General features: G+C 35.8%; 4 protein-coding genes across 7 annotated transcripts; 3 read left to right on the forward strand and 1 right to left on the reverse strand.

The window, feature by feature from the left end:
• The first annotated feature begins 19,187 nt into the window (after window positions 1-19,187).
• LOC113321771 (RING-H2 finger protein ATL38-like) lies at window positions 19,188-22,358 on the forward strand. Its single transcript, XM_026569683.1, has 3 exons — window positions 19,188-19,899; window positions 20,401-20,498; window positions 21,604-22,358. The coding sequence occupies exons 1-3, from the start codon at window positions 19,741-19,743 to the stop codon at window positions 22,028-22,030; spliced, it is 684 nt and encodes a 227-aa protein (XP_026425468.1). The 5' UTR covers window positions 19,188-19,740; the 3' UTR covers window positions 22,031-22,358.
• A 592-nt stretch (window positions 22,359-22,950) lies between these two features.
• Window positions 22,951-23,948, forward strand: LOC113321772 (stress-response A/B barrel domain-containing protein At5g22580-like). Its single transcript, XM_026569685.1, has 2 exons — window positions 22,951-23,222; window positions 23,554-23,948. The coding sequence occupies exons 1-2, from the start codon at window positions 23,104-23,106 to the stop codon at window positions 23,750-23,752; spliced, it is 318 nt and encodes a 105-aa protein (XP_026425470.1). The 5' UTR covers window positions 22,951-23,103; the 3' UTR covers window positions 23,753-23,948.
• Window positions 23,949-24,919: 971 nt separating this feature from the next.
• Window positions 24,920-33,014, forward strand: LOC113323353. 4 transcript variants are annotated; one of them, XM_026571641.1, is made up of 3 exons: window positions 24,920-25,768; window positions 32,429-32,612; window positions 32,773-33,014. In XM_026571641.1, the coding sequence occupies exons 1-2, from the start codon at window positions 25,045-25,047 to the stop codon at window positions 32,566-32,568; spliced, it is 864 nt and encodes a 287-aa protein (XP_026427426.1). In that variant the 5' UTR covers window positions 24,920-25,044; the 3' UTR covers window positions 32,569-32,612; window positions 32,773-33,014. The 4 variants fall into 4 exon arrangements, with proteins under 4 accessions (XP_026427426.1, XP_026427425.1, XP_026427429.1 ...); XM_026571640.1 differs by lacking the exons at window positions 32,429-32,612; window positions 32,773-33,014 and adding an exon at window positions 27,710-28,566; XM_026571644.1 differs by lacking the exon at window positions 32,429-32,612 and having other exon boundaries at window positions 24,927-25,768; window positions 32,773-32,987.
• A 20,827-nt stretch (window positions 33,015-53,841) lies between these two features.
• LOC113322911 (cytochrome P450 77A2-like) lies at window positions 53,842-55,840 on the reverse strand. Its single transcript, XM_026571095.1, has one exon. It carries the CDS (start codon window positions 55,612-55,614, stop codon window positions 54,070-54,072), a length of 1,545 nt encoding a protein of 514 aa, XP_026426880.1. The 5' UTR covers window positions 55,615-55,840; the 3' UTR covers window positions 53,842-54,069.
• Between the last annotated feature and the right edge of the window lie 16,249 nt (window positions 55,841-72,089).

The following is a 72,089-nucleotide window of genomic DNA, read 5'->3' on the forward strand; positions in this document are numbered from 1 at the left end:
CTCGCAAGCATTGCTATCTCAAGCTTGTTTGTCAATGTTAGTGATCAAAACTATAAGTCTTGATTTCTAGTCTACTTATAGTGATGTCTCGGACTAGGATAGATTTTGTAGTTGAGCATTAGACTTCACGACGTTCATCAATCGAAGACGAAGAACTACTAAGGAGAGCTTGTGGAACTTCATCAACAAAAGGTATGTGGAGATTAAAACTCAACTCATCTATCACTTGGAAAGTTCAGGTCTACTCCATCTCCTATATTGAGACAAAAGTTGTATTACTATATAGTTGTCGATTATACACATTTGAGATTTCGAGCTAAGTTTAACTCGCTTACATATTTCTCGGAATATGTGTTGGTAAGCTTTCGCTTCAACCAAGTTCATCTTATATTCTTGAAGAAAGTCAAAAGGTGATCATATAAAAATCGATGAGTAACATCTTACATGGTTTGCGAGATACAATCATTTGGTGTAGACTTGGATTGTTTCGTTATGATTATTTCAATAACTTGAAAATTAGTTTGATACTAATAGTGTGTGAAAACGGCTATTGTCATCCTCTAAGAAAGTTTCGATGATTGAAATAAGAGTTTAGAATACTTAACCATCATTGGACTATAAACATAGTGTGCATTCTTGCATGTACGTGATCCATGACCAGAACTAAAGTATTCATACCCGTATATGTACTTGAAGTTGTGAAATTCCGTGTACTAAGTACGCATACCGGTACGCGTACTTGCATAAAATATATGTCAGGAAATTTCTGCTCGGATTTGGAAGTGTACTTAAGTATGCGTACCCGTTCGCATACTGGCGAACCCAAACCCAGACCGGCTACTTAGGTATGCGTACCCGTATGCATTCTTGAGTGGTTAAAGTTCTAAAATCGGTTGGCTCATGAACTAATACATTTATATATTAAGGAATGCATTCTTTGGAAACCGTGGCTATAATGTTCATGAATTGATTCGAGTGAATCAAACTGATTTTTCTTCAATTGTGTTCTTGTATACTTCTATGAGAATATAGTAATTGAACAACTCTTTAACTAGTTTCATTTGAGTCATTTGAACTAGTTATGGTTAAGATGAATAAGGTTGATATGAGAGTGTTCATATAGCTAACCTTAGTTAACTACTGTTGAGCCAACATGGTGTACAAGTTTAGGTACAGTTACTAAACGTAAATGAGGGTACATTTCATTTGTGTATAAAAAGCTAAGTTCGATCTAACGTTTGAAAGATATTAACTTGAATCTAATCGGGTTTTCATCAAACGGTGAATATTGAATGCTTTGTTACTAAGGTAACTTAGATTGCAAACCCTGATTTGAAAACTATATAAAGGAGAACTCTAGCAACTGGGAAACCTAATCCCCACACCACCTGTGTGATACTAGTTGTATAAGTTATAGTCGATTCTCCTTTAACCTTAGGTTTTTCATGAAACCTTGTAAGTTAACTACTTAAAGACTTCATTGGGATTGTGAAGCCAAACCCAATTATTTTCTTTGTAGTTGCGTGTTCTGATCTTACTTCTTCTATCGTGTTTGAGTACTATCTTCTCTAAGATTTGCTCGAGATTATATCTCCGATATGTAAGATTAAAAGTAGTCACAAACATCTTCGTCTCATCGTTTGTGATTCCACAATATCTTGTTTCGCTCCCATACGATTAAGATTATTGTGAGGTGATTGCTAATACTAGGTTTTTCTTCGGAATATAAGTCTGGTTTATCAATTGGGTCATGTGCACCTTGATTTATCAAAAGACGGAACAAAACTCGTGGGTATTTCTGTGGGAGACAGATTTATCTATTCCAATAGATTTTTCTATGTGAGACAGATTTGTTTATCAAGTCTTCGACTTTGGGTCGTAGCAACTCTTGGTTGTGGATGAGATCAGCTAAGGAATCAAGTGCGTAGTATCCTGCTGGGATCAGAGACGTAAGGAGAACGACTGTACCTCGAATCAGTGTGAGATTGATTAGGGTTAAACTACATTCCAGTCCGAAGTTCATTGGTAGGAGGCTAGTGTCTGTAGCGGATTAATACAGTATGGTGTTCAAATCTGGACTAGGTCCCGGGGTTTTTCTGTATTTGCGGTTTTCCTCGTTAACAAAATTCCGGTGTCTATCTTATTTCTTTTCCGCATTATATTTTGTTATATAATTGAAATATCACAGGTTGTGTGTCGAATCGATTGATTGGTAAATCCAACCTTTGGTTGTTGATTGAAATTGATTGATCCTTGAACATTGGTATTTGGTACCGTTCAATTTATTTCTCTTATATTCAATCGGGCACGCAAATTCCTATTTGCTGATTGCAGATTGAATTAAGAGAAAGAGATATAAAACTCTTTGATATACTTTTCTATAGATTGAGTCTGACTGTCTAGTTGATTCTCTTGAAAGTATATTGGAGTTTGTTTATTCAGATTGCCAAACGAAATATTGGGTGTGGTCTTTAGACCCCCTCTTTTTCAACATGGATCTACACTCTTGGAATCGGTTACACCACACTTCCAAACAAGTTTAGAATTGGTTGACCTGTATTCCAAGATAACTATGTGATTGATCAAATATCAAATCACATACATCGGTTCAATCGGTTCTACCAATCACTAGGATCGGTTATACCTCAATATGGAAATACTTGTGATCGGTCACATAAGTTACCAGGACTGGTTACACCAGTTACCAAGATCGGTTCCATATTCCCATGGTATTGCTTGTGATTGGTCACACCAGTTACCAGGATCGCTTACACTAATTACCAGGACCGGTTACCAACTACAAGGATCGATTACACAACATTTTGTGATCGGTCACACCAATTACTAGGATTAGTCACACAAATTACAAATATCGATCATACCATCTCACGGTGATTACTTAGGATCGGTTACACCAATTAATAAAAACTAGTCATACCAAATCATAAGTCAGGCACTGTGATTAGTTATACCAACATACATAACATAGTTACGATCGATTCTACCATCTCACACATATTGGTCATCCAAAGATTTGGAATGAATAGCCGAACCAATAAGCCTAATGATTTCCCTTTCAATTCATAAAACAAGTTCATGAATGTACTTCCTTTAAATTAATGTAAAACATTGTTTTCTAGGATGAAATCTTCACTATAACCCATTCACATAATCATAACAATATATACAAGATTATGTCAATATCATATCTACGAAGTTTAAAAGATAAGCGTTATACTTCGTGGTCTGTTTACTAATACCATGATCATACAAATATGACCATGTCACATCACTAGAGTATTATACAATATGTACAGTATACACAGCTTTGCAATTATGTTTTCAATATAGCACGACTTGAAAGATACGTTAGGAATGAAACAGTTCAAGTCAATATTACTAATTTCAAGAGGAAGGATGATGTCGTCGTTGTAGTTCGCTACTTCTCCACATTCTTTAGGCATTCGGAGTAATACTTGTATGTCTCAACATTCCTAGACTTTCTAGTCTTAACCTAAACGAAGTTGACGCTAGTATATAATCAAGCGACTTTAGATGAGTTTTGACACACTAAAATATGACAACCAAACATGACATACCAACAATTGGTGAGCTCAACCGAGCCATGCTCTAACGATATCCCCCTTTGTCAATTTTAGTTACAAAACTCTTATTACATATGGATAAATAAATTACATAAGAATTCATTTTACATACTCTTGATTCCAAGTTTCAACAACACAATAACCTGCATATATTCAATCAATAAATGTCATTGTTGACATTTGAATAACAAAAGATTTTACTCCCCCTAAAGGTAAGCTAGGTAAATATTCAATCCGAACATCTTTTGTTATTCCCTTTTTGTAGTCGGAATACTACAACAACAAAATGATATGTTTCTCCCCCTTAGTCAATGCTTATTCCCCTTTTCGTTAGATGTAACGTTTAAGCACAATTGTCATTTTCTTAGTGATTGAAGATCACTTGTTTACTCCATATATTTCTCCCCCTTTTTGTCATAAAATGACAAAGGTTCGATCAAATAAAGGACAAACCGAAAGGATCTTACAAATATAAAAGATTTGTAAACAACCTATAAGAGTTAAGCACGAAGATTTCACATACCACTTTAGATGACCAATATTAAAACTGAAACTACAAGTAATTTAGTTTTAATGTGTTATCAAGGAAACAATTTCCCGAAGCAATTTTCCCTAATAGTTTAACAAATCGGATAAGAAACTTAATTCCCCTGTTAAACCGATTACGTATGTGTAATCGCTTATTTCGATAAGACCAAAATAAAGATCAGAATTTAACTTTATTTCTCTCACCAGACTCTAATTATTCAGACAATAACTTAGACCTTTCTTTTTAGACAAGACAAACACTAGGTTTGTTAACTAATTTTCCTTGTCAAGACATTCAATTAGACTTGAATAACTGAATCCTCCAATTTGATAAGTCTAACTAAGATCAGAATTAACTTAGTTTCTCTTATCCGGAATCGACTTGGACTAAACAGATGATCCTGTATTTCGTTAAGCGATAAACAATACATACAAACCAAAATAAATTAACTTGCACAATTATTTTCTTAACCAGAAGCAATTAAAAAAATAGAAATTATAGCACTGTAATTGCACCGAATTCGTTAAGCAAAAACACTTGATACCCAACAATAAAGAAGATACAAAATAATAAGCCAAATAAATTGACACAATTTTTCTTAACCGGTAACAATTGAATCATACACACACACACACATACATACACAATATGAGCAAAAGCAAAATATATGCAATATAAACAAGGTGTTCTTAAACAGGAAAATGATTAACTAACAATTTCGTTACCTCAAATTACGCAACCTCTTCTCCCCAGAAAGATATATCGCGCAGGTTCAGATAAGAACTCTCCCCAGTGTATTATCATCCTCTCGCAAGAACAAAATAACAACAACAAAAACAACCTTTACCAGAGAAATATTGAAACGGTTTTAACTAGTGCGTTCCAATAACAAAAGTTGAAAACCCGAAACACATATGTTATGCTTCACACAACTCATGTAAACATAAATTGATTCAACATATCGTGACTTTTCACATATGAGTTTCGATCGGAACACCTTATGATCCTTTGATAAAGCTTACCAACATGGGCTAGAACTTAATCTCGCTAAATAAAAAAGCCACACAAACCATAAGGGTCACATCATATGAGATCAAATATTAAGATTAAGGAAAACCGAAATCAGACATCCCATAAACCGAAGACACGTAGCAAAAATATGAACATTCATTCCCAGGCTATTTAATCGGTAACTATCACAAGAAAAATTATAAAATAATTTTTATTCATAATAATGATAATTTTATTCAAAAATAGACCTTATACAATAATTGAAATAAATCAAAACATTGATGTCTATTTTCTGAAAATAAGAATCTAATCTTATTTTTTATGAGCAACTTAATCCTTCATATCAGTACTAGAGGAAAGCAGGTTATTACTTTCAGTCTTGAGCTTGTGAATTTCTTCAAGAAGATAACCTTGTTGCTTGACCAGAATTTCTTATAATTGTGATGTTTTCGTAAAGGACTCTGCAAGTACATGTAATTCTGTTTTTGATTGAACACAAAATTGTGTCAATATCTCAGTACACTGATCTTTATTCAGCATATTCTCGCTTTCCTTCTTGCTAAGCCAATCTCTCTTTTTGAGTTTTATCTTAGGTTTCTTAGCATGAAGAGATGGTGCAAACTTATTATTAAAGAGATCTTTCAGATCAAACACCTTTGCAAGAGAAGACACCGGATCCTGACTCATAGTTCGGACAAGGAATGACCAGAGAATGAGGGAGATCTTTTTATATCTTTCATACTTCCGAAAATATAATATTCCTATAAATACGAATATCTTAAAATATATTTTCAATTACTTGATTTTATGCCCATAATCTACACATGAGTGCCTTGATTTTTGCTTCCTCACACACATAATTGGCACACAGGTGAGAATGCAATCTAATACCGATTAGGTGGTATTAGTATGAGATTTTCTCTCATCATGGGATTTAGAACAAATAGGGTGTTCTTGATCTAGTAACGTATGATTCAAATATATTCTCTTGTTACCTCGAATTAACGAAGTTTAATTCCTGAGATTGGTTGGAATTGCATATGCACTCCTTAGCAATTCTTGTGCTTGAGACAGTTTTATACTTTGTCTTATTTTTCCCTTTACCATTAGATGATTTTTCAACATTGGAAGAGATGTCCATTTTTAAAATGGTTAAATCACTAATGGAGCAAGAGGGAATCAAATTAAAAACTAGTGCAATATTAATTGTTTCCTCTTCTTCAGAATTATATGAATCTGAAAAAGCGGGGGTCTAACAACACTACCCAATAATTCGATTAGCAATCTGTATGGACTAACTCCAAAATACTTTGCTAGAGAATCAACTAGACATTCAGACTCAATCTAGATTAAAGTATCTCAAGGAGTTAATATCTCTAACTTGTTTTGATTTACTCAAGCTAAAACAATAGCGAGTCTTTAATCAAACACAAGGAATAACTTGGACGGTACTTAAGACCAATGTCCAAGAATCAATCAATATCAATCAACAACCAAAAGTTGGATTTCCAATTGATGATCTTAACGTACAACCTGTATTATTTCAATTATATAAAATATAATGCGGAAAAGAAATAACACAGACACCAGAAGTTTTGTTAACGAGGAAACCGCAAATGCAGAAAAAACCCGGGACCTAGTCCAGATTGAATACACATTGTATTAAGTCGCTACAGACACTATCCTACTACAAACTAACTTCGGACTGGACTATAGTTGAACCCCAATCAGTCTCCCACCGATCCAAGTTACAGTTGCACTCCTACGCCTCCGATCCCAGCAGGATACTACGTACTTGATTCCCTTAGATGATCTAAACCACAACTAAGTGTTGCTACGACCCAAAATCGCAGGCTTTAACAATAAACAAATCTGTCTCACACAGAAAATTCTATCAAAGGATAAATTTGTCTCCCACAGATAAACCCTAAAAGTTTTATTTCGTCTTTTGATAATAATCAAGGTGAACAGGAACCAATTGATAATCCGGTCTTTTCCCGATGAACAGCCTAGATTAATCAATCACCTCACAACAAACTTAATCGACTAGTGAAAGAAGATGTTGCGGAATCACAAATGATGAGACGAAGGCGTTTGTGATTACTTTTATATCTTGCCTATTGGAGAACTCTCACGATCTCTATCCAATCAATATGATTGTACTCGTATGATAGAAGATGCAAGATCAGATCATACAACTACGATAAAAGTAGTATCGGTTTGGCTTCACAATCCCAATGAAGTCTTTAAGTCGTTAACCTGGTTTTAGAAGAAGAAAACCAAAGGTTAAAGGAGAATCGACTCTAGCGAGCGCACTAGTATCACACAGACGTGTGGGTATTAGTTTTGCCCAATGCTAGATGTCTCCTTTATATAGTCTTCAAATCAGGGTTTTGCCTTAGTTACTAAGCAATCCATATCCACCGTTAGATGAAAACTTGATTTAAATTCAAGTTAATATTTCTCAACTGTTAGATCGAAAACTTAGCTTGTCACACACACTTGAGGTATACGTTTACTAGGTTCATGAAAACCATACCCAAACGTGTATGTGTATGTTGGTTCAACATAGTAACCCAAAAGGTTAACCATATGAGCTTTTCATATTAATCTTGTTCTTCTTCACCATAACTAGTTCAGTTGACTTCAAATGAACTAGTTAGAGAGTTGTTCAATTGCTATGAGATCTTATGTACCTATACAAGAGACAATTGAAACAAAAATGATTCGATTCGATTGAATCGGCTCATGAACTTTGGCCACGGTTTGCATAAAGCATTCCTTAGTAATTTAAGTTTCATGTTCAGAGCACATCTTTAGATCATAACCACTTAAGTTCACAAAAAAGTTCTCGGACTTAAGATAACCGGCAGAGTTTTCCAAACTCAGCAGAAATTCTCGGTTCGAGAACTTCCGCCAGTTCGTGGACTTAACACACAAACGAGTTTTTGGAAATCTCAGTAGAAATTCTCGGTACAAGAACTTCCGTCAGAAGAAGTAGGAGATTGAATAGATAGACTTTTGAATGATAGATAAATCCAAGTCTCCACATACCTTTTTATTGATTAAGTTCCATGGTTCCTTGAGTAGATCTTCGTCGTTGTATGATGAATCTCCATGAAGTCCTTCAGCTCAACTACACTTTTCTATCCTAGTCCGAGACTTAGCTATAATATACTAGAAATCAAGACTCATAGTTTTGATCACTAACATTGACAAACATGCTTGATATAGAAACGCATGCGAGGTTGACCGAGCTATGCTCTAACAATCTCCCCCTTGATCAATTTTAGAGACAAAACTATTAATACATATGGAATACAAAAAAGATAAACTTTAGTGGCTCCTATTCCATAGTCGAATCTTCAACGTTCCTGTAAATATTCGTCCTTCCAAGTACTCCAATGATCCTAAAGGTTGTAAGTTTAGCACCACCGTTGTTGAAGATCCGTAGATATAACAATGAGAGAAATCGAGATTCTCGATCATTATTATACAGTGACATGGTATTATTATGTAACATCAAAGTCCAATTGCATCACAAATTTAACAACAATACTATGGTGATATGTATCGCTCCCCCTTAGTCAATACTCCATCTCGATTATGGAAACCACTCCCCCTCACACAATGATCCGGAAACCAAATGTATTTGTAGTGTGAACTACATTATTTCTCCCCCTTTTTGTCAATAAAATTGGCAAAGGTAAAAGAACGGGATCATAATGAAATTTTCACAAGAGACATTTCATAGACTAAAAGAAAAAATACATACCAACTTAATTTAGATGCAATCATAAAGCCGAAGGTAAATGCATTTATCAAGGAGTTTTAAGATACAAGATAACTCCTATAAAATTCCACAGCCGCACACCCCGCAAGATATTACCACTAAGCACAAGTTCAAAAGAACTCTCCCCCATTTGATGTCATTCCTGAAAGAACAACAAGAGCGACCTTAATTTCGAAATAAAAGAATGATTTTGAAACACTAAAGAGATACTAAAAAGACAACAACAAACATACAGAAACTGAATTGGAGAGTACCTACTGGAGTTTCAGACTCGATTTCCCAAAAGATAAGGATAAGCATAGGGGCAATAGTCATTGAACATTTTTAATGAATCAAAACAACACCAATAGACTGTCGCAAGTGTTGAAAAGTTGCAGTATCTAAGGGTTTGGTGAGAATACCAGTCAATTGTTGTTCGGAAGGCACAAATTCCATACCAATGATACCATTTTCATAAAGATCACGAATAAAATGGTAGCTTATGTCAATGTTCTTTGTTCTTGAGTGCTCAATAGGATTCTCAGTAATTCGAATCGCACTGCAGTTATCACAAAAGATCTTCATTATTCTAGTATCAACTCCATAATCAATAAGCATTTGTTTCATACATAGGAGTTGAGTACAACATGATTCGGCAGCAATATATTTTTATTCACATGTATACAGGGATTGAGAGTTTTACTTCTTGATATGCCATGCTATAAGATTGAGACCTACATAGTAGAAGCCCCCTGATGTACTTTTTCTGTCTTCTACACATCCTGCCCAATCAACATCAGAATAAGCAGAAAGGTCAGTATTAGTATCAAAAGTGTACGAGAGACCATACCCGACCGAATGATCTATATATCGTATGATTCTTTTTGCAGCTGCAAGATGAGATTCTTTTGGATCCGCCTGAAACCTGGCACAACAACCAACACTTAAAGAAATATCATGTCTAGTAGCTGTAAGATATAAAAGGCTACCTATAATGGATCGATACAGTTTTTGATCCACTTTTGCTCATTTTTCATCTCCGTGCAATTTACCAGTAGTAGGCATGAGAGTCAACTTAGGAGACGACTTATCCAGACCGAATCTTGACACGAGATTACGTGCATATTTCTCTTGGGATAAGTAAATTCCCTCCTTATGTTGTTGAATCTGTAACCCTATGAAGAATTTTAACTCACCAACATTGCTCATTTCAAATTCTTTAGCAAGAGAGACTTGAAAGTCTTTTGAGAATTTTTCAGGGGTTATTTGGCTTTTGATACTTACATTTTATCCAATATTAGTGTTTGGTCTAACATTTGTCCAACTTAGGATTTGGTACTTGAAAATAACGTTGACCTATGTTGACTGTGTTAAATATTGACTTTCGTTAAGAAATTGAATTTTTGTCAAATACAGTCAACACAGGTCAACGTTGTTTTCAAGTACCAAACTCTAAGTTGGACAAATGTTAGACCAAACACTAATGTTAGACAAAATGTAAGTACCAAAAACTAAATAACCCATTTTTCAGAGGTTGATCCATAGATAATATCGTCTACATAGATTTGAGCAATGACGACATCTTTTCCACTCCATTTGGTAAACATAGTTTTATCAGCTCCTCCTCTTAAAAAACCTTTCCTAATAAGAGAGGTAGTGAGTTTCTCAAACCAGGCTCTTGGTGCTTGCTTTAATCCATATAACGCCTTTTTGAGCTTCAACACATGATCTGGGAAATCAGGGTCTTCGAATCCCTTAGGTTGAGCGACATAGACTTCCTCTTTTAGAATTCCATTCAGGAATGCAGATTTTATGTCCATTTGAAACAACTTAACCTTGAGATAACATGCATGAGCTAATAAAAGTCGAATGGACTCAAGACGTGCCACAGGTGCAAAGGTTTCATCAAAATCGATTCCTTCAATCTGTGAATATCCTTGAGCGACAAGTCTAGCTTTATTTCTGACAATCGTGCCAAATTCATCAGACTTGTTCTTGAATATCCACTTGGTACCGACAATATTGACATTTGGAGGACAGGGTACACGTTCCCAGACATCTTGTCTTTCAAATTGATTTAACTCTTCATGCATTGCATTTACCCATAAAGGATCTTTCAGAGCTTCATCAATATTCCTTGGTTCTACCTGCGAAAGATAACAGCCAAAATTGCATATATTTTGAAGTTGACCCCTTGTTTTGGCTGTAGAATCCCTTCCCCCAATGATACTGTTAGGGTCATGATTCCTTTGAACCCATAGATGTCGTGGAGGGATACGTTCTTGTTCCTCAGGAATGGCTTGATCAGTGCTCTTCTCCTCGTCACTAGAAATGTCAGGATCAACAACAGTTGGGATAACTTCAACTGATTCTGGAATTTCTTTGACTTTCTCAATTGTCTCTGTTGGAGGCAACTCAGCAGGAGAATTATCTTGACGAAAATTACTGATGTCGTCGATGATAACATTAGCATATTCCATCATGACTTGTGTTCTGAGATTAAACACTCAAAAACCACGACTATCAGAGGCATAGCCAAGAAAGATACCTTCGTCACTTTTGGTGTCGAATTTCCCTTTATGTTCTCGATCTTTCAGAATATAACACTTAGTTCCAAACACTCTGAGATAGTGTAGGTTGGGTTTTCTTCCATACCACAACTCATAAGGAGTGTTAAGGGTCTTAGACCGTAAATACACACGGTTTATCAGGTAACATGATATAAAGACAGCTTCTCCCAAAAACCTTAAAGGTAAGTTTTTGTTGTGGAGCATTACTCTGGCCATTTCCTGAATGTTCCCATTCTTTATTTCTGCAACTCCATTAGCTTGAGGAGTAATCGGTGGAGAGTATTGTTGAATGATCCCCAGTTTGTCACAGGACTCAAATACCTTGGTGTCTTTGAATTCATTACCACGATCGCTTCTAATTTTCTTTAGTTTGCGACCTTGTTCGTTCTGGATCCTTTTAACAATAATCTTGAATTCACCAAGGGTTTCATTCTTATGAGCTATGAATGCAACCCAGGTAAATCTGGTGTAATCATCTACCATAACTAAAGCATACTTCTTACCAGCAACAGTGGGTTGTTGAATTGGTCCGAAGAGATTCATATGAATTAAATCAAGTGGAGCTTTAGTGAGAATATCTCCAGATGGTTTGTGGTGAACTTTCGTTTGCTTACCCTTTTGACAGGCACCACATACACCTTCAATCTTTGCATTGATTTTGGGAATGCCTCTAACAAATTCTTTGTTAATGATCTTAGTTAGAAGGCGATAATTGATGTGACCAAAACGCTCATGCCAAAGATGTGTAGATTCCACCTTAGTCAAGTTGCAGTGGTTGCTAAACTGAGTATCGAGAAGATAACAGTTGTTTTTACCACGAGTTCCTTGGAAAATTACTTTCCCAGACTTGTCAACAATGTCACATCCATTCGCATTGAAGACAACTCGATGGACCTTGTCGCAAATTTGACTAATAAAAAGAAGATTAGCAGCCATACCTTTAACGTATACCACATCATGAATTCTGGAACACCGGGTAGCTTGATCGTTCCCTTCTTGCTGATGTAGCAACAACTTCCATCTCCGAACGTTACAGGACCTCCTTCATAGTCGACAGATGAAACAAACCAAGTGAGGTATCCTGTCATATGTCGACTACATCCACTATCCAGAAACCACTGAAAGGGAGATGTAGATCTCAAAGCAAAGGCACCCGTACTACTAGTACTTCTCGATTTAGAGTTTCCTGGTAGTGTTGTATGGACTTTTAGAGAGTCATACAGTTGTTTAGCTTTCTTACAAAGATTATTTGGAACGTTAAGACTCTTTTGAAAAGACATACACGCTTGCTGTATATGATCAGACAGATCACAACATGAGCCTATGCTTTGAAGATTGTCTGACTGGTTCCTTGTCATATCAGTTTTCTCAACATCCCATCGTTGATTACTATCTGACTTGTGACTTTTCTTAAGTGAGGAAAAACTGAGGATTTTTAAACTCTCAAAGGGAATATTTCCAGATATCAAATCCTTAAGAACAGTAATTTTTGTAACAAGACCATAGTTGATACGGATTTGTTCATCTAACCCTTTTTGAAGAGACATCAGTTTGTCATACCATTTCTTGCGATTGTTTTTCACAACTGGTGAAGCGTCAATTGAGACTTTATAGTCCATATAGTCAGATCGCTACAAACACATACTTTTGAGGTCTTTAACGTGTTTGCCTGCTCTGATACCAATTGAAAAAGCGGGGGTCTAACAACACCACCCAATAATTCGATTAGCAATTTGTATGGACTAACTCTGAAATACTTTGCTAGAGAATCAACTAGACAATCAGACTCAATCTAGATTAAAGTATCTCAAGGAGTTAAAATCTCTCACTTGTTTTGATTTACTCAAGCTAAAACAATAGCGAGTCTTTAATCAAACACAAGGAATAACTTGGACGGTACCAAAGACCAATGTCCAAGGATCAATCAATATCAATCAACAACCAAAGGTTGGATTTCCAATTGATGATATTAACGCACAACCTGTATTATTTCAATTATATAAAATATAATGCAGAAAAGAAATAACACAGACACCAGAAGTTTTGTTAACGAGGAAACCGCAAATGCAGAAAAAACCCGGGACCTAATCCAGATTGAATACACATTGTATTAAGCCGCTACAAACACTAGCCTACTACAAACTAACTTCGGACTGGACTATAGTTGAACCCAATCAGTATCCCACCGATCCAAGGTACAGTTGCACTCCTACGCCTCTGATCCCAGCAGGATACTGCGTACTTGATTCCCTTAGCTGATCTCACCCACAACTAAGAGTTGCTACGACCCAAAATCGCAGGATTTTAACAATAAACAAATCTGTCTCACACAGAAAATTCTATCAAAGGATAAATCTGTCTCCCACAGATAAACCCTAAAAGTTTTATTTCGTATTTTGATAATAATCAAGGTGAACAGGAACCAATTGATAATCTAGTCTTATATTCCCGAAGAACAGCCTAGATTAATCAATCACCTCACAACAAACTTAATCGACTAGTGAAAGAAGATGTTGCGGAATCACAAACATTGAGACGAAGGCGTTTGTGATTACTTTTATATCTTGCCTATCGGAGAACTCTCATGATCTCTAGACAATCAATATGATTTGACTCATATGATAGAAGATGCAAGATCAGATCACACGATTATGATAAAAGTAGTATCGGCCTGGCTTCACAATCCCAATGAAGTCTTTTAATCGTTAACCTGGTTTTAGAAGAAGAAAACCAAAGGTTAAAGGAGAATCGACTCTAGCGAGCACACTAGTATCACACAGACGTGTGGGGATTAGTTTTACCCAATGCTAGATGTCTCCTTTATATAGTCTTCAAATCAGGGTTTTGCCTTAGTTACAAACCAATCCATACCCAACATTAGATGAAAACCTGATTTAGATTCAAGTTAATATTTCTCAACTGTTAGATCAAAAACTTAGCTTGTCACACACACTTGAGGTATACGTTTACCGGGTTTGTGAAAACCATGCCCAAACGTGTACGTGTATGTTGGTTCAACATAGTAACCCAAAAGGTTAACCATATAAGATTTTCATATTAACCTTATTCTTCTTCACCATAACTAGTTAGAGAGTTGTTCGATTGCTATGAGATTTTATGTACCTACACAAGACACATTTGAAACAAAGATGATTCGATTCAATTGAATCGGCTCATGAACTTTAGCCATGGTTTGCGTAAAGAATTCCTTAGTAATTTAAGTTTCATGTTCAGAGAACATCTTTAGATCATAACCACTTAAGTTCACAAACAAGTTCGCGGACTTAAGATAACCGGTAGAGTTTTCCAAACTCAGCAGAAATTCTCGGTTCAAGAACTTACGCCAGTTCGTGGACTTAACACACAAATGAGTTTTTGGAAATCTCAGCAGAAATTCTCGGTACAAGAACTTCCGTCAGTTCGCGAACTTGGCAAAGCCAATTCCTCCGGTTTCTCTCAATCAACAAAGTTCGAAAACTTCGGATTAAGGAGTAAGACTTATGCACATATGTGTTACCACACAATGCTTATATCCATCACTGGTTATATAGACCTAAACTCTCATTCCAACCATTAAAACATTTTTAGAGGACGTTATATAGTTGTTACACTATTTATCATCAAAGCGATTTTCAAAGTGATTGAAACATTATGACTTTCGTCACTAGGTGAAGATAAACTTGATCAAAGCGAAATGCTTTACCAACACGTGATTTCGAGAAAAAGATAAGTAGAGTATACTCAGCTCGAAATGTCAAATGTGTATGATCCAGTCTATATAGCATACAACTTTTGTCTCATAAGAAGTAGGAGATAGAATAAATAGACTTTTGAGTGATAGATAAGTTCAAGTCTCCACATACCTTTTTGTTGATAAAGTTTCACGGTTCCTTGAGTAGATCTTCGTCGTTGTATGATGAATCACCATGAAGTCCTTGAGCTCAACTACACTTTTCTATCCTAGTCCGAGACTTACCTATAATAGACTAGAAATCAAGACTCATAGTTTTGATCACTAACATTGACAAACATGCTTGATATAGCAACGCATGCGAGGTTAACCGAGCTATGCTCTAACAGAGTCATAGGTCTCATCTAGAGTTACATCTAATGCCTTGCTTCCAGTGTATTTCCTAAGATTAGGACAATCTTTAGCCATATGACCAAAACCTTCACACTTAAAGAACTGTGGATGATATTCATCATCTTCTTCTTGATCCTTTTTTTTCTTGATTGGAACTCGATCATGGGGCCGAGAAGACCGATGAACATCTTTCACAAATCTCTTATTTCTTTTCTTTAAGAGATCTCGAAACTGTCTTGTGGTCAATGATAATGTTTGTTCTACATTATCATCAGAATCTTCTGCAATCAGTTCATCAGAATCATCCAATAATCCATCAGAATCATCCAACAATCTGTTTTTTTTTCCACATGAGCTTTTGGAAGTTTTTCAGCTTTGAAAGCGATTCCTTTAGCTTGAATAGATTATGATTCTTGATCGAAGATCTTTAACTTCCCAACAAGTGTGCTTCATGAGAGAGTTGAAAGATCATTTTCCTCTATGATTGCATGCTTCTTAGATTCGTATCTAGATGGAAATGACCTGAGAATTTTGCACATTATATCCTTTTCAGAAATAGTCTTTCCAAGAGAGAAAGAAGCATTTACTTTTGATGAGAGTTTAATATGAAACTATTCAAAAGTATCATTGTCATCCATTCGAAGGTTTTCCCAATCATATGTGAGAGTTTGAAGTCTAACTTCATTTTCTGATGTATTTCCTTCGAATACGCTCTGAAGATTAATCCAAGATTCCTGTGAAGTTTGGCATGTGGATACATGATGTTCGAGATCACGGATTACATCATGTATAATAACATTCAAACCATCTGAATTCTGCTTTGCAAAAGCCTTTTCTTCGCCTGTATTCTGCTAAGCGTTTAAACTCAGTTTCCGAACCTTACACTTTCGGGCGATTATAACCATCGAAGACTAATAACCAAGTATTAAAGTCTCGTAATTGAAGAAAATATATCATAGCAGATTTCCACCGTAGATAGTTTTTTTCGTCAAATCTTGGCAGTACGTTAATTGAAATCGATTCATGTGAACTCGAGTTCATTTCTTATAGGTTGGATCGCACCGAACACAGATTATTAGATCTTTTGTGTTTTCCTGCTTTGATACCAACTGAAAGACGAGGATACCCAAATACACCACAATCTTTTTGTTTTAACCTATAAGTTCTCTTACTGAGTGTGATCGTCTATGGACAAAGTCGATACAATACAACAACTTTGGTATTCACACTTTGTGTGATTCTCTATGGATACGAGATCGAGACAATACGACTACCAAAGTGTGATACTTGATAATAGGTTCAGACTTAACCAAACTCTATAAGATCACTATCAAGTATATCAGAGTTAACGTAAAGTGCAATTTACTTTAAAGAAACACCCTTTTTTTTCCTGGCTTGATTGGGGTATACCCAGATTAATTGGGGCATACCTAATGAGACGAAAGATAGATCATTTTGAAGTAAAAGAAGCCACTCTGTAACCATGTATTTTCTAAATGGCTAACATACCCTTGTTTAATTAACACTAAAAAAATCTGATTAGCTTAATTAATTGAGTTTAGATTGATTAATTGAGTAGATTAAAACTTCTAAAATTATGAATTTGATTATGAAATTTTGTTTTTGATTAAACTTATTTGGGAAGATTTTTGATGATTTTTGTTTTTTGTTTTGAGAAGATCTTTTGCAACGGAAATGAAAGCACACTACCCAAACACTTCTAAAAAGGGAATTGCAAATCTGTTATATGAAATCATACTCAAAATTAGATCAGAAATCAACACTTTCAGTTCTGAAAGTATGAAAAGTCGGCAAGATCGACGAATGAATACCATCCCGACTATATTTGGCCGACAAGGTAGATGAACGAAGATGATGCCGATTAACTTTGGCCGGCAGGGTATTCAAATGAAGACAATGCCAACTTTATTTTTTTGACACACAGGAGACGACTAATATAGTCGGCAAGGTCTACAAAAAAAAAAACCCCGTCGGCTATTAAGAAAAATACCCCACCGGCTGTTGAATTTTTTTACAGTCGCCATGGCTATTATGAAAAGTCGGCAAGATATGCATGTTACGACCTTGCCGGCTGTTGAAAAAATTTACAGTCGCCATGGCTATTATGGAAAGTCGGCAAGATATGCATGTTACGACCTTGCCGACTAAAGACACAAAAATCATAATTTTCGATTTCTAACCTAATATAACAACCAAATCACACAACACAATGATGGGTTTGATTTAGACATCACTTACAGTCTTTTTTTCGCCGGTAGAATCAACTATTTTTTTGAAAAATCAATGTTCAAGATTTTCTGTTGATGGAAGAAATCGAAGAAGATGACATGGAAGAGCAGAGAGATTAGAGAAGAGAGAGTAAAGAAAGATTAAGAGTTTTTTAGTTTCTAATTTTAGGGTTTAATTTTAAGTTAGTTCAAGGATATTAAAATAAAATCACCAATTTTGACCACCCCTTAACAAGAGCATTAGATCCATTTAAATTTGGATATACCCCAATTAATTTGGGTACACCCCAATCTAGCCAGTTTTTTTTTATCCATATGATTTTACCATTCTCTTATCAAAAAAATACAAACAAAAAACTTCTCCAGTGGGGTCGTTACACAGCTAGAGGTCAAGCTTAGCTAGCTCGCAGCGCCACTTGTAAAGTATAAAAAGAATCTACTATACTCTATCTCAACGAGGGTCATACAACACCACGACAATTTTATTCACGAACTTAACTGATCCGTGCAAGTAATACCCACTGGACATAGGGCTGCACAAGACCCGTCCACGATACCCAAACCCACCCGTACCCGTTAAATCCGTGGGTTTTTAATCCATACCCGCCCGTTGTGGGTGCGGGGTTGGTTATGGAAAAAAAAACCCGCTGTCTGTGGGTGCGAGGTTGGTTTAAGCTAATACCCGTCCATATCCGCCCAAAAAACCCGCAGATTATATACCATTAGATAAAACTAATCCTAATCGTCCATTATGAAACCCTAATACTAGTAGATAGGATAACTGATAACCCTCATTCACTTTCTACACTCTTCTCTCTGTTCGGCCTCTCCTCTTCTTCCTCCTCAGTTCTTCTTCTTCACCTACGAACGATAATTACCAGAAATCTTCACCAGAAATCGACAACAACAACTTCGAATCTTCACCAGAAATCGACAACAATCGAAAAATCAACAGATTCAACACTTAATCTTCATCTGTGAACTTCCTAGATATGAATATTTTGGGGGTTTTGTTTTTTTTTTTCTCACTTAATCAAGGAGAATAGAAGTTACTCTAAATACTTGAATATAAAGCGGGTTTAAACCCGTTTAAACTCATACCCGCCCGCTGTTTGTGGGTGCGGGGTTGGTTATGAAAAAAAACCCACAATCTGTGGGTGCGAGGTTGGTTTTAGCTTATACCCGCCCATACCCGTCCATGTGCAGCCCTAACTGGACACCAGTGAGTGTAGTTGACTCATATTATCTTGAGTTAAACAAAACAAAAACTACGATACGTCCTAAAAATCAGAGAAACTTTTCCATAGATACGAATGTATTATGATTAAACAATGACTACGATCCAAATATGCCATCAGCGTTGTAATCAAGCGAATTCCCCCATCTCTCATTCTCTCTCTCTCTCTGTGTCTCTTTTCTGTGGCTCATCACTTTCTCTTGTTGATTTTTTTAGCTTGTCAAAAATAAAAATAAAACCCCATTAATCGCGGATACTCATTTTCAAATAAATTTTCTGTTAAACTTTCAATTCATTTTCCATCCTAGGGTTTTTCTTTTGTTTTCATTTTTACGCTATGCCCTCTAAAACAATTCTTCTACCGATCGTCACACACTCCGAGAAATCCAAATCAAAATTTTGGAGATGACTATATATCGGTTCAATAAATTAAAAATAAAGGACAATATTGAGATCTCGAGTTAACTAGTTTTAGCTGAAATAGATAGTAGTTAGATACTACTAGTAGCACTAGTATTGGTAGTGATAGAGAGTGTGTGTATGTGTATCTGTGATTTAGAAGCCCAAGAAATCTCTATCTATTTTCTAGGGTTTTAGGAATAAATTAGATTATGAGGAGAAATTGGAGAGGGATTTGAGGGGGATTTTTTTGTTTTGATTTAGAGGTGAAAGGAGAAGGAAAGATGATAGCATCAGGGGTGAATTTGGTGATGACAGTAATTGGATTTGTAGTAAGTACGATGTTTATTGTATTCGTATGTACAAGACTCATTTGTGCTAGAATTCAGTTGAATGCTGCTAGACGTTCATTTCCAACAGCTACAAGATCTGATCTCGGAATGGTACTTTGCACCTTCCTTCTCTATCACATTTTTTTTTTTAATTTTCCAATATTCATTTCTGGATTTGTGGATCTTTAAAACTGAAAATCGTGTTATTTGATCATGAATTAGAGAGTATATAAGATGAATTTGTTGTTGATCTTTTCTGTGCACATTTTGATGTAATTTTTGGGAGATATCTTTTCAATTTTGGTTGGAGAATTCCCGGGGATACTTTACCTTATTTATGAACACGATGTTGAACCTTGATTGCAATATGCTTAATCCAAATTACTGTAAAATTGAGTGTTTTGTGAGTTATCTTATGCATTTGAATTACGTTAATGCAGTGTGTGGAACTCAAAACTATAATCTGAAATAGTAATGTTGTAGTCTTGTATTTCCTTGGACTTAAATCCTTACATTTGTCTTTCCCGTTTCGTTACTTGTGATTGACACGGAACAGTGATATTTAGCAAATTCATACATGTGTTTTTTAACTTCTTTATTTTGTCAAAACAGCTAGAGCGCGGGCTTCATGGCCTAGAGCCTGTTGTTGTGGCCAAGTTTCCTACGAAGAAGTTCAGCGATGAGTACTTCGCATCTTGCACCGATACCCAGTAAGAGTTTTCGTCCATTTTATTTCTGTTATTCATTTGTGCCTAAGATGCTCCTTAAGGAAATGAAAATGCATTTTTACAATCTATTGCACTTGTAGCACAAACCAAAGTCATTATAGTTTGAAAGGAATAGTAGGGAAAGAGGTGATTCTGATTTTCCTATAAGCTTGCGATACTAATTTTGCTATCCCTCTTTTCAGAAAACAATATATACTATTTAGGTACATAATCCCCTCATAAATAGGATATATACTTCTCCCCTCATACATAGTGAGATGATTACTTTTACAGCTTTTGATAAGTATAAACCATTTGCATTGGGTTGAGAAGACGTCCTCACCTTTGTAGCTTTTCATATCAATCTCGCACTTGGTTTTATGCCGTTGATCCATATGAAACAGCATAATATCCACCACCACCACCACCACCACCACACACATATTTTACCTCAGTGCGGTCAGTTTATCAGCACCCTATAGCACGGACATGGCTGGTTTCATCGCACCGACAGCCAAGGGCCACCATCCTGCTATCGTTTATAGGGGTGTTTTGTTCCAGAAAAAGAAAGAAAAGGGGATCTTTTTTTTTTAAAAAAAAAAAAAACTGCTATGCATGCAATTTAACTTAAGTGGTGCAAGTCAATGTATGGAATGAACTTGCGGACAAGCTTATCTAGCTACCAGAGAACCTTCTTTGATGTCCACAAGAAGGCCCTATAATGCCATCTTCATAAATGTTTTGACAAATTATATAATGGCTAGTAAATTAGCTTCACATCGTCACATCCTGTCATGCTAAATATTCTTTTCTCCTACCTTCTAATAAATAAATCGGAATGTTCAACTTACTTAATTGTTGTAATGGAAGTGCTTCTGCTTTGCACGAGGAAATATGTCTCCGCTTCCTGGTCATGACAACCAGAAAGTTTTAAGCGTGTTGCCCTTTAACAGGTCACTGGCTTACTTATAGTGCACATTCTTGCCCCAGTACTCACAATGCGACACAAATATGGACTTACAGTTTGCAACCGGTCTTTCCCTTTCTGGCCTTAACTGTTTTCTTCTTTCTTGTTTGCTCGTTAAATTTTATAATGTTGGTTTTGCAGGTGCACAGTGTGTTTGTCAGAGTACCAAGAGAAGGATATCTTGCGTATCCTTCCCTATTGTGGGCACTTCTTCCACGTCGGATGCATAGATATTTGGCTTCAGCAGCATTCTACTTGCCCCGTTTGTCGAATTTCTCTCCGTGATTCTCCAGAAAGAAAACGTGCGATGCAGCCTATGTTCTCTTCAGCAATCAGACCTCATATGGATTCTCTAAACTTGCATCCTTATCGCTGTCCCTATACCAACCGTAGTTTTTCTTCAAGATCTATTGACAATCGAAGGATGGATCCCATTCAAGAGGATCAGTTGACATCTGAGCTTAATACAGCAGAAACTGTGGGAAGCATCTCCATTCAGTGTAATCATGTTCCCAAAACTAGTTTTGAAGAATCTAAAGAGAAGCAGGTTGAGAGTCCATCCAACTGAACAGACATGTGTTTCATGGTAAACCCAAGCTACGTTTTTCTTTGAGACTTCCCAACGATTAGGAGAAGCAGGCGGAACTCCAAAAAATAATCGGAAATTCACTCAACCATCTTATAGGAAGTTGATTTGTCTTTTTAAGCGTGGCATTCATGTACATATCACAATTTCAGTGGTTTATTATCCGGTAAACTGTTTTCTTTACAGTTTGCAAGTTCTGTAAAACAAAGATGGAGAGTAAATCAGGTTTGTTGCTGGTGGCGGTTCCTACATTTCAACCTCACTTCTCTTTACTTATGTACAATGGCATCTGTCTCATCTTTTTCTGGTGCCTGCCCTATTTTTTGTTCTTTGGTCTTTGATTACAAAAACTCACATGCACTGTCAGTGGGGTCGCGAATATTGTACCCAAGTAGCTGCTGCAACTGTGATATGATATGACTACCTGTTCCTGCACCTTGTGGCCTTTCTTATTCTAGGTTCCATCTATCAGGTACCACCATGACCCACAACCTTGTGATTATTATTAGCAACCTCTGAGTGCAAGTTGTAGGCGTGAAAGTTGAAACCCTATGCTTAATTGCCATTGATACTTCGATATATGTTCTCATGGAATCGTGATTCAATGTATCCCGGGAGAAACTTACAAAACATGTGATTGCATGACAACCTTCAGAGATTAAGAGAAGCTTATACAAAACCAAACCTCAAACAGAGCATGTTATCTTATAATTACATACCTACATGTCCACCGGTAGGCACACTACAAACCCTACCATTAGAAAATTTAGAATGAGTTATTATTAGGAAAAAGAATATATGAACACACAAAAGAAGACACGGATGCTTATACATTGTACCTTGGACAAGTATCTGCTTGCAGATCCTGTGTTTAAAATGAGCCAACCTTTGTTACCTGTGCTTCGTGCTGCTGTTGTCAATATGAGAAAAGAGAGGGCCCAATGGAAAGCATTAGACAAGGATCTTAGTAGAAACTAGTGTCCAAGTTCAGTATAAAACGAGTGAGAGGTTCACAACTTCACAGTTCACAGTGTAATTCTTCTGCTTGAAGAAACATGGGAGATCTCAAGCATATTGTTGTGGCCAAGTTCAAGGAAGGTGTAAATGTGGATGAAATAGTCAAGGGAATGGAAAAGCTGGTTTCAGATGTAGAAGCCGTCAAATCCTTCGAATGGTAATGTTTTTTAAGAAACTCCATCTCTTACTTTGCCACAGTTTTTCTCATTCTTTACCTTCACTATGTTGCATCTTTGAAACAAACTTGTACACTTAGCAGCCACTGTTTACGGCAACCATGTCAACTGACTATGTGGACATTGGCTGGGAAGCATGCCGAGCTTCAGAACATACTTGCAATCTATAGTATTTTGTGCAACCAAAATCTACCTTTTTAAGTATTACAATTTACAAGGGAGCTAGGAATCCCAAGTATTTATGTACCGCCGGATTAACCGAGGCGCTAAACAGAAAAATATCGTTTGTTTGAACTATTTTGTTGTTAACAGGGGTCATGATGTTGAAAGTAACGCTATGCTGACACAAGGTTATACTCATGTATTCTCCATGGCATTTCGCAATTCAGACGATCTTACTGCCTACCTGGGACATCCTAGTCACGTTGCATTCTCTACTACGTTTTTAGAAGCCATTGAGAAGATCTTGCTGTTTGATTTCCCGGCTGTAGTAATTAAAGCTTCAGCTTGATTACATGTACTTAAAATGTTTTTTTAAGTACTCTGAATTTAATGTATTATGCTGTGTTGTCTTAAGATGTTTTCGTTTATGATTTGTTTTAAGTGTACTATGGAGGTACAACATATTATTCTCATCTGTATCAGATTTGACAACCTTACCTTCATGGATGATCTATTCTAGTGCAATTTGATTTGTGTTACTACCATTTTTCTAGTAGCAACAACCAAACGAACAAGATCATTGGATTTTGTTTTAAACCATAAAACAGCAAGTAGAAGATGAATTTAAACAAATAAATAACAATAGTTTCACACAACAATAATTTACGTGGTTCGACATCGGAGTGTCTACATCCACGGAAGGGTAAAAGAGTTTTATTATGATTTTTATCTGTTACACGGGTGATGAACCCCATTAATGATGATGAAGTTCAGTGAAAGTTTCAATAACGAAGGTATAACGAAGATGTAACGAAGGTATAACGAAGGTTCCAAAGGTAAAACGAAGGTTCCGAAGGTAAAACGAAGGTATAACGAAGGTTCCGAAGGTAAAGCGAAGGTTCCGAAGGTAAAACGAAGATAGAAGATAGAACGAAGGTAGTAATACTACCCAGCTATTATTCCTCTCTTCAGAGGTATTGGGTTTCTTACTCCTCCATCTTTCTTCCACCCTCCAAAAATCCTCCCCCTCTCTTCCTTATCTTCCCCTATTTATAAGGAAAAGGGATGTTAGTTATTTACAAAAATGACATCCGCTTAGAATCTAAGTTAACTTAGAACTGATTCGGTGTGCGCCGTTGTATGCTTATATCCAGCTGCGACTTCTAATCACCGTCCACGTGTACGATGCATGATTTGGTATCTACAATTTGGTTCCTTACTATTCATGAAAATATCTTCTCCAACTTTTTTCAAGCATTGATTGGAAAAATATGTGAGCTATTCACATTCATAAAAGGCTTCTCATATGGTGGAGTTTTTTTTGACTTCTACCACCACATAAACCAACTTTTGGTGCAGACAGCAGCATATGGAGAACACAGATAAAAGGAGCAAAAAATAATGGAGGTCCCATGTCAAGAACTGATTACATTCTCGACTAAAGGCAAATTTTTTTTTTATCTTTGCTTGAAATCAATGGACAGTATTATTCCACAAAGTGTCATTTCTCAAAAGTAGATTCTTGAATACTTTTTGATTGTTTTTGTTTAAGCTTTTGTAATCTTACTAAATTAAAACAACCGGTCATTGAATCATTTTCTTCTCCCCCGAGAAATCTAATCCTGAAATAAGAAAAAAAAAATGGAGAAAATCAAGAACTTGAATACTTTCCACTTCCTCTTCCTCGATCTAACATTCTTCTTCTTGTTCTTTTCCCCAAGAATAGTAATTCAAGCCACTCCCACAAGTTACTGTGGTAAAATCAAAATCCAAAAACCTTTCTCTCTTCAAAACTACAATGAACCTTCTTCAGTTCTAAGCCAAGTGCTTCTTTGCAAATCTCAAAATCTTTATTTTAGAACTTCCATTGGTCTCTTCCCAGTCTCTTCAATTGATTACGATTCCAAAACACTCACTGTTTCTCACTTCTCCTCCTGTTCTCCAGCTTCACAAAAGTTCATCTCCCCAAATCTCCTCACAGCTGGTTTTCCTTCTCTTACTGATAAACCCAATTCTCTTTTACTCTTTAACTGCTTGAAACAAAGTAAACCTATGTCTTCACTTTCTCATAACTGTACTAAGTTTTATGGCTGTGAAAAAATGTCCACGTCTTTAGATAGTTCGTCTTCTTGCTGGTTATTTGACGATTCAGAGAAACTAGAAATCGGTTTTGATCCAAAAAAATTTAACTGCTCACACTACAGTAGAATATACAAAGATTCGTCTATTGGTGAAAAGTATGAACTGGGAACAAGGATTTCTTTTGACATTCCTGACCATGTACCTAATATTTGTGATAAGTGCAGAAAACAAAATGGCAACTGTGGTGTTGGTCTGAAGTGTGTTTGCTACCCTAAACAATGCAGTAAGTACTCCTTAACCCTTCAGTTTCAAAACATTTTTCTTCACTTTCCATCTCGAAAATCTAAGGCATGTAGTTGGGTCAGGTGTCACATCACGCGATGTGGCGCCAAACATGGCTGATCTTAGAAATTCTGAGTTTCTTGGTTCTGTATCTGTAAACAACTCAGATTTTTCTGTGTTGTTTCATTTTCAATGCAGGAGACAGGGTATTAACAGGAGGAGCATCATCTGTTAATTATGTCTGTTATTCTGCTTTCTTCACTAGTATTTTGTTTGGTTTATTTCATTGATGAAACGGATAGCTAGTTGTTAGTTGTTACTAGACCTTATTCTTACTTATCCAAATGTAGAAATGAAAATGATGCTATCATTTAATTTACCTACTTATTTGTACCTATTGAGCCTGACGGCCAGCTCAGGTGGCTTATTAGATAAGTCATCACGAAAGATAGCAATTAGATGGTGAAAGGCTTTATTGTAGATTAGTGTTAGAAAACACATAATCTAACAGTCAACAATATTATTGACCTAGAATTGATACTGGCATGGTCACATGAATACCAGTTATGAATTCAAAGAGTCCAGAGCACTGAGAGAGTACTCTTGGACCACCATGTTAGTTTTTGAAGTTTCATTAATCTCTCCTTCTTTAACCTTTAATTTTTTGTTGGGCAGTCTATTTCAGCTGCATTTCTCTCATTCATAGATTCGTCGTACAAAAATAATAAATACTGTTCCAAGTGCAATATTTGAAACCCCATGTCACTATAAGTTTATAACACTACCAAAGGTGTCAAGGTTCTATTTATGAACTTCTTTCTTTCTTTATGCAAGTAACTTGTTACAGGGGCGGCTTGATTTATTAGAGGGGCGGCAGTGTGATAGTAATGTCCCTTTAGTTGGTTAGGGGATGTTCTATAAAGGGTGTAAATTAACTAGATTACCCTCCCCATTTTTTAACCTAAATCAAAGCTAAATTGAAAATTTGTTTTCTTTCTTCTTCTCTTCTCCTCCTGCCATCAACCGTAATCTCCATTAAAACTCAAAATTTCATCATTTTCGATTAACCGACGATTCGAAAATTAATCAAGTGTAGTGTAATGACTTATATGAGGTATGTTTTGAAAACTCGGTTGAGATTTGGTTTATTTTGTTCGATTTAAGTTTAATTTCTATCAAAAATTAGAGTTTTAAATGAAAATTGAAATTGAAATTTCTGGATTTATGTGAGCTACGGTTGATTTTAACTCAATTACGAATCGTAACTGGATATTTTGATGTTGTTACGGTTGGTAATAGTTCAATTACCAACCGTATGTTCTTATATCTGAGAATTTTCCTCAGTTACGGTTGGTAAACATTTTAGTTTACGAACCGTAACTCAGTTACGGTTGGTATCGAGCATTTAGTTACCAACCGTAACTGGTTTTACGATTGAGTTTTCTTCAAATTTAACCAGTTACGGTTGGTAGTTCATCTTTTACGAACCGTAACTTCGATTTACGGTTGGTTATGAGAAAAATTTCAACCGTAATTAGCTCTGAAAATGTAAAAAAAAAATGAATTTTTTACGTATTTTAGATAACTTTGAGTAACAAAAAGCTAGTTGGGACTAATTTAGAATATACCGATCATTTTCAGGTCCCGATTCTTCATTTTGTTGGTTAATTTCTTCAATTGATTGATATTGACCTTCTCCTCTAAACTTTTTTTTTTTAACTTTAAAAATCTGATTTTGGTTTTGATTTCGAGTTAATATAGGTGAAATTAATCATTAACACTAAACTTTATTATCATCATTAAACTAGGTTATCAATTATGAGGATTAATTTGTCATTTCCAGTATTTTTTTGATAAGGGACATCTTGAATGATCATGTAATGACCCTTTTTATCCTATTAGAATGCCGTCCCTCTAATAAATCATGCCGCCCTTATAACAGGTTACTTATGCAAAACCAAAACTAGAACCAATTTCGGGATGGTGATAATATATTGGGCTGCAATGATAAACCTACTGTTACAAGATCATATGATTCATATGATAACGTATGTGCTGCAATCACCTGGTCCTCATCAAATGCTATTATGGTTCAATGGGTAGTTATAAAAGACCAAGGACATTTAATACTTGGACAGTAGTATTAATGGTCCAGCGTTATGTGGGGAAAACGAAGAAGACTGGACGGACACGGACGTACACAAATTGATAATGCTGGTGGATGGTTGGGCATTTGAGCTTAGTGATTGGGATGTCCAAAATCCTCCCAGCACCGTGGTTTAGTCCGATTTCACCTCTGTTCTCCTCCAAGATGAAACATAAAAGTGACGTCGGTCCCTAATCTTGGTAATTTCTTAGGGGGAAACAAATTTTCTTAGGCTGAGTGGTGTGGAAAGAAACATGGGGATGATAGTGACAGCCCGTCGTGGCTAGAAGTCTAATACAAATGCAACGGTTTTCTCTCTGCTCGAATCCAGGGGATGTGAGTGGGAATTTAAACATAGGCGAGGTCTTGGACATCGCCAGAAAAAGTGCTTTAGCGAGGCCCAAGACATCGCTTTTCCTGAACTCAGCGATGTTGCTAACATAGCTTGTGGGCGACCACAGTGACATCGCCCAGAAAGTCCAAGCGACTACACCCACCTTGCCTATTTTAAATATTTGTTTGACATTTTTAATGTTACACCCCGTTACACCATGCGACAAAATTTACACTCTATGTATGTAATTCGTGCTCTCCTTGTATCGATAAAAGAGTTGTAAGCCTAACTCATCCAATAACATATTTATGTTCCTCGCTAGTAACAAATAAAAATAAAAAACGCAACACAGAAAGTATGATATTATGTCCCGGGTACTAAAAAACATTTAACTTAATTCAATAATTTCAAACAACAATACAAGATAGTACATTTAGCCACTACAATGACCAATGACAACTCTTATTTAACGGTGGAGCAGTCCTTTAAACCAATAGGTGTCCCTGTTGGCCGGGTCGGGTCTCGGGATGGTTTACAAGAGGTTTACCAACAAAACCTTAACTCCATCAGCAATGGAATTAATCATCTTCGTCGCTAGCTTCACCTAGTTCACGGCATATTTCATTCGGATTGAACTCAGATATCCTTTCCTTTGAGCAGTAAATAACACTCATAGAATTCGAATTGTTTGTTGGTTGCCTCCAAATATCTACGTTTCGCATGATTTTCCTTCAATAAACAAACCAAAAATTATTAGTGTTCCATTTAAATGGTTCGTTAACATAAAGTTTAACGAAATTATGAACCACTTACACACTCATCCATAGTCCACCCGCTAGGTAAGTTTCAGTATAAAGGTACCACAAATTCCAAGTATCGTTTCACCTGTTTCTTAATCGAGGTAACCCGGTTTTGTAAGACACGACCAATTCTCTGGTTTGGTTTCCGTTTCTAACTGTTAGATGTTGAACTACCAAATCCCATAAGTTCACTCCGGAAACCCTATTTTGCGTAACATTTTTTGCCACAAAAACATTCATCCATGATTGAATTAACGATGTATCTTCTTCGGTTGTGAATTTGACTGCCATAACCAACCCTAAAATGTAACAACAAAATATTGAAAGGATATATAAACGAGGATGGTTTGTAATTTGTGATTTTTATTTTTGGGAGGGGAATGAAGGTATTTATAGTGAATATCCCGGTCTCGATCCAAAATATAATATTATTTACATAATCTCAATTATATTTTCCTATCCTCCCATGTGGTTGGTATTATTTAGTACAAAATGGAACTTTAATTTGTCGGGTCATATCTTTTACAGACAAAATTAATTAAAAAAAATTACATTTTACAATTTAACACAACCAACGACCATCATAAATACCAATGACGGTGATTACTGGTAAATTTAATAAATTTATTGATCCTGAAAACAACTAAGTCATTACACAAATGTATTCACTCTACATTGTATGCCGGGACTACGTCCTTTAAGAGCTCATATAATTGATCAATACTTAAAAGGCTTCTTTGATTCTTCCCGAAATTCAATGCGAACTGTTGTTTTCTGTATGAAAGTAAAAACATAAAATGAATAAGTATTGACATTTTTTGATTATTCAGAGGTGATTATTAAGGTGATATGTTTACTTACGCGAGCTTCATATGACAATTGAGGATGACTAATGTTAACGTCGAGGAAAAATGTCACAAAAATTTCAATTTCGGACGTGATCAAATCAAATCTTTTTTTGACAGACATCTTTGTTCTCCCGTTTTCGTTCGCGGTAATATCTTCGAATGACTGAAAAACACGGTGCCAAAAAGATGATTGTTCATTTTCACATTCTCCCGGTGGACCTTGATTTGTAATTGAAATCCATGCCCCCACAACCCCCAAATCTTCATAATTACTAAAGCGCATTCTTTAATTATATACAGGGTATAAAATTGTTTGTCTTCCTAATTACCGTAGAGGACTGAGTGAATTTGTTGGCTTAAATAGGAATAATGAGTGGAAAAAGAAACACTGACATAAAGTATGTTATCGACCTCAATGATGTGATTTTTAATCGTTGTTGTAAATAAGGATTCGAACTCTAAGACTTGTGAATATTAAATTTAAAGATTTAATGAAAATAGTAAACAAAGGCGAGAGTTACTGGGACTAGGATTCCACCGAATTCATATCATAAGGCTCAATTATTTATTCTCAACAATTATCGCTTAATAAATAAAATAACATGGACTCTTATTTTTGCCAAAGTAGATTCTCAAAATATTAGTTATAAATTGTAAGCATGGGACATCAACATCTAAGCAAGCATGACCCATCAAATAAAATGATAACTAATTAATTCAAATCATAATTCTATTTTAGTTAGTGCAAAAGTCAAATAGAAAAATAAATAAAATTTACCCATGTATGAAATTCGGATTCCTCCGTCGACCCAGTGTAGGGGTCTAGCTCATCATGTTGTAGACACTCTTAAAAGATAAATTTTTTTACTCGAAAAGTGTTTACAATGGTGAAAATGAAGAAAAATTAAACGCAACTATTTTGCTCTTCCAAAACTCCTCCCTCTTCGGATGCCTGTTTGGTCCTATTAGCACCCTATTTATACACAACAACCCATTACTCAAACATCTTTCCAAAATATTCTTCCATAACTCCACCAGATCTTCTCTTTAATGAAAGATATCTCAGGAATAATTTCTTTCTCCATTTATCACACATCTTCCTCTATTTGCTAGAATAAAATCTTGGGGATATTATCTTTTTTTATTTATAAATAAAACCACAGATTTTCTTTCTCTTTTTCAATAAAAACAAACTCATCAATATATTATCTCTTTTAGCTTCAAGATATGAAAACTACTTGTATAATAGGCAAGAAGATATATTTTCCTTTAATCATTGAGATCTCCCATGAATTATGTGAATCTGTTTCAAATGAAGAAGAAGTGGGTGCCTCTATCCATTTGTTGGGTGCCCGTATCTGAAATGATGGGTGCCTTTATCAGTTCCTCTGGTTGCCTTTAACACTTTTTCGAGCTATTTTCCCAAAAGAGCTTATTTCCTTGAAAAGACTTAAAACAAGATTATTAGTGATTAAATTAGTCATAGCGAATGTAGTTATGGGTGAAAATGCGTCACACTTGCGTGCTCATTACTCACCACAAATGTAGTGGTGAGTATTCTAGTATCGCGTACAACAGACTCAGCCTTAAAAATTTTCTCCTCTCGAGACGTTCGGTTTTCGATAAATAATAAGGGTCGCTAGATAAAAAGTAAGGGTCCCTAGTTAACAGTCAATGCCTTTTGGGAAAAGATTGGGTGATTTGAATCAGGGTGCTTTGTTCATAGTTGTTGGTGTTTTTGAACAATAGTGGAATTTCCAAATTAGTTAGGGTATAAGGTGTTTACATCGAATAACTTTTTACTCTTACCAATATCTTTTGTAATAAATGTTACACTGTAACCCCATGTGTTTGGTTATACCACACAACTACCATTTTTGTCAGATTATTGATATTTTGGGAAGACGCGATGTTGTGTCAATGCAATGTAGTGGTTTTCGATAAATAGTAAGGGTCGCTAGATAAATAGTAAGTGTCCCTAGTTCACAGTAAATTACTTTTGGAAAACATAGTGTGATTTAAATAATGGTGATAAAATATTTGAGAAGTGTCTTTATTATTTTCCCCAGTTTTATTTCCACCCTGGATTGTCCTAATTATTCGTGCATTATTTTGAGTGATCAAATCATCTGTAGAGTTTTCATGTGTTTGCAACACTTCTTTCTGGAAACATATATCTACATATCGATTTAACACAACCAAGGGTCGCTCTAATATCTTTCCTATGCACGATATTGGTCTCTCCTTATTATCAAAGACGTGTTTAAAACATTAAAGGGCGTTTATAAACATGCTAAGTTATTCGAATTTAGCAAGGGGTGTCGGTGAAAAGTAACTAGGGTGTGTAAAGAGTATTTCTCTTAGAATTGAATTGGATGTGTTTTAACCATTTACACACGAATTAGTAATTTGGATCCTATAAAAGCAGGGTTTACCTAAATGTATTTCACATACTGCAGTTTTCGGTATCCTTAAACTTTTTTAGTAATTTGTAGAACTTCATAACCGCTCACAACTCTTTGTACGAACACAGTAATGGGATCATTTGATTCAACTGAAGATTTGCAAATCACCAAAACATGGTACAAAGAATCTCGAGTAGCAGATCTCTCTCCTGTAATGCCAGAGCCTAAAACCTTTTGGGCAAAGATATATAACCAATATATACGATAATATGGGAATCCAAAGAGAAGAAGTCTTCAACAAATTCATGATAGGTACCAGATTATCCAAAAAGGCATTTGCGATTTTATATAGATTCAACAAGGCCATGTTAGAATGTCACCTCAACAATTTGTAAATATTTTATATTCGTGTAGAGTTAAATTTATTGATTTTAAATTATAACATTAAGTATATTTGTTTGTGTTGTTGCAGCATGAACTCATTAAAGCGGGTTATTTAGAGGAAAAAGGTGAAGCATTCACATTTGATGAAAGCTATTATTTCATGGTATCCAAAATCCCAGAGTATAAAACGCGTGACAATTCCTCTGCTTCATCCAGTGGAGACTAAAACTATAATTAATGTTAGTGTACATTTTGTGGATCAATATGTTATCAACCCTCACGAGACTAAACTCGTCCTCAAGGTTAACCCTGGGGTTTAACGACTTGTTGCACGTGCTAAGTGTAACCGTGATTCCTACGAAAGTGAGTTAGGTTTTTAATTTTTTTTATAGTGTATTGCGATGTTTATAATGGAAGTCGTCATTTAAAAATGTGTCAATTACATCTTTGCAATACGTAGGAAAACCAAAAACATCAAAATTATTACCTCTTCTCCCATTTTTGGACTAACAAGATTAACCACACAAAACATCATAAACACCCTACGATTTTAAATGTGAGGGACAAAAAAAAAATCGCCACGAAATGTTTGAAAGGCATCCCTTGTTCCGCCTCATACATGGCCATCTTCTGAGCACGATTACCATTTGCAAGAACTCGATACTCCTGAAAATGACAACAAATCCTTCTCAGCGTGCTAACGCGGTGTTGGATACGTCATCCAGAATACCAAATGTTATCATTCCCAACTTGAGTCAAAAAGTCATCCCTAACTCGAAGACAAAATTCTCTACCCATTGTAGGATTTTTTGGATTAGGATCCCGATCTAAAACCTTATAATAACTTATTACTAGAGCGTTATCTTCATCCATTGAAAAACGTGGCATCGTAACAATTTTTTGTGGTGGTAATTATATGAATCTTCGAAAGGGTGCCTTTGAAAAACTGTATTTGGTGGTAGATGGTACATATCATTATACCTTCAGGGATAATTCAATTGTGGGTTTTTGTTTCACAAATTTATAGTAAAAATACACCATGGGTTTAATGGTAATTTTAGACAGGAGTTAATAAATTAATAATATTGAGAATTTGCAACCATGGGTTGTCATCATTTGTCGTGCATTATTTTGAGTAATCATGTCATCTTTTGTAGCGTGATTTTTTTATTGTAAATAGTTATTGACCTTTGAAAGGCGGCTATTTGTGACCAGTGAATGCCCCATTTAGTTGTCGACCACTAGAAGTGATAAATCATATCACTAGGATGCCAGTCAATAGTGTATAGATATGCATTGAATTATGCAGTTTGCCCTTTTGCTTTATTATCATACACGTGGACTGTAAAAAAACTTACCTTAAGTTCCGTTGGTAATGTTGATGCTTGACTATAAATATGTATAAAATTGGAATCCATAAATACCACAAAGTTTTTAAAAAATAATACCTAGTTGAAGGAGCATTGTCATCCTTTTATTTAAAATTATCTTTTTAACTAATAAATGGATTAAAAAATGGTAAGTTTCTTTCCAGAGGAATATGAGGCTCTCACTAGGGCCTATTGTTCTATTGCAAATCGTGTTAATTAACAAACAAACCAAGACGCTATAGGGTTTTGGAATCTTGTGCTTGAGGAGTTTACCGATATTTTTTGAAGCAGGTATATATGATCAAAATAACTTCCTAAACATCATAACTTATTAATTACCATAAACATAAACAACTTCAAATTAACATTAACATAAACAACATAGAAAGCACACAACCATAAAACATAAACATTACATCAGACCGGGTCTTCTTGACCAAAAAAAAAACACGGGATTAGAGATTACATCACAAACACAAAATATAACACCATGAATTATTGAGAAACCTAAAATATACTTAGTTGGCCCATTCCACCAAATCACAGCCTTGACATTTCCAAAAATGTTCACCAAAGGTGTTCTTATCTCTAGAACGATGCAGTTTCATAAGAAACTTACATCCAGGGACTGGGCATGACGCCACCTTTTCATTTTCAACCTTAATTTTCCCTTTGTCTTTGAAGTTTTTGCAGAGTTCGTTTATATTTTTATCATCTTTCGACTTGACTGCATCTTCCAACCACATAGCTTCTGCACGACAATTATCGAATTGGCAACGCAGGTACCTACTTTTTCCCGTTTCCGTTTCGAGTAACAACTGGATGCCCGTACAACCTCTCTGCGGGCACTTGGAATACATCCAGGGGCATTGCATGGCTGAATGGTCATCAAGGAAACATAGTGGACAAATTTTGTTTGCTTCTACACACACAATTTGTTTTCCCTTGCGGTTAGAATTCATTTTTGACTGGGTGATTTTCAAGGATGGTTTTATGTTGGAGGGTATGTTTTTATGAGTGGTTTTAGGTGTGTATTTATAGGAAAAAATTATTATTATTTATAAACGAAATTCCCCTTAAAAAATCTTGTTGTTACAGTGTGTTGATAAGGATAAAGAGATTTATATCCCAAGTAGTTGTGAATAACAGTGCGTGTATGCTCTGGTGCTAAGTATCTAAGTTAAGTCCTCAAAGTGTTTGCAAACTATCTAGCTAAGAAAGGGACGTTTGTGAACAGCGATGCCTTCAATATAAAGTTAAGGGCATTTGGCCAGAGTTGGGGCCATTTGCAAACAATACTAGCACTCTTTAATATATATTGTGTCCGATGGACGACACATCCTTTTGTTTCCGAGGGACGACACATCCTTTCGTAATATCTTATAAATACCACACTGCTATATACCGTTCATTACATCATACCTATCAACATCATTACTTTGTAAAGACATTCAATCCTTTACTTGAGATTTCCAGTATGAATGCTTCATTCACACCTCAATAAGATACCAGTATTGTAGCGGCATGGATCGCTGTAAGCGCAGCTCAAGTTGGTGAAGGACCCATCATGCTACAAGCAGTCTTTTGGACAAGGTTCCATAACCATTTTGTTACAGACTTTTTGAATCCTCGCCAAAGAACAATCCAACGTGTTAGAGGTAGGCTTTTGATGATAAACCGAGATGTAACATACTATGTTATCATATTTTCTACGCTCCTAAGAGACATCGCGCCTGGTTCCAATACGACGGATGACGCAATCGTAAGCAATTATAGTTTTTATTTATTTTTACTAAAACAAAATTTTTTCATACCATAAATGGATCGGTTAATAGTTCAATGCATGTAGGAAACGATGGTGAAATATATATACTTTCAACGACATGGACACAACTTTAGGTTCAAGGGAAGCTATCTCCTTTTGAAGGATGCCTTAGACGAGTACAACCCAAGAGAATTGATTCTTCCGTAATGTAACAACATGTATATTACTGGTTTTGTGAGTGTACCTATATGTAAGCCCTCACCAGACCAAACTCGTCCTCTGGGGTCACCTAGGGGTTCAAAGGTGTTTCAAATGCTCAGTACATCTGTTGTGTGTGCAAGAAAGGTTTATGATTTACATCTGCCGTCTAATTAAAAAAAATAATTAGTATATTGGTTTTTTTTCCAAATTAAATCTTCATGATATTCCCAAATGTTGTTACTCAATTTTGGGCGCTTTTAAAATGGAAAGAGTCGTTTGTGAACATCGACGAACATTATAAAAACTTTGGGATGTTGGTGAAAAGAATGTGTCATTTGTAAACAGTTATAATACTCTTTCAAATATTATTAGGTCATGTATTTTTACCCCATTTGTTGATTAGAAAAAAAACTCTTTACACACCCTACGAAGCTGAGTTAGGTTTGGGATTATGCATTCCTATTGTACCAAGACGATTATTATAAAACATGTCTTTTAAAAAAGGAGTTCATTACATCATTGAAACAACGAAGGAACCACAGTACATCAAAATAATGGCACAAGGAGGGAACCACACTTAACATCATAAACATCATAATCAGTACCTCTAAAAACCTTAATAAAACAAATAACCTAATTTTTCAACACCAACTCCTGCAACTTCGGCTTCATTGAGATGTACCAGCACCAAACCAGTGATGGGCGTGCATACTATTTTATATTTTCCCAACATTTTGCGGGGGAACAAAAATAGCTGGGTGCACAAGGATCTCTGGATCAAACTCCATTGAAAAGTGTAATTTCAGTACATCAAACAACGCAACACGCCTCTATCTTCTTCCTTCATCTTCGTAATCTATTTGTCCTTGACAGTGCTGGAGTTGAATTAATAAAAAGGCGTTAATACGATGTTTTCATTACCAAAACAATAACAATCACTAATTTTAAATTATACTTACCGTGCGTTCATTATCCCATCAATTTGGTAAGTTCATAATATATTGCCTAACACAACTTACATATCTTTCAACATCTCTAACCAACATCCTAATCCTTCCTCGCAATGAATTGTTACTCCTAACTAGGAAAGGATACAAAACTTACAAAGGATACGAGACTTACAAAAATGGTGGACCACGACTGTAATAGGAAAAATAAAATATATTTATAATAAGGTGGGTCCCCAGATACGGCCAAAATACAAAGCAACAATAGAGGAAAAGACATAAAATTAATGACAACTCTTATAATAGAGATACTCGTTCAATACTCAAATAAAAAACTAATCTCTTAAACATATTAGCCCCACTTCGATATTTTTAGAGGATCACTGCTTGTAACTTCGGCGAGGTTTTTAAACAAGAACAGTACCAGACTACTACAATGATATTATTTAAAAAACATAAAATTAAGTTTCTTTAATTATTTTTCCGAGATTGAAAAATCAGGGCAGCCTCAAAATGATAAAACGACTCTTTCCTCCACTTGGTATAAGTATCCTGGGCCACATACCAGTCATATGTATGCCGTGTGAGAAACTCATTGTACTTGGTGCACAATTTCCTAACATGATTGAATCTGTCACAGACGTGGGAAGCTTCATAATCAAACCGTGGTTGTTTCCGGTCACCGCCCGACCTTGGTACGAAAGGACCATCCCGGACCTGGTGCCTTAGACGACCTATGAAATAATTTTTAACCCATTCCGTCTCTTCCTCGACTTGCTTCATTCTTTCCCTTAGTTGGAATTGGTCTTGACCTCGTTTCTTTGATGCCATTTTCTCTTCATATTTTTTAATAGCCTCTGGCGAATTTATGCTTTCATAAGTTATAGGATTTCGTTTCTTAGCTGATGAAGAAGAAGTTGCATTTGAACCTGCCTGTTTGCTTCTTCTCTGTATCTCTTATTCTATTTCAGTAATTGATTTGGTTGGTCGCTTGCATCGTCTAAGTATGTTTTCGATAGTTGATGATGATGGAGTTGACATCTTAAAATGAAAACAATTAACAGTGAAGAAAGATTTTTTTTGAATAAGGTAGTGTATGATACTTAAGAGGGTATCCTCTTTATATACACACAAGGAAACAACAGTTATAATTATAAATTTGAATAATAGTTGTAATTCTGTACTGATTATTGGGAAAAATACTTATATTTTTAAACCAAGTAACATCCCTTTTTTCTGCATTCCGACAAGCAATATTCACCGAACCAGAGCTTGGAAAATTTACAAGTTGGAGGGCCAATACTTTATGTGGGAAAACTACAAATATCAATAAATAACTACATTATTTTCGGAATTCTGGCAAGCTATAAAAGCTAAAGGAGACGTTTATATACTTGTAACACGGAGAGCCAACACTTTTATTCGGATACCGACAAAAATTAAAGTTGATTGTTATGCAAAATCAACAAAGCAGGTTTGAATTATTTATTACCATATTCTGTTGGATACCCTGCAAACACTATTAAAGGAATCATTTAGAATACACCAGACGTTGAAACCCGAAAAACGCGGAGAGCCAATATTTTTATTGGGTAAAAACGACAACGATAAAAGTTGGTTGTTTTTCAAATTCAATACAACATGTCGGCATTGTTGAGTACAATACTGTGTTGGATACGCTGCAAACACTATCAAAAGAATCATATTGATCGCAATTTGGGAAGAAATCAGTGTCCACTAACGCACAAAAGAACAACTTAAGACCCCTACCACAAGGTGTATCACAAGATTATTATATAGATACCAAAATGTCCAAATACGTCTAGTCAACATCAAACTAAAGATGGCAAAGAAGAAAACTACAAATATAAAAAGTTAGTTCTTTAACATAAATACATACTAGTTTTAACAAACTTGTTGTTTCGCTCGAACCTCATGAATTAGGTGGGGTATCCAACACCATATCAAAAGTGCCATCCATCGAAAGACCAATGTTGAGATTCATACCCATTGGAACATCTTCATGAGCCTCCAAATCGATATTCATACTTGCATAGGGGTCTTGCGTTTGTTCAACCGGAAAGTAACATCCTTCGGTATTAAACATATCTGACGGTTGGGAAGTTGACGCGACACCTTGTTATTGAGAAAAGGTGTCGTGTATTGTCTGTTCCTCTGGGAATTGGGGTGAACTAATACAAGTCGGTGTCCCGCCGATGGTAAAACCTGAAGAATAAGAGCTCCCACGAAGGCAGTACTTTCTTGTATGCTCCTGAACAACTCTTTTACTTTCACTGATAAACATTTGTTGCTCGAATAACTTTTTCAACAACTCCTCCTAACAATGAAAAAAAATAAAAAAATAAATCTATATTCCCTTCCCTCAACTAATATAAATTTTATTACAACAAATAAGCAAAATAAAATCAAGCTAACATACTTACCCGTCCGGCGGTAATACCATCAAAATTATTGGGATAACGTGTAGGACTCGGCACCACCAAGTCTGTAAGATCACCATTGATGTAAACCGGGAAACTCAAATCGATTGTTGGTAGTTCATTCACCGAATCCTCACCGGGGTTATCTTCATAGGACTGAGACATCAAGTCGGGTGGTGGATGTGATGGTCATCATAGACGTGTACTATTAACTCGATCATGATTCTGTACGTGTGTAACCCCATCACAATACCAAGTTCTGAAACTCTTCTCCTTCCACCATGCATGGTAATAATCGGGAGTACTAAACCAGTACTGATGTACGGCTTCAACGTCAATCTCCTGCACAGAATCTAAACTCGGCGGATAAAATGGGATAACTTTTGCACCGGTTTATCTGGCGCACAAATCTCTCACCAAGGTACACACTCAACCTCTCACCCTTGCAACCATAGAAAACAAGTCTTTTATTTGATAAGTTCATTGCCAACACAACCTCGGGTAATTCAGTGTATTGATCATCTAACCAAGGCTGCCATATTACAGCTTCTCTACTCCTCATGTCTATCTGCAATCGGGATGAAGTAAGTGAATGCTTAAAGCTATCAAATTGACCATGAAGATTATTCTTGTTAAATAATGAAATTGCCGGATACATGACTGATTAACGATGAAAGCACCGTCTATTCTCAAAAGTGGTTGGCAATTGCGGAAATAAAAGTAGTACCAATACTCTATAATATTCCACATGCCACCCATTTCACTACGCTCACAAGAGCTCCATCTGTCAAGGAAGTCATACAAATTTCCTAATGCGGCGCTACCCCAATCATATTTTCCCACCTTATGAATATCCTTCAAAAATTCTAACCATCCTTTCGGTACTCTTGTCGTGGTGTTACCTATTAGAAATCTACCAATGCACCATAATAAAAAAGTTCTTGTCAATTATTCCCATATAGGAATATTCTTTTGACGTTCCCTACTATTAATGTAGTGTGTAAGAAAACTATGTGGGATGGAACTAGCAAAAGAATGCCATTCACCAACTTTGTCAGCCTTACCAACATCTGTAGACTCTTCTTGCCCGGAGGCAAGTGCTCTTGCATACCGATTTTCCTTCACAGCAGAAAGATACGTGCTATCATATCCTAAATAATCATTCTTATTCAAACCATGAGGAATTTTTGGCAACGTTCGTCCACCACTTACCGGAATACCTGTTAGCCTTACAAAATCTAATGGTGTGATGCCTAAATCGGATTCCGGCAATTGATAAATCCAATGCAAACAACGAACTAAAACCACATTTTTGTAAAACATCAAAGGCTTGAGGATTATCATGCACAACTATGTTATAAAATTTATTCAACAAACACCAATTTTTTTAAATTGCAAACCCCTATCCGGTGCATCTGGTGTCAAACAAACCTTACTTACATGGCTTTGATCACCCCTCATAGACAAAATCTCACTTGTAGCCATGGGAATTCACTGGAATGAAAACAAACAAAACATGTATTACACCCTTTTTCCATTTATGATTATAAATTTTTCATGCAAATTTAAAAATTTAAAAAGTAACCAAGCATTACATTGTAAACCATTATCAATTCTTTCATTTACATGTAACATAATTTACACAAGCATTATAAATCACCAATTCTTCTTTCATCCCAATATAATAAACATAATAATAACTCCCTAATAGGTGTTTGCAATTTAAAATCAATAACAAGAACAATTCAAATAAAAAAAATTCAAAAAATTAATATGGGTGACAATCACTACAAATATCATTAACAATCACCACAAACATCAAGAACAATTCCAAATTTCATCAACAACAATACTAAAATTACAAAAATCATTATGTTGTTCACAAATAATTGTTTTCAGTTTCCCATATCTTGGATTGCAATTAAAAATCGGTACCATTTTAAGGAAAATATCAAGAACAATTCTAAATATACCCATATGGGTTTTTGCAAGACCCAATTATTCTCATGCTTCATATAACCCTAAAACCATAACATACCAAGAACAATACAATTACTTACATCATAAATTCTAATCAAGAAATACTACAATCAAATCATGGTTACAATACATACCTCAATGAGCTTTTAAAATCAAATTGATTAACACAATATGTTCACCATCACATGATGAACAAAACCCATACAACTAAACCAATCAATCTCGAGAATAACTCCACTCTAGAGAAGAAGAAACTAAAAAACCCTAGAGAAGAAGAAGATACATGGATAAAAGAGAATTGAGGTCGAAGGAAGGAGGAGAGTTTTTCCGTTGAAAGAGATTAACTCTGGAGAGAGGTGGTTGGCATCGCCCATATTTCCTTTGACTGGTCAAGCGATGTGTTTGAAGTCGCTCGGTTGGGCGACGTGGTGGGCCTCGCCCAGGCGATGTCTTCCACCTCGCCCATATCCAAATTGCTCCCCTCACCACTCCGCTCAGTACTCTCCTCCCGCTGACGTGTAAGTACTGTACAACGCATGAGTCCCCTCCTCCACTACACTCAGCCTTATGGGGAAGCTGACCGTGGTTTATCTGATTTTGACTTCAGGTTGAGATAATACAAAGAATATTTTACCATATCTAATATCCATCTTTTCTTGTATATACATGAGTATAATATTTTCTTTTTTCCTTCTTTTGATCAAAGAGAATTGGAAACCTTCACCTAAAAAATATTCATTAAAATTCCAAACTCCGAGTAAAATGGCGTCCGATAACTTTATCTCTGGAAGATTCTATATGAAATCTCCGAGTTTTTATTCCCAAACTTTATACCCTATAATACGTATATTAATCATTTTTGCACATTTTACATATTGTTGAATATGTATGAATATAAAAAAACAATATTAATTTTCAATTTTAGGGAGTCGGAGCCCAGCTTGTTGCTAGGATTCCTTCTAGTTTTCTGAAATGATTATGTAAAAAAAAAGTACCTAGACTTTACATAATTACCATTTTATATATATAAAATTTTTTGAATCTTTTTTTTTTTTTAGTTCTTAAGGGTTGGATTTGATTTTTATCACTAAATTTCCATATGCAAAACTTGTCTCGGCGAGATCTCGACCATATCTCGGTGGAAGATCAGCAATCTTAGCGGATTTCTCGATCAAATATCGTCTCGCGGAGATAAGATACTCGTCTTGGCTATGGATCAGATTTGAGATTCTCAGTTGTCCCGACCGAGATTGACTACATTGGTTCGAAGTTACACAAATAATAATTTTGTTGGCTAGAACAAGTAATGATTGAATCACCATCTCTATATGTAACTAAGAGGATATAGTTGGTCCCTCATGTTTGTACCGCAAAAGGAAAATCTCTAGGACCCTCCACCCCTTGGACCAACATGGAGGCTGGGAGGGGTGGGTCCCACTGGTTTTCTTCTTGTGGTACAAACCGCGGATCCCAACCAACGGTAAGTTTGGATTTTCGAACTAAATAATATAATGTACTCACATATCAGGTGGTTATGAATGTTATGTTTATCATCAAATGTAATTGCTACATATGAGGATAAGGTCTTGATTGAAGCCTTTTACAATAGTTTTGTATAGTCTTCTCAAGTTATTTTTGTATAACAAACCATTTTAACGAATACGAACCCGTGATAACCTTGTCTACGATGGTGTTTCACTTTTTAAAATATACCTGTGTTAGTTTATGGAAGCTCGACTTAAAAGTTTAAACCCACTAAAGGTTCGAGACAAAAAAGATTCTTTGTCTCTTTTTCATTTTCTATTGGTAGTATAGGTACTGTCTAAACTTCTGGAGGATGTAACTGAAAGAGGATGATTTCATGGATTTTAGGTAGCTTAAAATAGATTGAGGTTTCACTTCTGCAATTTGCAGATGATACCACTATATTCTTGAACGTTGATGCTCTTGAAGTGAGAAAGTTATTGCTTATTCTTTCAACTATTGAGATGCTGACTGGTATGAAAATAAACTTAGACAAAAGTTCAATGATAAATATTGTGGAAGATGACACTATTAAGGAGTTGGCTATGGATTTATCCTGCAAGCTGAAGATATTTCCAATAAAGTATCTGAAGCTGCCTACGGATAGAATTATGATGTTATTTAGAGGATGGTGTACAAGTTAGCTACATGGAAAAGAACTTTTTTACATAATACCGATAGATTAACTTTTATCAAGAGTTAGATAGTTTGGAAGAGCTAAGAACGAGCTATTCTAAACTCTTTTATCAATCAGGTTTTACCCTCACATTCTTTTACTCCTTTGTGGCATCTAAATCGTATATCTGAAATGATGAACACTTTATGGATAGAGGTGGGTCCTAAATTGAATACTAAGGACTGGTACCTTTACGACATCTATGCAAGACATTTCTTTGGATAAGAATCCGATAGAGGCTAGTATTTTCATGACTAAATACAACATTTTACATATAGTGCATAATATGAAACAATATGTGAGAGTTCGTACATCGGTCTATCCATGAGTCAACTCAGCCAAGAGTGAACCCATGAAAATTATGTAGGTGGAGTGGAAGACTTTTGAAATCTCAAAGATCAAGATGAGGAAGACAGATGGTCTTAGAGTAGAAGAAAAAGGGAGAGAAGGGAAACGTTTTTGGATTCTCTTTTCAAATGAAATTGGAAAATTGATTAAGTTTATTTTGGAGAAGCCGATTTATAAAAATCTAAAAGATTATGAGAAGAGATGGACTAGCAGGGAAGGTGCTTTCTCGTTTCTGGTTGAAATCAAGAACAACGAGAAGGGAGAGTATTTGAAGATTGTTAGATATGATAGCATCAAAAGAAGAAACAACTCGATCTGTATTCCCAAAGGAACAAATGAGAGTGGATGGTGGAGTCTAGGGGAAATTATAGAGATTCAACTTGGAGGAAAATCTAAATCCCTTCAAGCTATGCCATTAGTGAATGATTTTGGTGCAACTTTAATCATAAGTGAAAACACGGGCGTACCAAAATACACCACCACCTTTTCTTAGGCAACCTGTATGGACTAAACTCAAAGACAATTCCGAGAGTTACAACTTAATGAATCTCGATCGGAAATTATATGAAGAGTTTATATCTCTTACTCTCACAATCAATATGTATTCGGAACAAGTCCGTGAACTTGATTATACTGTGAGAGTTCTTGGACGATTCCAAAGATTAATCAAGTCGTATCCAATAATTACGATGGACGTATCTACTTTGATTGATTTTTACGTACAACCAGTGATATTTTAATTATAAAGATAAATAATATAATGCAGAATAAGATATAACATAAACACCACAAATTTTGTTAACGAGGAAACCGCAACTGCAGAAAAACCCATGGACCTAGTCCAGAATTGAATAGCGAACGACATTAAGACGCTTCAGACACTAGCCTACTATCAGAACTTCGGTCTGGAATATACTTGAGATTGAATCTACCGTCACAACAGTTCATTAACTGTCGCCTCCTTACGCCTCTTGAATCTCGCTATAATCCGTGCAATTGATTCAGCTTTGACGTCCTTTACAACCTAAGAGTTGCTTCACCTCAATTGAAGACTTTAAATTAATCTACCCCCCCCCCCCCCCCAACCCACCTCGCAAATAAGCCTATATGTGATTTCCGTTCTGATCAAATATCAAGGTTGGAAATCTATTGAAATAAACAAAATATAGAAAACCTCAAAATCCGGTACTTACGACTCCCGAAGAGCATCCAATATTATTATTCACCTCACAAGTAATTCCTACTCCGATTTCAACAATGAATCGTTCTCGAGGAGTATACATGTGGAATCACAAGGTCTAAGACGAAGAACATTGCGATTTCTATCTATCTCGCTTGTTGGAGGTAAAGGCTCAACAATTAGTAGTAAGATCATGATATGCGAACTATCAATATAAAGATAGTTGGACCCGGCTTCACGAATCCCTAGGTGAAATCTTTTTGGTCGCTAAACCTAAAACGGTTTAAAGGAGAGGATGACTCTAGTTTACAACTAGGGCACACAAGAATAGTGTCAGGGATTCACAAACCCAGTTATTTGAGGTTATCCTTATATAGACTTTCAAGATCAAGGTTGCTGTAGATTTAAGCTAAGTTAGCTTTGGAATCAAGTAATCAATAATCACCATTAGTTGAAAAACTTGACTTGAGATTAACATAACAGAATATACAATCTGGTTAGGATGAACCGTAAACGGACCGTGTACAATGACTTGTTCATGAAAGGTTAGCCGAAACTATCCAGACGAACGATAAGCTTTACCATTTACGTATAACACTTTAAGACTTTAATCTTGAGTCACAACCATAATGTAATCAAATTTGTCTAGATAGTGTTTTTAGAGGGTTGTTCAAATTTCGATTATCTCATATAAATAATTCGGATGCATCAGAAAATATTCGACAACGTAAGTACGTGTACTGTATTCCTTTTCGTAAGTATTTTTTGTCATAGTACGTGTATTGGGTTTGTATACCCTTAAGACAAAAACGGGTTCAAGAGTTAACAAATGTTTTCCGATTTGCATACTGGGTATGCGTACCATCCAGGTTCAGGAGTCACAGATCTTTTCCAATTTACATATTAGGTATGCGTACCATCTTGGTTCACGAGTCAACAGAATTTTTAAGGTGTGCATACTGGGTATGCGTACTAAAAGTCGTTGCCGAACTATAGCTACGCCGGTACGTATACTGGGTACATGTACTGCGGACACACAAGAATAGTATCAGGGATTCACAAACCCATTTGTTTGAGGTTCTCCTTATACATACTTTCAAGATCAAGGTTGATGTAGATTTAAGCTAAGGTATCTTTGGAATCAAGCAATCAATAATCACCGTTAGTTGAAAAACTTGACTTGAGATTAACATAACATGATATACATTCTGGTTAGGATGAACCTTAACCGGACCGTGTACAATGACTTGTTCATGAAAAGTTAGCCGAAACTATCCAGACGAACGATAAGCTTAACCATTTCCGTATAACACTTTAAGACTTTAATCTTGAGTCACAACCATAATGTGACCGAATCTGTCTAGATAGTGTTTTTATAGGGTTGTTCAAATTTCGATTATCTCAATATAAATAATTCGGATGCATCAGAAAATATTCGAAAACGTAAGTACGTGTACTGTATTCCTTTTCATGAGTATTTTTTTGTCATAGTACGTGTATCGGGTTTGTATACCCTTAAGACAAAAACGGGTTCAAGAGTTAACAGATGTTTCCCGGTTTTCATACTGGGTATGCGTACCATCCAGGTTCAGGAGTCACAGATCTTTTCCAATTTGCATATTAGGTATGCGTACCATCTTGGTTCACGAGACAATAAAAATTTTAAGGTGTGCATACCGTGTATGCGTACTAAAAGTCGCTGCCGAACTATAGCTATGCCGGTAAATATACTGGGTACTTGTACCGCGGCTCCGGATTACAACTAGGACACACAAGAATAGTGTCAGGGATTCACAAACCCAGTTTTTTGAGGTTCTCCTTATACAGACTTTCAAGATCAAGGTTGTTGTAGATTTAAGCTAAGGTAGCTTTGGAATCAAGCAATCAATAATCACCGTCAGTTGAAAAACATGACTCGAGATTAACATACCATAATATACATTCTGGTTAGGATGAACCGTAACTGGACCGTGTACAATGACTTGTTCATGAAAGGTTAACCAAAACTAGCCAGACGAACGATAAGCTTAACCATTTTCGTATAACACTTTAAGACTTTAATCTTGAGTCACAACCATAATGTGATCAAATCTGTCTAGATAATGTTTTTAGAGGGTTTTTCAAATATCGATTATCTCATATAAATAATTCGGATGCATCTGAAAATATCCGACAGCGTAAGTACGTGTACCTGGTACATGTACTGTATTCCTTTTCGTGAGTATTTTTTGTCATAGTACGTGTATCGGGTTTGTATACCTTAAGACAAAAACGGGTTCAAGAGTTAACAGATGTTTTCCGGTTTGCATACTGGGTATGCGTACCATCCAGGTTCATGAGTCACAAATCTTTCCAATTTGCATACTAGGTATGCAGACCATCTTGGTTCACGAGTCCATGAAATTTTTAAGGTGTGCATACCGGGTATGCGTACTAAAAGTCATTGCCGAACTATAGCTACGCTGGTACGTATACTGAGTACATGTACTGCGACTCCGAATTTATAACAGTTGTCCCAGTATATGAACTGGTATGCATACTGTGCAGATTTATAGTAGTTTTATCTCTCTCTAATAATCAATTTGAAATATTCTCGAATAACACCAATGACACATATCACTGTTCCAGGTTATTTTCAAATGATTAAATCTTGAATCATAATTTAGGTAATAAAAATTAAATTATTCTTAACCAAATTAATCAAGTATGAACAAATGTTCTTAAGCTTAGTCAATATATTTCGAGAATGATTAACAAGATAAACTTGACTCTTAAATTTTGGTTATGCATGTGCCTATTTAGTCATGCGACATTTTATCATATATATAAAGTTGAAAACTTGAGAAATAGGTGGTTTAGTCTTCACTTACATTTTGTTGATGAAGTTCTCCAAAAGCTTCGGTTGATCTTCACCTTCAAACGGTAGAACGCAGTGATGTCTGGTACTCAACTACACACTTATATCCTGTTTCCGAGACTTGACTAAATGTAGGCTAGAATTCAAGAAATAGTTTTGATCAACTAAATTTGACAACAAGCATGGGATAACAACACTTATGAGTTCAACCGAGAAATGCTCTTACAACAAGGCCTTCAATTAAGATAAGAATGTCTAGGGCTGCGATGCTTACAATTAATGGAAGACTAAGTTGGAACAGAGTTGCGAAAGCAATCACTAGGAAACTTAAATGAAACAGATTTCTAAAATTAAACATATCTGATGATATAAATTTGTTTCCCAATTCTGATTAGGAGTTGATGTAATTATGGGAACATATTAAATGGGTGAAGAAGGCACCAAGATCGAAATAAGGTAAAAAACTTGTCTTGATGAGGTAATCTTTAAATCAACATTGAATGTGTGTAAATGGCGGGTGATACCTAAAGGCTTGCCACTTCATTTATAGTGCTTCGACAATTTTAAGATCATTGGAGAAAAACTAGGTGGATTGGCGGAAAGTGATGATGACACATGTTATTTTAATTGGAGATATATAGGATTGCAGTTACAGGAGATCTGATGAAAATATCAGTGGCTATTGAAGTAGAATTAGATGGAATCAAACTGACTCTGGTTGTTATATGGGAACCAGATTATGTGAAGAAACTTTCGCCGTCAATAAAATAATATCATCAATGGCTCACGGATCTCGAGAAAGCAAATTTCAAAATTTGAATTCTCTGGAATCAGACAAATTGTGTCAGACGGTAGAAAAAGAGAGTCAGGCACCAGAATCTAGTCAGCGGGGTTTTTTCAGAAAAAGACCCATTGATTTATATATGGGCATAAGTTCAAAGGGTGGTAATAGCCTCATCCCAAACTTATTTGAACGCTTCCGTTAAAAGCACGCTCAAAAGGATAAGGAGTTAACTTTTCTGGAAAAAAGGCCAAAGAAAGAGGTAATCCTAAGACCAAACTCACTTTTTCATACTGAATATAGTGAAAAGTTATAAGAATCTTCACAGCAGAATATAAAGAATGGGGACATTAGTAATAATGAGGCAGAGATACTAACATTATTGAATTGAAGGAATACAAAAATTGAGTTTGGAAAGTGTAACGAGTCTATGGGTGTTGCACAAGCCTCAACCAATCTCAGTTAGTGAAGGGACAATATTTCAAGTCAGCTAAGGACAAATTGTCTTTGATCTAAAATGCCTGAGTCCTAATTTTGGAAGAAATATTTACATCATATTTAACACTGCAGAACTGTTAATGAAGTAAGCTGCAACCCGGGAGGTCAACATTCAGGTAGAACACATTTTTTCATAAATAATTGAAAGACATGAAAGAAACTCGGTAAACTCAACAAAACGAGGAAGAATCAGAGAGGAAGCTATAGAAATTATTGAAGACGCACAGATGGTGGTCCATGGAGAATAAAATTCTCACTTGGAATGCACGGGGGATGAATGCTGTGATAAAATTGACAATATAAAATCTCTAATTTAGTAACATAAACCAATGGTGATAGTAATACAAGAAACCAAAATGATGAAGATTACAGAGTGGCTAGTAAACCATATTTAGGGGAATAAAAGAAACAAATAGAGTATGGTACCATCAAGGGGACTTTAAAGAGAACTACTTATAATTTGGAATGATGAATAATTAGAATATATTGATGAGGAAATGTCTGATAATATACTGAGTAAGAAATTTGTCAACATAAGAGATGAATTTGAGTAGATATTAAGTCATGTTTACTGTCCATGCATTAAAGATGACAGAAAAGAATTTTGCGAGGAACTTAATTACGTTTCTGGTTAGGACACAAATGCATGGTACATTGCAGGGGATTATAATGTTGTAAGAAGAAATTGGGAGAGAAATAAGCATGTTGGATTAAGATTGGGGAAGCAACTGTTTAATGAATTCATGGGCATCCATAGACAACTATTAGACATCCCAGTGGGAGGTGGACTCTACTCATGCACTAACATGCATGAAAATCATATACTATGCATATTAGATAGAATTATAATCTCAAGAGCTTTTGAAGTGAAATACCCGAATGCATCTCAGACAATGTTGTCAAGAAATACTTCTGATCATGCTCCCATCATTTTGACAACATGTAACAATCAAAGAAAAAGAGATCCCTTTAAACTAGAGATGTATTGGTTATCAAACCCATCATTCTTGCAAAACCTTGAAGTGTAGTGGAACACAATGGTTTATACTGGTTTTCTTAGTTTTGTACTAGCTAAGAAACTACAAAATTTAAAGTTTTTTCTTAAAGAGATGGAGCAAGGAACAATAAGGAAGTTTTGAGAAGAAGAAGAATGAGTTGATAAACAAAATTGATGCAATGAATTTGGAAGAAGAAAATTATCTATTGCAAGCTTCGAAATTTATAGATAGAGAAAAATTGAGGCATGAAATAAAAAGCATAAGATTGGATGACCAAAGTAAATGGACAAAAAGGGCCAAAATAAGAAACCTGAAAGAATGGGAATACAATACAACATATCTACATCAAACTACAAACGGAATGAGAAGAAGAAACAATGTCCGTAAACTAGAAATTGATGTGCAAGATAAATTAAATCAAGAGGACATAAGCAAGGAATTTCAAGAATACTTCTCTAATCTCTTCAAAGAAGAATACAACTGGAGACCTCCATTAGACAGTTCAGACAATCCAAAAATTTCAAGTGAAGAGAAAATTTGGCTAGAAAGACCGATATAGGAAAATAAAGTTTGGAGCACCATCAAGAATTGTGGCAAAAATATATAGATCTTCAGGCCCTGATGGATATCCACTTGAATTCTATCAAGTGGCCTGAACCATGATAAAGATGGATGTCTTGGCCTCAATAAAACAATTTCAAGATGAGGAGAAAATGGATTGGAGAATGAATTGTGCATTCATAACTCTCATTTTAAAAATACAAGAATCTAATAGGCCACAACGCTTTAGACCAATCAGTCTAGTGGGAAGTATGTACAAAATTTTTTCAAAAAATTCTAGGTGAAAGGTTTAAGAAAGTATTGTCGAAGCTCACGTCAGAATACCAAGAAACATTTACTCAAAGGAAACAAATTCAAGACGGAATACTCATAGCTGGAGAGTTAATTTATGCCAGAATAAAATCTAAAACACCTGAAGTCTTATGCAAATTGCACATTGAGAAAGCTTTCGACTATGTAAATTGGTATTGTCTTGACAAGCTGTTGGAAGGTGCTGACTTTGATCAAAAATGGAAAATTGGATGCATCAGTGTCTTTCTTCAGCTCAGGAATCAGTGTTAGTGTATGGAAATGCAACTGACAAGTTCAAACCTCAAAAAGGGAGGGGATGCTTTGTCTCCTTTTTATTCATCCTAGTGGCAGAAGTAATTACTAAGCTAATGAAAAAAGTTGAATCTCTAAATATGCTGTCAGGTTTCAGCATTAACTCTCAAATAAAGGTGTCTAACTTGCAGTTTGCAGACGACACCTTGATCCTCCTGGACACAAAAGAAGAAATGGTGGAAAACCTAGTGGTGGTATTACAAATATATGAAGCTATCACTGGTTTGAGAATTAATTTAGAAAAGAGTACAGTTATTAGCATTGGCGCTGATCATAAAATAGGAGATATTGCTAAGATATTCAACTGCAAGATTGAAGCACTCCCATTTATATATCTTGGATTGCCTCTTGGTTCTAATAGAAAACAAACAAATATATGAGAATACGTCAATTAAAATTTCAGAAAAAACTATCTTTGTGGAAGAGAAAATTTCTTTCTAGAGCTAGATTAATAATTCTCATAAACAGTGCTCTTGCAATCTTGCAGGTACACTTTGTGTGTTTACTTCAAATGGCTGTGAGCATAGAGAAAAAAATGAACTGAATTATGAGAGAATTTCTAAGGGGGATAACAAGAGAAGAAAACAAAATTCGTTGGGTTGCTTGGGATAATTGCTGTAACACAAAGGAAATTGGAGAATTGGGGATTGGGAATTTGAGAGAAACCAACAAAGCTTTGTTGGTAAAATGGAGTTGGAGATATACACAAGAGAAACAAAGCTTATGGAGACAAATTGTGTAGCGTAAAAAAAAAGACTGATAAAGAAGATTTATTGGCCTCAAGCTTTAAAGGATACATATGGGAAATGCTTCTGGAGGGGTATACAGAATGAAGACGGACTGGTGCAATGTAAAGATGTCAAATTTTGGTTGGATGCATAGAAGGACAAAATTCCTTTATGTGAGATGCACAAACAGGTCTACGAAGCTGCAATAAAAAAGAAAGATAAAATAACAGATCTGGTGCATGAAGGGAGATGGTGAATTGCACTCAAGGACACTTCTAATGCAACAATATTAGCAGAATTAAAAAATATTCTCACCATCATTGGCAATCCTCCAGTTCTTTCAGATATGGAAGACTCAATCAATTTTATGACAAGAAAAGACTACCCCTCCAGAGAAGGATATTAATGGCAGACGTAAAATATGCACAACAACACCAACTCTACTCTAAAACATGTTGGGAGGAAGCATATCCCCCCAAACGCTCAAATATTCGTCTGGTTTGTCAAATAAAATGATATTCCTAAACTCGATAATCTACTTAAAATAGATTGTCAAATCAGTGATTCATTGTGTAGTTTCTGCAATGAAAATATGAGAACAGTAAACCACCTGCTTATCAAGTGTGACTTTTCCAAAAGGGTTTGGTTTTATTTCAGTTCCAGAATGGATCTTATTTGGATACACATGGATAATGTAAATATGCAGGTTGAAGATTGGGTGGCAAATCAGAATAAGAAGATTGCTAAGAGGATCTGGCTTATACTACCTTTTGTTGTGGTCCGGGCCCTTTGGAAAGAACATAACCGAAGAGTTATGGCGAAAAAGAAGGGAAGAATTAGCGATATGATTATCATAGAAGTTAAAAGACTAGTATTTCAATGGGGTTTAATTCATAACTGCTTCGGACGTATCAACTTTGATGATCTGATAAACAACTGGGAATCAGTTATAGATAGAAATCGTTAATGAGATAGGCTTCTGAGCAGTCTTATAGGTTGGTCTACAAGATACTCATGTATTATCTGATTTTATTTTTCCTTTTCTAATAAAATTTGTACCCTTTTCCCTCAAGAAAAAAAAAAGAAAAGAAAAAGAAAAAGATATAAAAGAATATTAATTCGTTGTAGTTTCAAAAAAATTATTCGTAAAAGATATTCCCAGCCTTTTATTTTCTTTTTGAAGATTTGACATAACTTGATGATGATTAAATTGACAATAAAATCATTCTTTTTCATAACATATTATATACATCGGGTTTTTCTTCTGATAAATCAGATTAATTATATAAAGCAGATAACAAAAATTTTCCATTTCACTTTGATATGTAAAGAGCGTGCGTATTTAGAGTACAACTACCTTATAGTATCCATGCACCCGTGGACTTTAAAAAAAAGTGATTGTGAGAATCTGGAAATTCACCTCTCAATAATAATAAAAACAGATCAAAGTGAATATGCAAAAATATAGAGGCTCTAAGGCATGGTTATCATTTATCACCGCTAACTAGGCTTATCAAAATACTACATTTTTCCTTGAAAGATAAGTTTAATCTCTCCCTAAAATTTGCCGAAAAAGTTTAATTTTGTATCGCCGAAATAGAAGAAACATCATACAGAATGTACCTGAAAAGAATTCTGAAAAGGAATATAACACAAAAATCACAATGTGGCCCTGTGAGACACTTAGTACTAGTAATTTAGTAATAATTATAAATAAGTGATATATAGTTAATAAGTAATTACTACACATCAATAGTTCAGGCATACAGCCGATCAGAAAATATTTGTAAACAGCACCTTAAAATATTTTATAACTAGGCATATTTTCCTCCGAGTAAATATTAAACTGACACCCATGTAATTTACCTACTTAACTCGGCAGAGATAACTTAATAAAATCTACCTCATAATTTTTGATTAAAGAGGGTTAAACCCTCGGCTTTATCTTGGCTTGAAGAGGATTCCTCATGAGCACTGTAAATACCAACTTCTCAGAAAAATCTATCTCTGTTGCATCATCTGGTGCACACCATTCAAATGCTTGAACCATTCGGGCTATTATCAAATTCACATGGAGCGTACCCATATTCATACCCGGACATATCCTTCTTCCAATACCAAATGGCATCATCTTAACCCCTCTTATACCTGTTAAATCCGCATCTTCTTTACCACACAAGAATCTATCCGGGTTAAACTGCACCGGGTCAGACCAATGTTTCGGATCTTCAGCTATTGCTGTCAGGAAAAACTCAAGACCTACATAAGTGGGTATATCATAACCCGCTAATTTCACTGGTTCTGCTACTGAATGTGTTAACGTAAAGTACGTCGGAGGGTGTTTGCGTAGTAACTCTTTTGTAAATGCATTAAGATACACCAAGTTTGGTATGTCCTTTTCGTCCACCACTCGATCACCGACTGTTGATTTGATATCTTCATATAATTTTCGCTGAATCTCAGGGTTTTGAATTAATCTAGCAATACCCCACTCAACTGCAGTCGATGTAGTGTCGGTTCCACCATTGAGAAACTCGGAACATAGTGTAACGAGTTCTGCGTTACTCATTGAAGATTTACGTCCTTCAACCTTGAGCTCAAAAAGCGTATCGAGATATGAAAATTTAGCTTCAGTTGTGTCCAACTCAGGGTTCGCTATAGATGATCTACGTCTCTCAATGAATGGAACAAGGGTTTTGATTTGATTTTCTCGGACTTGTTTAGCTTTCTTACGTTGCTTAAGATAAAATAGACTTAAAAGTGGCAAGTAATCGTCTAACCTCGGCATCACCGTGTACAGAACGGATTGCATTGTTTCATCAATCTTTACAATGGTTTCCTCATCCATTTCTACACCAAAACAGAGCGAGGTGAGAATACAAAACACGGCAAAACGAACATTCTTTATTACCGAAACAACGCCTTGAGTAGATTCAGCTTCAGTTTTGAATCGGTCAATGAGTCGATCCATAGCAGTAACTCGGACACCGTAAAAACCTTTCAACCGAGTTGAACTCAACATTTCAGAAACCATGTTGCGTCTTAAAGAACGCCAAACTGGACCATAATCAGCTGAGTTAACAGTAAACTTGTTAGAACTGAAAATGGTTCTGGTCGAATTCTCTTTTGGCCGGCTTGCTAAAATGGTACCCTTCTCGATTAGCGCTTCGTGTGCTAATTCAGGAGTAGTGATAATAACGATGGTTCGAGTACCCATTTGTATAGTGAATATGGGTCCATAAATCTGTTGCAAATCTTTTATGTATTCGAAAAACTGTTTTCCCGAACGTGAGAACTGAAATAAGTTACCTACAATCGGCCATCCTGGAGGTCCTGGTGGCAAGTTCACCTTAGACCTTCTTAAATATTTCATGAAGAACAAAGCTGATACAAGAAATGATATTGTTGTAAAGAAGAAGAGGTTGTAGTTTGAAGATGATAAAGAAGATATCCAAGTATCCATTCTTGACATCTAGAAACACAGAGGATGAGACGAAGAGTGAGATTGTGACTGAGTTATTTGCGGTGTAGAGTTTGTATAGAATAAATAGGGTTAAAATTTGGATGGAGAGTGAAGATGAAATAGTTAGTGTTGATGAAAAATATAGTTGGGAAGCTAATGAATATGGGAGTATTAATTGAGGATTTATTTCTTCATCAACAACGTTGTTCGTACTACTACTATTACGTATTACTCTCTCTGTAAACATTACATGAACAGCTTTTGAAGAACAACAGTCCTACAAGAAGAAAGAAAAAGCTGGAGCATTAAATGGTGGGAGATCTTGACCATAGGATGTGATTGTAAGAGTCCTACTCTTTGTATCTGGCACCAATGGCCTTCAATTATAATCGCTTACTTCCCCCTTCATTTTTAGGGTTCAGGATCTACATGTTTAGCAGGAAATATTAGACAAAGTCACGAGAAAGGATTACATAAGAAAAACTAAAATCAAGAATGTCAGCCGAATTTAGCTAGTACCCAAGATTTTTTTTAAAATTGGTGGTGAAAGTAATAAATTGCTGGGACTTCAATTTTTACGGTTGATAATTTTTTTTTTTTTTTTTTTATAAGCAATGGCCTTCAAAAAAGCCAATGATCCCCTCAACAATTGACATCAACCAGATTGGAGGAACAGACCAGTACATGGTAGAATTGTCTGTTTTGGCCCAAAGGACAAGTTCATGAGCCAAATAATTACAGACACGTGGTTGGAAAGTAAATTGAATATGAAGAAAAAACTGAATATCGACATCCGTTCTAGAGTCTCCATTAAATATGCCAGTAGAAAATTGATTGATCAGACTCTGAGCATCACTCTCTATAATGAGATGGGTAAGCTTTTCCTCCGCAGCTTTTTTCAAGGCGCCCAAATAGCTCTGGCTTCAGCTTCTTCAGCAGACTCTACTTCAAAGACTATCGAAGCACAAAAGGAAGCAGTGTTGGTGAAGTCCCTCATCACAAAGCCTGCACAATTGTTTCCAGAAAATTCATCATAAGCTCCATCAATATTGAATTTTATCCAACCAGTCGGTGGGGGCATCTATTTATCACATACACTAACATGGACCATAGGAGAAACAACAAGACTAAGTTTTATAGTTAATAATATGGCTCTAGCTCTCATAAGAACAACAATATGATTTTCTTTTATATTTTGAAAAACCAGGTAATTTCTACTTTTCCATAGGGACTAAAGAATAGCAACAAAGAATCATTGATCTCCATCGAGGAGCTTAGAAACAGGATCCACTAACCAGAATAACATCCAATCAATAAAAGATTTATTGCTAACAACCTGAGTGTTAACACAAAAGGAGGAGAGGAACCAAACATGACTAGCAAAAGGACACAGGACCAAAGCATGCATAATTGATTCATGAGGATTAGTACATCTAGCACAATCAACAGAATTCATAGGCATTCTAGTATGTAAAACAGTTCTAGCAGGTAAGGCATTTCTCGCAGCTTTCCATACAAAAACTTGAATTCTATAAGGCCCATTCATTTTCCTAATGTGCTTCCAAAGATAACTACATGGGGAAGGTCTGAGACCTCGAAGTCCCAAGTAAGCAGATTTAGTAGTAAATCTACCATTCTTTGAAAGATCCCAAGCCCTCCTGTCAGGAGCGCAAATCTGGCTTAAGGGAATAGTGACAACCTTCTTAACAGAAGCATCATCAAAGTGGGTGTTTAATCTATTAACATCCCAAAATATGGTAATATGATTGATAAAGCAAGAAACCTTAATAGTTGGATCAGGAGGCACCAGAGGGTTAGGAACAGCAGAACCCAATGAAGGAATCCATTTGTTACACCAAGGGTCAATAAATTGACCATCTCCAACAATCCAGGTGATAAAAGGTTTAATAAGTTCCTTTATAGCATGAAGGCATTTCCAGGTCCAAGAACAGTTAGCAGGACACTTGGCATTTCAAAAATCTGTTATGGGGAAATATCTATCTTTAAGGGTAGTAGCTAGTAGGCAATCATGGTTCTCAATAGTCCTCCAATCATTTCTAGCTAACATAGCAAGATTATTGAGTTCAGATTTCCTGAAACCAAGACCCCCTTCAGACTTAGGAGAGCAAAGAATATCCTAACCCAAAAGATGAAGCTTTCTATCTTTTGGGTTAAGGGTTTCCCCCCCACCAAAATTTACATAAATTGGAATCCATTTTTCTACAAAGATGTTTGGGGATGAGAAAAGCACCCATTTGATACAGGGGGATAGCCTGACCAATGTGTTTAATCAAAGTGGTTCTAGCATCTTGGGAAAGAAACTTATAAGTCCAGATGGAAATTCTAGCATCTACAGTTTGGAGAATACCCATATGGGTTTGGATTTTAGAGGCCTTAAAAGATGTAGGAGTTCCCAAATATTTTTCTCCTAAATCCCTATTGTTAGAGCATTGCTCGGTCGACCTCTCATGCGTTTCTATCTCAATCATGTTTGTCAAGTTTAGTTGTCAAAACTATATGTCTTGATTTCTAGACTACTTATAGATGAGTCTCGGACTAGTACAGTTAAGTGTAGTTGAGCTCCAGACTCCACGATGATCATCTTACGAAGACGAAGAACTACTGAAGGAACCAGTGGAACTTCATCCGACTAAAAGGTATGTGGAGACTTGAACTTATCTATCACTCAAAATTCTACCACTCTATATCCTATTTTTGAGACAAAGTCGTATAAGTATGATAGTTTTCATACATACACATTTGCTATTTCGAGTCGAGTTTACTTGCCTATCTTTTTCTCGAAATATGTGTTGGTAAGATTTCGCTTTCACCATTTTTCATCTTAACCCGTGACGAAAGTCATGATGACGTTTCAATCCTGAAAATAGCTTTGATGACGATAGTTGTGAATAACGACTGTTATAACATTATAACAGAATGTTTCAATGAATGAATTGTAGAGTGAGATTACGTAACCAACTATGGATATAAGCATATATGGTATGTTCGCACATTAGTGTATAAATCCATGTGCCGGAAACCAAGTGTGTGCATATGTGTGCATACGGTATTGGTGAAGGTGACAGGTTGGGTACGCGTACCAGCAGAAGTTTTCGAACCGAAAATTTATGATGAGTTTATAAGTTTGCAAATTGTTAAACCAGTCACCTTAGTACGCGTACCCACATAAGTTTTTGATCGAAATTTTTTGCTGAGTTTCTAAACTCAAATCCGGTAGCTATGGTACACACACCCGTACGCGTACCCAAACTGGTTATATTTCTCAAATCATAAGTTCATGAACTTAGACAATAAATCAATAAGGAATGCAATCTTTGTAAACCGTGGCTATATTGTTTATGAATTGATTCAGGTGAATCAAACCGATTTTGTTTCAATTGTGTCTATGCATAAAGACCTAAGCAAATGAACAAGTCTTCAACTAGTTCTTTTGAAGTCATCTGAACTAGTTATGAAGAAGATGAATACAGTTAATATGAAAGTGCTCATATGGATAACCATTGGTTAACTATTTGTGAACCAACCAAGTGTATACGTTTAGGTACGGTTACTCAAACCTAAATGAAATACATTTCATTTGTGTGTGACAAGCTAAGTTTCGATCTAACGGTTGAAAGATATTAGCTTGGTTAAATCAGGTTTTTCATCTAACGGTGAATACTGAATGCTTTGTTACCAAGGTAACTTAGATTGCAAACCCTGATTTGAAAACTATATAAAGGAGACATCTAGCAACTGGAAAAACTAATCCTCACACCTCATGTGTGATACTAGTTGGTTTTGCTAGAGTAGTTTCTCCTTTAACCTTAGGTTTCTTCTCGAGACCCTCTAGGTTAACGACTGAAAGACTTCATTGGGATTGTGAAGCCAGACGAAACTACTTATCTTGTAGTTGAGCGATCTGATCTTGCCATTTTCTATCGTACGAGTTCAATTGAATAATTAACTTTATATTATATCTCCGATAGGGCAAGATAAAAAGAAATCACAAACATCTTCATCTCATCGTTTGTGATTCCGCAATATCTAGTTTCGCTACCATACGATTTAGATTATTGTGAGGTGATTGATAATTCTAGGCTGTTCTTCGGGAAAATAAATCCGGGTTCTCGATTGGTTCTTGTTCACCTTGATTTTATCAAAATACGGAACAAAACTCTTAGGTTTATCTGTGGGAGACAAATTTATCTATTATCATAGACTTTTCTGTGTGATACAAATTTGTTTATTAAAGTCTTCGAATTTGGGTCGTAGTAACTCTTGGTTGTAGGTGAGATCAGCTAAGGGAATCAAGTGCGTGGTATCCTGCTAGGATTATATACGTAAGGAGCGCAACTGTACCTTGAATCAGTGTGAGATTGATTATGGTTCAACTACAGTCCAGACCGAAGTTAGTTTGTAGTAGGCTAGTGTCTGTAGCGGCTTAATACAGTGTGGTGTTCAATCTGGACTAGGTCCCGGATTTTTCTGAATTTGCGGTTTCCTCATTAACAAAATTTGTGGTGTCTGTGTTATTTCTATTCTCCATTATATTTTATTATATAATTGAAATATCATAGGTTGTGCGTTAAGATAAATCAATTAGAATATCCAACCTTTAGTTGTTGATTTAAATTGATTAACACTTGGATATTGGTTTTTGGTACCATCCAAGTTTATCTCTCTAGTGTTTGACAAAGACTCGCAGATTTCCATTTGCTTGAGTAAAGATCAAATCGAGAGATTGAGATATTAACTCTTTGATATACTTTTATCTAGATTGAGTCTGACTGTCTAATTGATTCTTTAGAAAGTATATTGGAGTTAGTCCATACAAATTTCTAATAAAAATATTGGATGGGGTTGTTAGACCCCCGCTTTTTCAATTGGTAACAGAGAAGGAAAACACGTTCAAGACCTCAAAATTTTGTGTTTATAGCAATCTGACTCTATGGACGGTAGTGATATCTCTGTCTTCGCAAAACCATGTCAGGATCATCTTGATGATGATAAGAGTTCTGAGATCTCCAAGAAATCTATCATATCTTCCCCTATGTCAGAAACCGATGTCAACTGGGAAAATCTCCTAGATGAACAATTGGATGAACTTTCAGATAAAAGTGACTCAGACGAGGGACCAAGTATTGATGAAGAAGTCTCACAATATATTATACTCTTTGACGATATCATAGAAAAAGGGATCAACTGCCTACCTGGCATAATATTTGTTTCCTCTCTGTCGTGAAAACAGGAAACTAAAAAAACTCTTTAAGGGATACGATAGTGGTTATAAAATTTTACAATCCATCCTTAAAGATCGTGATGAAGAAGTCCATTCAAAGGTTGCTGAATGTGAAAAACTTCAGAAGAGTTTCTTTGTGCTGAGAGAAAGATTTGCTGAATCTGAGGCAAAGTATGACTCTCAACAGGTCTAATATAATGATAGAGAATGCCTTTTTCTTGCCAAAGAAAAACAATTGAAGAATGACCTATCTACAGCAGTCAACAAGGTAAAATTACTAGAAGAGAATCTGAAAAGATTCAACACTAGCTCTACAAAATTATCTTCCATGTTATGAGCATGTAAAGAACATCGTGATACACGTGGTCTGGCTATAAAGGAATAAACGCTACAAGCACTGGAAAGATCAATTTTTTATGTGCTAGTGATAACTCACTATGTGAAAATTCACCGATTTACAGCTGATGTGTCTGTAAAGAAAGATTGTCATACTTCAAAGACAGGGCATAGTAGAATCGTTAAAAACGTTACCTTTAACTGCTACTATTATGGAAACAAAGTTCATGTTGAACGGAAGTTCCGTTTTCGGATAAGGAATGAAAAAATTAATAGCATTCTTATATGGATGTCAAAAGAAGTAATCAAACATGTTTCTCTCCATACTAAGAACATTTGTGCCTCAAATACAAAAGAGCAATGTGATAAGTCCTCACTTAGTTATATGTATGATACTAACTCCTTCTACAATTATAGAGGAAAGAAAGTCATATGGACAACTAAGTCGGTTGATGTTTCATTAAAGACAAAAAGACGCCAAAGGAAGAAGGATGGTTCAATCAAGGAAGGAATATCATCCATTGGCAAGGATCACATTGTTTCTAAAGTATCAGGCTCTAATTATTTGCACATTAATAATCATGCATCTGATCTAAGGACCAGTATAAACAATCTCAGGCGGAAAATCAAAAAATTGAGGAAGAAAGCATTTTCAGGTATGTCTTGTCCTCCTTGTGATAGTTCTTTTGAAAGTATTCCCGCTACTCTTCCTTGTATCCCATAGAAGGAAAACGACGATGAGTTACATGCTCTGATTACAACTTAACCATTTTTTTAATTGTGCATTCTCATACAAACCTTAGGAGAATGCACATAGAATTCAAGATATAACTTGTCTTGACGAAAAATGGTAGTTGTAATACTTGTTTGATTCTTTAGAAATGATTCCTTTTATGAAGAATTCTTTTGTGGTCTCCCTTTTATAATAAAGCATAGTTGATCAATCTAAACTCTTTAGAAAACCATGCCTTGTTTAAACACTGATTCTTCAGTGCTTCTTCCTTGTTTTAAAATCCCTTGACAAAGCCTAGTGAATTAAGGCTCCTCTTCTTAGATGGTTTAGAACCTGATTCATAATCGTAAACGTTTGCGTACCTGGCCCATTACCAATTTTTAAACGAGTAACCCTAGGGTTCCACTATATGTGTCTTGAACATGTATATATATATATCATGAAATTCTTCATTGATATATACTCGTACGGTAACGACAATAGTTCCCCTTGAGATAATGGTGCAAACTATGGATGGAAGCATGAAGCAAGTCAAGGATGAAGGAAACAACATTAATTAATTGCTGAGTTTTATGAGAACCTTGTTCTTATAAATTTCTATCATGCAGTTGATCATAAAAACAGACAACCAGTCCAGGTGTCATCACAACTGGTAGGAAATATTCTTAAAGATTTTGAAGTCGTGCGTGATCAATTTGCCATTTCCTTTAAGAATCTCGAGTTTGTGAAGATCAAACTAAAGGAAACCAATGAGGAACTTGAAAGTGTTCGATCTTTGATTGCCCATTTGGGATAGATTCTTTTTGTCTAGGAAACTTCTTAAAAGAATTTTTATTCTTGTTTTTGTTTAAGAATGATAACTAGGGTTTGGAATAGCCATTATTGTGAGTACACATAGCTATATCCAACGTTTTCATCTTGTAATGTTTTTAGATTATTTATTTAAATTCTAAAGTGATTTGGAAGATGATGTTTACAGTATTAATATTTATGATTTTATTTATTGCAATATGTTATGGGATATGTGTGTTTACGTTCGTGAACTATTATTGTCCCATACGATGTCAAAAGTTATCTCTTTCATATATCGATATGCATGTATTGATACAAGATCGATGAACTTTTGACAAACAAAAGTTAAGCCTATTATGTCAATTCTTTGATGGAAAATAGGTTGAAATCTTTTGTTTACAAAGATTATGTCTATCATATGTCGTTATGAAAATAGTGATGAAGATAGAATGAATCTTTGTATACTCCGCAGTATTGATCTTCCCTGATCCATATTTTATGTATATACCGTGCGTCTCCATAAATCTTTTTATGTGAGCATTTCCAACTAAACAAATCATGAATTTTTTTGTGATTAATTTGGTTGTGCATTCCGATTAAATTAATCATGGATTCTCTTGTGGTTAGTTTAATTGAGAATTTTGGATACAAAATCATTTCTTTTGTGGTTTTTGGTGTCCAAAGAAATCCTTTATTTCTTGTAAATGTAAGGTCGCTCTCATTATTCTTTCGGGAATGACATCAAATGGGGGAGAGTTATTTTGAACTTGAGCTTAATTTCCATATCTTTGTGGGGAGTGCGGGTGTGGAATATTTTAGGAGTTATCTTGTATCTTTATAAACTCCTTGATGAATGCATTTAGTTTCGACTATTTGATTGCATCTAAACAAAGTTGATATGTACTTTTCTTTGGTCTTGAAGCATCTCCGTGGAAATTTCATTAGGATCCCGTTTTCGTACTTTTGCCAATTTTATTGACAAAAAGGGGGAGAATTAATATGTAGTTTACACTACAAATACATATGGTTTACGTGTTTTACGGATTATTATGTAAGGGGGAGTGGTTTTCATGTCGAGATGAAAGTATTGACTAAGGGGGAGTGATACATATCATCATAGTATTGTTGTCAAAGTTGTGATATAAGAACTTTGATACTGTGTAATAATACTATGACACTATATAACAATGATCGAGAGCTTTTGTTTTCTCATTGTTATGGCTACGGATCTTCAACAACTATGATGCTGAATTGAACATCTATGGAATCATGGGAGTACTTGGAAAAGACTAAGTTTTCGAGTAATGTTGAAGCACCAAGGAGATCAATCATGTGGACGAGAAGCTACAAAGTTTTATTTATTTTGTAATCCACATGTATTGATAGTTTTGCCACTAATATTGACAAAGGGGGAGATTGTTAGAGCATTGCTCGGTCGACCTTGCATGCGTTGTTATCTCAAGCATGTTTGTCAAGTTTAGTTATCAGAACTATATGTCTTGATTTCTAGACTACTTATAGCTGAGTCTCGGACTAGGACAGTTAAGTATAGTTGATATCCAGACTCCACGGCGATCATCTTACGAAGACGAAGAACTACTGAAGGAACCAGTGGAACTTCATCCGACTAAATGTTATGTGGAGACTTGAACTTATCTATCACTCAAAAGTCTACCTCTCTATCTCCTATTCTTGAGACAAAGTCGTATAAGTATGATAGTTTTCATACATACACATTTGCTATTTCGAGCCGAGTTTACTCGCCTATCTTATTCTCGAAATATGTGTTGGTAAGCTTTCGCTTTAACCACTTTTCATCTTAACCCGTGACGAAGTCATGATGACGTTTCAATCTTGAAAATAACTTTGATGACGATAGTTGTGAATAACAACTATTATAACATTATAAAAGAATGTTTCAATGATTGAAATGTAGAGTTGAGATTACATAACCAACTACGGATATAAACATATATAGTGCGTTCGCACATTAATATATAAATCCATGTGCCGGAAACAAAATGCGTGCATATGTGTGCATACGGTATTGGTGAAGGAGATAGGTTGGGTACGCGTACCAGCAGAAGTTTTCGAACCGAAATTTTCTGCTGTAAGTTTGCAAACTGTTAAACCAGTCACCTTAGGTACGCGTACCCACGAAAGTTTTCGACAAAAATTTTCTGCTGAGTTTCTAACCTCAAATTCGGGTAGCTATGGTACCCGTACCTGTACGCGTACTGATAGACACATTTATGTGTCTATTTTGATCTCAATTTCATATGTTGTTAGTACCCATTTATGTACTTATTTTGGCATTTTGTGTCTTTGTAGGTGTTTATGGAGAAATAAACATGTGCGTAGAAATTGGCTCGAAAAGTGGTATTTGCACCCTCGGAAGGAATTACTGAAGGGACGCCAGAAGTATTTTGGAGACACCCCAGGACATGTATTATTTACATCCTTCAAATGGATAAGGGGTACTCAGTTGATAAGGGCCACCTCAGGGTAACTACTATTTGCACCCCATCAGTGGTTAGGGGGAGACCACCTTTCTTCACAAATTCAAAAACTAAATTTGGCGGGAAGATTTGCTTCACATCTGCGTAACTGATGGATTGGGTTTTAAGGAGATTTGGTCGGAGTTTTTGTTAGAGTTTTACCTGGAATGTCTTATCACATCGAAACAGGCTTGGTAACGGGCCCTAATTCGAAGGAGAAAGGTTCTTCACGTAGTTTTCCTAAGACAGGGGAGTTAACTATATCGGGTCTTCTTGGATTTTGGGGAGAGTTTTGAACGAGATTTGATCGGAGATTATCATGGGTATGGACTGATATTGGTCTGTTAACGTAAATCAGGTTTGGTAGTTGGTTTGAGATCGAAGAAAAAGGAAGTTCACCGGACTTTCTTTACAAACAGGGAGAAGAAGAATTATTTATGGGAATTTTGAGTGAATATTTGGGAGGATATATTATCTAATTTGTTTTGAATGTATCTAAGGAAGTTGTTGTTGAAGAAGGAAAGACTACAAACACGTAGACGAACTGGCAGGTAGTTATTTTCGTGACTTGCTGGAGGGTGAAAGGAAAACTATTTTCGAATATTTCTTGCCTTGGAGGTTGCTGTGAGGTATAAATACAAGTGCTGGGAGTCTAAGAAGGGGATCGATACCTAGTCGAGAGTTTGGGGTCGATAGAATCGGAGCAGAGTTGCACAGGTGAAGTTGCAGGAATATTCACCTGCTACTGGTGAAGAAGAGAAGCTGAAGAACATTTGACAGACGAGGACAGTCGCAGAGGCAGTCTTTTTCAAACAGCATAACAGAAGTATCGTTGTTCAACAATAATAGATAACATATATCATAAGCTTGTCATCTTTTCTCTGTAACAGTTCAACCCGTTGTACAGTTGTTTGTAACACCGTTGCAGCGTTGCAAACTGTCTGCTTTTTTAGTTTTCTCTTGTTTTTCACCTATTTGAGCTATGAACAACTATTTTGAGCACGTGAATAATATTAGGAGCTAAACCCCAGCACTAGGATGACGGAGGAAGCCATATTTCATGCGTGTGTTAATTATATTTAATTCTTTCATGACTTTTTGCAAGGATTATTAATTGTGTTATGGTTTTCATTGAACGGTTGTGATTTCAATTGATGTGTTATACTTAGGTTAAGTCTTTTGATATCCCATGCTTTAGATTTACAGTCATTTCTTTTCAAAAATCTACCTTGGCAAAGAAACAGAGTCAATATTCTATTTGAGCTATAATTGTCTAGAATAACTATATGAATCGCATGAATGGATTTATTGGCGGAATCCTGAGTCCCAGTATCTCGTAACATTAAGTGAAACCAAAATTAAGTCTGAAATCAAATCTTTACAAGTCTTTGAACGAACTTCTACTTATCACTTTCAAAACTACATCAATTTTTGGCGCCGCCGACGCGGATTTGTATTTAGATTTGTTTTAGGTTTATTTTTATTTTTATTATTTTTTGTTCTTTTTTACGCGTTTTGGTATTTTTCGATTCTTTTCAGATTTGGAGCAAAGCTACAAGGAAAGAAAAAGTGCTATAAAAGGAAAGCATCGCCAAAGAAGGAAAGAAAAGAGGAATCCGAAAGGAGTGAAAAAGAAGATTTTGTATATAGTTATTTTGTTTATTTTTAGAAGCTGTAAATAGTATTTTATTTTTGTAATTTTTCTTTTCCTTTTTGGACATTTTTATTTTTGGACTTGATTTTTGGACTGGACATTATTATTATTTTGAAACCCTAAGGAAGGGTTAAAAATTAAATATAAACTGTTTGCAGGGAAGGACGACAGTTACGATACTGTCTCGGCCCCTAGGGTTCGTACACTGACATTGGAGTCGGTGGCCTGAGTCGACTTCAACGGTTCATCGCCCGTCTGGTACGGGAGGTAAGACTCTATCCACCCACGAATCCTCTGTCAGTGGGTTTTATTTTGTGTGACAACTCACACCCCTGCAGTAGAATGTCGAACTGGTATTACAATATCCAATACAACGAATATCCGACTGAGTTTCAAAATGGACGTTACTACTTTGACCATAGTGTGAATAGTGGTTGGGAACATCAGCCTTTTGAAGATTATGGTCCATACCATGGTGAGCACAATTACTATCCACATACGCACCGGTCATATCAGCAAAATTCTTATATTTCTCCTTTAGAAGAGTCTCTCAGGAAATTAGAAGAGTCGACATGTAGGATAGGTGAGATGAATAACTTAGTTTATGATGAAAGAAAACTTTCTATAAAGGAATCCCTCAAGCTGATAGCTGAGACGAACGAAAGAATTGCTCGAAATAATCTTAATTTTCAGTACAGTGTCTCTAATAATACCCTTGAAAATGAGGATAGTTATTTGCATAAAAAGGATGATGAGGATAAAATTGGTTACACTACTTGTTTAGATGAGGTTCAACCATTTTCATGTTCTTATAATGATGATTATGATGAGGATAATGTTGATGAAGAATTTGAAATATGTAGGCATAGTGATCAGGAATTTGTTACTCCAATTAAGCTTTACGATGATAATATTATTTCTAGTTCAAATCCAAATAATTTTAATAATTATTCACCTATTCAAAAGGACGAGGATTTGACTAGAGATACCCCCGTTTTAGACGATGTAGTATTTCCTGTTTACGAAGTCGATAATGGTTTAGAGGAACGAGTTTATTCTGAGAATACTGTTTTAGAGTCCCAGGACTTAGAAACATTAGTCTTAGACGAAGAAGATGAACTCGTAGAGATTTTAAATATGAATGAGGATGCATCACCTGAGTATAATCTACACGAAGAAATTGACCATTTTCAGGATTCTGATGATCTAGAAATTAGGGAAATTGTAGCTAGTCTATCTAGAGACACCCAAAACTCTAAGTTTGGGGGTGATTATCATTCTCCTTGTGCCTTAACTTTAGCTCTTACAGAGATCCCTCACTTGGGACTTGACATATGTGCCTCAACCATTTTAAAAGATTATCTTCATACACGTTTTTCTGAACCTAGTGATGTCCATAAGGAAGTTCGGTTGTTAGAAACCCATCCTATGGTTGATGTGGTTTTCCCATGCAATGATACCAAGATTGACTTTGTTTTCCCACCAAATATTTTTCTTCCAAATGTGGGGATGTAGGAATTTCAAATGTGTCAGTTACTGAGTTTTGAGACTAAACCTAAGTACTTTAGGATATTAGAAACGACACATTTGCCTAAGATTGACCATCACTTTCATCGTGGTCAAATGTGTGAGTCAAAACTAATTGACTTTAAAGATCCGCAATTCTTCAGATTATTATTATGTGCTTCTAAGCTTTTACTTGATTTTTTCCAGACTCTATACCTGAATCAGATCTTAGCTACGAGGAAACGCAACCCATGAAAATATTTTATTTGGACCCAGTTATAGAACCTGAACCATGGCTAGATGTAGTTGTCTTAAATAGGAAACTAGACAAGGGTGTGCTTTATTTGTTTATTTTCTTGACAGGTTGCAGATTCCTTTTACTTGTGATAGCTCTATTTGGTTTTGATGACCCACAGATATTTCGGCTATTACTTTATGATTTTATAAGGTGACTAATCCTTTCTTAGTCTGGCTGAAGACATTAAAATTAGCACTTCTTGGGAGGTAACCCAATATTCATGCGACACGGTAATATCTTTCCTTATCTCTTTTGCTTCAAATGGTAACAGTTTCTCCTTGTTCATGTTTTTAATTTCACCTTTGGAACATTGAGGACAATGTTAGATTTTAAGTTTGGGGGATAGGAGAAACTTTTTAGTTGCATAATTAAACTCCAGAGCCTAGAAATTTATGCCTATTAAGGATGGCACTAACCAATCTAAGTGAATGGAAGCATTTTGGTTGTAGGAGTTGAGGAACCAATCTGACTAGATGGAAACATCTAAAGAGTCTATTCATAAAAGCACAGAGCTCAGGTGTTAGAAATAACATGATAGTTTCACCATATCTCGTTGAGTCCTTTTCACTTCTGTTTTTATTTTGTCTTGTTTTTAAACTATGTTTCTCTAAGTGATTAGGTGGGGCTCACGATTCAAGTTGTTACCAATGCTAGGGTGAATTAGAGTGATTGAGATACCAAAAAAAAAAAAGAAGAAGAAATTGAGACCAGACCATCAGACCAACTGGAATAAATTCAATAAAGTCGACCACTGGAACCCTTGTATATGCCAGTTGTGTTGACCTAGAGTTAGGATTATCGACCACTGGTACCCTTGAATATGTCAGTGTGTTGATAGTAGTCATACTAGTATCTCAGTCCATTAGGATAGGTTCATTTTAGCGGAGGCCTTCAGAAAGATATGAGAAACACCGTTCACCTAGTAAACATCAAAACCATCTATGTTTTTCTCTATATCCATCTTCTTGATCTATCCATGTGATTAGTTTTGACTCCGGATATTGATGTCCATAGTGCGACTATCTGAGTAGAGCTCTTTCACTTATATATGAATTTTAGTATGCTAGAGTGAAAACTCGTGTACAACAATTGGAATTTCGCATCAGGGTACTTCCTCCTGTAGTCAATAAGTATGTCAACCAAGGAGATTCTTTAGTGCCTTCCAAGGTTCTGTGTAGATAGCTAAGGTATGGAGTATAAAGGTTTTGTGGGTATACCTATGGTAAGCCCTCCGGAGACAACACTCCTCCACTAGAGACACCTAGGGGTTTAAAGGCTTGTTGCATACGCTAAATGCAACCGACGTTTCCTGCGACAGTGAGGTAGGATTTTATTTCATTTGATTTGCTCGAGGACTAGCAAATAATAAGTTTGGGGGTATTTGATAGACGCATTTATGTGTATATTTTGATCTCAATTTCGTATGTTTTTAGTACCCATTTATGTACTTATTTTGGCATTTTGTGTCTTTGTAGGTGTTTATGGAGAAATAAACATGTGCGTAGAAATTGGCTCGAAAAGTGGTATTTGCACCCTCGAAAGGAATTAATGAAGGGAGGCCAGAAGTATTTTGGAAACACCCCAGGACATGTATTGTTTACATCCTTCAAATGGATAAGGGGTACTCAGTTGATAAGGGCCACCTCAGGGTAACTACTATTTGCACCCCATCAGTGGTTAGGGGGAGACCACCTTTCTTCACAAATTCAAAAACTAAATTTGGCGGGAAGATTTGCTTCACATCTGCGTAACTGCTGGATTGGGTTTTGGTCGGAGTTTTTGTTAGAGTTTTACCTGGAATGTCTTATCACATCGAAACAGGCTTGGTAACGAGCCCTAATTCGAAGGAGAAAGGTTCTTCACGTAGCTTTCCTAAGACAAGGGAGTTAACTATATCGGGTCTTCTTGGATTTTGGGGAGAGTTTTGAACGAGATTTAATCGGAGATTATCATGGGTATGGAATGATATTGGCCTGTTAACGTAAATCAGGATTGGTAGTTGTTTTGAGATTGAAGAAAAAGGAAGTTTACCGGACTTTCTTTACAAACAGGGAGAAGAATTATTTACTGGAATTTTGAGTGAATATTTGGGAGGATATATTATCTAATTTGTTTTGAATCTATCTAAGGAAGTTGTTGTTGAAGAAGGAAAGACTACAGACGCGTAGACGAGCTGGCAGGTAGTTATTTTCGTGACTTGCTGGAGGGTGAAAGGAAAACTATTTTCGTATATTTCTTGCCTTGGAGGTTTTTATGAGGTATAAATACAAGTGTTGGGAGTCTAAGAAGGGGATCGAGACCTAGTCGAGAGTTTGGGGTCGATAGAATCGGAGCAGAGAAGCACATGTGAAGTTGCATGAATATTCACCTGTTACTGGTGAAGAAGAGAAGCTGAAGAACATTGGACAGACGAGGACATTCGCAGAGGCAGTCTTTTTCAAATAGCATAACAGAAGTATCGTTGTTCAACAATAATAGATAACATAAATCATAAGCTTGTCATCTTTTCTCTGTAACAGTTCAACCCGTTGTAACAACTGTTTGTTACACCGTTGCAGCGTTGCAAACTGTCTGCTTTAGTAGTTTTCTCTTTTTTTTCACCTATTTGAGCTATGAACAACTATTTTGAGCACGTGAATAGTATGGGGAGCTAAACCCCAACACTGGGATGAGGGACGAAGCCATATTTCATGCGTGTGGTAATTATATTTAATTCTTTCATGACTTTTTGCAAGGATTGTTAATTGTTTTATGGTTTTCGTTGAACGGTTGTGATTTCAATTGATGGGTTATACTTAGGTTAAGTCTTTTGATATCCCGTGCTTTAGATTTACAGTCGTTGCTTTTCAAAAATCTACCTTGGCAAAGAAACAGAGTCAATATTCTATTTGAGCTATAATGGTCTAGAATAACTATATGAATCACATGAATGGATTTATTGGTGGAATCCTGAGTCTCAGTCTCTCGTAACATTAAGTGAAACCAAAATTAAGTCTGAAATCAAATCTTTACAAGTCTTTGAACGAACTTCTACTTATCACTTTCAAAATTACATCACGTACCCAAGCTGGTTATATTTCTCAAATCGGAAGTTCATGAACTTAAACAATAAATCAATAAGGAATGCAATCTTTGCAAACCGTGGATATATTGTTCATGAATTGATTCAGGTGAATCGAACCCAATTTTGTTTCACTTGTGTCTATGCATAAAGACCTAAGCAATTTAAAAACTCTTCAACTAGTTCTTTTGAAGTCATTTGAACAAGTTGTGAAGAAGACGAATACGGTTAATATTAAAGTACTCATATGGCTAACCATTGATTAACTATTTGTGAACCAACCAAGTGTACACGTTTAGGTACGGTTAATCAAACCTAAAAATGAAATACATTTCATTTGTATGTGACAAGCTAAGTTTCGATC

The sequence above is a fragment of the Papaver somniferum genome, chromosome 11, assembly GCF_003573695.1.
Source record: "Papaver somniferum cultivar HN1 chromosome 11, ASM357369v1, whole genome shotgun sequence".
Taxonomy (NCBI): domain Eukaryota; kingdom Viridiplantae; phylum Streptophyta; class Magnoliopsida; order Ranunculales; family Papaveraceae; genus Papaver; species Papaver somniferum.

Coding starts and splice junctions, on each gene's coding strand:
- LOC113321771 (XM_026569683.1), top strand. CDS start 19,741: ATGATAGCATCAGGGGTGAATTTGGTGATGACAGTAATTGGATTTGTA. Junction 19,900..20,400: donor CAAGATCTGATCTCGGAATG/GTACTTTGCACC, acceptor TTGTCAAAACAG/CTAGAGCGCGGGCTTCATGG. Junction 20,499..21,603: donor GCATCTTGCACCGATACCCA/GTAAGAGTTTTC, acceptor TTGGTTTTGCAG/GTGCACAGTGTGTTTGTCAG.
- LOC113321772 (XM_026569685.1), top strand. CDS start 23,104: ATGGGAGATCTCAAGCATATTGTTGTGGCCAAGTTCAAGGAAGGTGTA. Junction 23,223..23,553: donor GCCGTCAAATCCTTCGAATG/GTAATGTTTTTT, acceptor TGTTGTTAACAG/GGGTCATGATGTTGAAAGTA.
- LOC113323353 (XM_026571640.1), top strand. CDS start 25,045: ATGGAGAAAATCAAGAACTTGAATACTTTCCACTTCCTCTTCCTCGAT. Junction 25,769..27,709: donor TTGCTACCCTAAACAATGCA/GTAAGTACTCCT, acceptor CCCTTATAACAG/GTTACTTATGCAAAACCAAA.
- LOC113322911 (XM_026571095.1), bottom strand. CDS start 55,614: ATGTCAAGAATGGATACTTGGATATCTTCTTTATCATCTTCAAACTAC.